Raw genomic sequence first — 71,846 nt, forward strand, 5'->3', positions numbered from 1 at the left:
TCCGCGGAGTACTTAAAACTAAAAGTACTCAAACCGAAGCGTACTTAAACAGAGGTATGACTGTATTGAATGGGAATCTAATGTAGACATCATTTAACATTAGTTTGCTTTTTTGGGATGCTAGTTGCTTGTTTGTTTAGAGCTTCAGAAAACGGAATTTAAAGGTCTTGAACCCAGAACCACAACATGAAAGCTGAAGAGGAGGACGATGTACTGGATGAAACCATTTATTACTGTAGTATAAAAGTTTAAGAGGTAATTAGACTGCAGTTGAAACTGACACAGCAGCATCTACAGCTGCAATATTTTCAAAAGGAATACTGTGTTCTGATCCTATCCACTCCAGTGTTCTTGCATCTGCTAACGGGAAGAACCAGAAGGTTTAGTAACTCCCTGTGTTACTAAATTATGTTCTTACCTTTAGGGGGGGGGGAAACAGCTGGTGATTCAGTAACAGAAATGTATTCATAGCTGAGCTAATTACTCTGGGCACTTGAACATGCAGGCTTCACCAAATAATCGTGGTTTGTGGAAGTGTCTCTCTGCTGAAAAATAAAACCTGTTCTCCACAGGTGCAGAATAATTCTTACATAAATACACAGGAAAAAACTGTAGTCACTCATAAAAGTGGGTGGTTGCAAAGTATATCTACCTTTTTTTTTAAAAAAAACCCAAACAATATTCTAGATGCCCAGTCTTTAGCGAGAGGAGGGTTATTATTCAAAATTCCCAGCATGGGATTTTCAAATAAAAATTGGGGGCAGTACAGTACAGATACTAATACAGAAAAACAATTTAAGACTTTGGCAAGCGCCAACATTGGTTGGTTGGTGGGTGGGTGTTACATTAGGTTGGCTTCTAGAGATGATATATAATGAAGTCATACTCGGGAGTAGACCCACTGAAATCAATGAAATAGGAGCGAAGGTCTGCTCATACGGTAAGTGCACCATTTAGAGGAGAAAAGAGCGATATTTTTTTTCCAGAATCTGCTGTCTCTCGCCCTAGCCCATCCTTGGTTGGCAATCCCCTGGAACTGCATGGCTCTCCATCCTTTCCGCAAACAGAAAGGTAATTCTGGATCAATTCCAATGTATTTGTTAATTATTAAGTCCACCCCCCTCACATGGACAATCTAGTGAGAAAACTTAGAAGACTAGCACATTTTTCATGGCGCAAACTTTTCACAGGCGCAGTCGTCAAATGGACTGTGAAAATCTCTGCCATGATAAGTGCATCAAGTCTTTAATTTGCTTTGGCACTTTCATTACTGAGCAGATCAAGGTTCAGAAGGCACTTGGAATACTGAAAATAGAAAAAAGAAGAAGAAGAAAGCCAGTAGTTACGTTTTACAACTCTGTTTAAAGGGCTGGGAGCAGGCTAGTATCCAAACAGATGAAGCCGGTTGCTAGAAACCGCAGGAGCATAATCTGATTGGCCGCTTTGAGAACAGGATGCTAAACTAGCCGGGCTCACTGACTTCATCCAGCGGTTTCTTTTCACGTTTATGCCTCCAACAGTGACTCAAGTGCCCCGCTTTAAAATCAAACAATATTTCCTGTGACACAAACTAAAAAGTAAATAAATAAACTGTACTTTCAATTCTGCGGAAAATCACGACGGTGCAACTCAGCATCTTATCTGCTTGGATGTGGGAGAAGCTTCACCTGCATTTTATAATCATGTTTACCCGGAAGCGAGTCCGACTGAAATCAGCTTAGGTAGAAGAGCTTGGGGGTGGGGGGCTCATTTACCAGGAGTAAAGTATTGAGCGTCAACTCTGGGAGTGTCGACTTGATTCTGTCCAAACTAAGCCTATTAGAGCAGAATATACATCAGGAGGTTTAGTTTGGTCAGAATCAAGTGCACACTTGCAGAGTTAAAGCTAAATACCGTACTTTTCCGTGTATAACACGCCCCGGTGCATAACACGTCCCCTATTTTGGGGGACTCAAAATTAAGAAAATGGGGAGGGGGAATTCCCCAAAATTGTTGAGATTTATTGGGGGGGGATTGCCAACAGTTGTTGAGCTTTTTTGGGGGGGGACACAGAGTTGTTGAGCTTTTTTTCGAAAAAAGCATCAAATCACCCGCCCAATTGCCACAGCAACAGCCAATCAACAACAGCCGTTGCAGCAGCCACCAATAAGAATCTCGAACTCATGGCAGCAACCAATCCCACAGCCCCATAATGTACTACCCATGTATAAGACGACCCCTAATTCTGAACATGATTTTTTAATTAAAAAAACCATAGTCTTAAACACGGAAAAGTACGGTACGTCACTTCTCATAAATAAGCCGCCATAGCTGCGAGAGGGCCATGAAAATTTGTGTCTTCAGCTTTTTAGACTCGTCTGCCCATGTACTATCCGAAACCAAAGGGCATTGGTTGCCAGGTGTGACATATGTTGGCATGATTTTCAGCTCTCCTAGCTCACTAAGGTGGCCATTGAAGAAAGTCTTGCTTGTGTCGGCTCTCAGCTGCTGCAGTCCATAGCAAGCAATCTTGTGTACGCACTGCCACCTTCTGGTTACAGTTGCCTGTACATCACGAAAGACAAACAGCAGCGCATCGCTCTTCTGAGCACTTGCAGGGATGTTTCCAGTGTCAAAACCTGAGCATGGCGGCTTAGCACTCGCAACTGGCGGACCGCAAGTGGGGAGGCAACACAGACAAGGTCCCTTCCACCCTTTGACTGCCAAGCACTGAAGCCATCGTGCTTGCTCACAACCATTTGAGCGCTCTTCAAAAGCGGCTTAGAAACCGGGATGTAATGCGGAACATTCTAGAATGTAGGTGGGCTAAGAAGACTGAACTTCTTCCAACTCCTATGTTAACACCCACTGAATTCTGGACAAAGCTCACTAACTACAATAACCAGAGGTAAGATAGTTGTTCAGACCACAATTTTCCTTCCCCCGGGGAAGGAAAAAGAGAGACAGCTGTTTTAGTCTTTCTGTGCTGCTGAGTAGTCTATATACCTGCAGTACCGCAAGTGGAAATTAATAGTGTTCCTTTTCAGCACAAGAAAAGACTGTTTTGTAGACAAAGGTTGGGAGGATTGAATGGGAGAAGGGGTAGGGGGGGGGAAGCTACAGTTCCTCCGCTACTGATCAAGTCTCAAGTCCAGGAAAAGAAAAGCTCTCAGTGAGCATATCACTCATGGAACAAGCGTCTCCTCCCCTGTTACAAATGAGCACTTGGGATGCTTCGTAACATTCTTGTAGCATTTGAGGAGATGAAAGCTGTGTCCACGAAGCCTGATGTTCTCCTTTTTCCTCTTCGAGGAAGCATGATCTAATACTTCCATTGCCGCTGCTTCAGTTTGAATTCATTCCACGGCTCAGAGTTCATCCTGATTGTTGGAAAGGGACAAAGAGAGGGAGGAAAAGAAATTAAAATGACGCAGTAAACTACGGAGAAATGTTCCTTTCATGTTTGCGTGAAGCAGGTTTCGCCAACCCAGGAGTTTTGGACTGCAATTCCTATCATTCCTGACCACCAGCTGTGCAGGCTGAGAGTCATAGCCTAACAGAATTGGGAGAGGCTGTCATAAAGGATTGCCTTGGGAATATTAGAATAATTTGCCGCCACTGCCATGCAGTGCCAGATAAGCAAGATATTTCATATATAGGGACCTATATTTTCTCGAAGAAGGTCTTAACGTTGTACAGCCATAAAGTACGGGTATCTCCAAATTTTCTCTCCTCCTTTGGATTCCACCTTTCCTCAAGATGTTGGGGAGTGATACAGTACCACCAAGCACGGAAGGGAGGAGGTCAGCTACCAAATACCCTGCGGTAGACCGACGTTGCAATTTAGCTATTTGCTTGCCACAGCATGTAGTCATTCAGCATCAAAACATCTCTTGTCAATTGCTGAGGATCCTTAGAAGTACAGTCGTACCTTGTTTGTTGAACGCCTTGGTACTCGGACGTTGTGGCTCCTGAAGCCCGCAAATGTGGAAGGGAGTGTTCTGGTTAGCGAATGTTTTTTGGAAGCTGAACGTCTGACGCAGCTTCCGATTGAGTGCAGGAAGCTCCTGCAGCCAATCAGAAGCCACACTTTGGTTTGCGAACTGTTCCGGGGTCAAACGGACACCCGGAACGGATTATGTTTGACAACCAAGGTACCACTGTATTTGAAATGCTTCTATCTCGTCAAACTCAAATGCAAGAGTAGAGATGGTATTGCTGTTGCACACCTAATTTCAGATGGCTGTCTCCTACAGTAGTTTTATGTTTCCACTCCGATAAGACAGCGGCACCTGACAGTCACTGATTCCCCCTCCCCACCTATGGCCCCATTCGTCCCATATCCCACATACTGTTCCAGAAGGTCTCTCCAATTCTCAGGATCATCTTTTGGGGAGGTGACACAGTGGGTAGGTGAAGCAATCGCAACAAATCCACCATTGCAGTGTTTCTCAACCAGTGTGCCTCCAGATGTTTTGGGACTACAACTCCCATCATCCCTAGCTAGCAAGACCAGTGGTCAGGAATGATGGGAGTTGTAGTCCCAAAACATCTGGAGGCACACTGGTTGGGAAACACTGCACCATTGGGTGCAAACCATGAACACAAATAGCCAGAGGAGAAATATGCTAAAATATCTGTGTCAAATTCAACCGTGGGGGAAAAAGGAAACTCACCTTGTTTCTGGAAGATTTCCCCCTCTTTTTCTTAATATCTTCTACTTTCTCCATCAGGAGTTCGGCTATGGCTTTTGCATCATGGCTGTCTATGTGCTCCCCAAATGCATTTTTCTTAAAAACAAACAAACAAACAAACACAGAGGTAAGGTAAGGTCTCAGCTGGCGTACCAGATCGAGCTGGTAGACAGTCGCCCTGGACACAAAATTGACCTGCACCTCAATGGACAGCTGTGAGTCCAAAATGACTCCCAAAATACACCCCTTCTTGCGAGCATAGCATGTGCTCCACGACAGAACTGCACCCCTTTCCGCATCATAGTTGACATGATGGAGATTTCTGTGCTTTTACCTTTGCTCCTTGGTAAGGATAGAACTTCACTGTTGGATAGGCTCTGATGCCAGCAGATTGACAGGTCTGGGCGTAAGCCTGGCAGTCAACTTTCCCAGCTTTCACTTTCCCTTTAACAGCCTTAAAAATTGAGGAGAAAGAGGAGACAGGAGTTAAAACTCATTGCTAAAAAAATAAATGGGGGGGGGGCACCCACATCTACTTCCATGATTGGCAACTAGTTTCATAGTGAGATACTCTGAGAAAGTGGATGTCAAATCCACAAGGCAGGGGCTGTCAAGGTTTTGGGGCCCATATGAACCCATGCGCAAACTGGAGACATTGTCCCGGGCACCAAAGAATCATAGAATCATAGAGTTGGAAACCAAGCACACACAACTTCTTTTATATGGGTTACAGCTTTACGTGGGGTTCGAAAGCAAATAAAAATGCAAGTAGATAAATAGGAACCGCTATAGCGGGAAGGTAAACGGCGTTTCCATGTGCTGCTCTGGTTTGCCAGAAGTGGCTTTGTCATGCTGGCCACATGACCTGGAAGCTATATGCCGGCTCCCTCGGCCAATAATGTGAGATGAGCGCGCAACCCCAGAGTCGGTCACGACTGGACCTAATGGTCAGGGGTCCCTTTACCTTTGAAGGTGACCCGGAAACTGCAATTAATCCAGAATGCGGCAGCTAGACTAGTGACTGGGAGTGGCTGCTGGGACCACATAACACCGGTCCTGAGAGATCTACACTGGCTCCCAGTACGTTTCCGAGCACAATTCAAAGTGTTGGTACTGACCTTTAAAGCCCTAAACGCCCTCGGTCCTGTATACCTGAAGGAGCGTCTCCACCCCCACCGTTCAGCCCGGACACTGAGATCCAGCACCGAGGGCCTTCTGGTGGTTCCCTCATTGCGAGAAGTGAGGTTACAGGGAACCAGACAGAGGGCCTTCTCGGTAGTGGCACCCGCCCTGTGGAACACCCTCCCAGCAGATGTCAAGGCAATAAGTAACTATTTTACTTTTAGAAGACAACTGAAGACGGCCCTGTTTAGGGAAGTTTTTAATGTTTGATGCTGTATTGTTTTTAATATTCGGTTGGAAGCCGCCCAGAGTGGCTGGGGAAACCCAGCCAGATGGGCGGGGTATAAATAATAAATTATTATTATTATTATAGTAGAATGGCCCTCTCAAGCCTTAATTTCAGTGGAGGGAGAAAACCCTTCAGGTGCCACAGAAGGCCTCACTGGGCATGTGTAGGGCTGCCATGCATCCGAGTTTTCCCAGATACGTCCAGGAATCAGGCAGCCATTTTTGCGTCTGGGCAGATTTTCGGCGAATCGTTCAGAAAATACTAATAATAACCCAAGAGGAAGAAAAAAGCTCAGCAACTTTGCCCAGATTTTCACTTGGGGGAATATGGCAACCCCAGGCATTGTGTGCAGGGGCCACCCTCGCTGCAATGCATCTAAAATAGCTCAGGAGGAAAAGGAGAGCACTGAACCGACAGCGACTTGCCATTCCAGGAAGATCAGGCCATTTACCTTAGCTAGGATCTCAAATTCCGGAGCAAAATTTTGGCAAGGGCCGCACCAGGGAGCATAAAAGTCGACGACCCAATGCTCTTTCCCGTTCAGAACTTTGTCGGTGAAGCTCTGAGGTGTCAGATCCAGAGACACCCGAGGTAAATACCTTTGGAAAGGGAAAAAGAAAAGACAGAAGTTGGGATTTCAGAGTCACACAAACAATTCTTCCCAGAACTAGTGGCCTGTCACCAGGAAAGGTCCTGTTTGTGCCTTCTATTCACTGTTATCATCAACACCTGAGTGGAGGAGGCCTATTGAATAGTTTCTCCCCTCACGTCCAAATATAGGATTGCAAAGGTCTGAAGAGCATTTCGGGGGGGGGGGGGGCTTCATGCATATAGCCGTCAACACAGTCCGAACGTGAGGCAGTCAGTGCAACAGCATAGATGGTGGGGGTGGGGAAGGTGGAGCTCACCTGCATGGCCCTACAGCCCCCGACATTGATTATTCTATGTGAGCCCCCCCCCCCGCAAAAATTATACTGTGAATAAAATTTTGAGGCAGACACTCACCCTAGCGCCCATCTTCTCAGCGAATGTGCATCTCTGTTCCAGCCGTTGTAGCTACTGTTAAAAACAGAAGTATAAAAGCAAAAGACAAAGCAAAATGGGCAGAAAGAGGCAACACTTCTGTAGTGCACTTTCTGTTCATTGGGTATTGATATTTAGCTGGGCACTGTATTCTCTATTTCAGCTGAAAGATTTTTCCCTGAAAATAGCCACACGGGGCAGGATTCATCTCATGGGCGCTGCCAGCGGAAGCCCTGAGCAAGGACTTCCACTTGCACGATGCCGTTTCCCACCACACATAACACGCCCCCCCCCAATAGACTCGGGGTCAGGGGAACCCCCAGGACAGCGCATAGGCAGATGAGGAGGAGGAGGAGGAGGAGGAGGAGGAGGAGGAGGAGGGGAGATTCTTCTATCTGGCAAGGTGAAATGCTTGCTCAGGCGGAACATATGCCATAGCACAACAATGAATTCCATTTCAAATCTGGCGTGAGATTTCACGCATGCTTTCCTCCACAGGAATAATTCCGTTGGCAGGAAATGACATGCTGTAACCAAAACGAAAAGCTTTAAAACACCCCAAACACACCAATATTAGAAGAGATAAAGATGATAGGATATCAATTATCAAATGAGCCCATTCACTATACAGTCGTACCTTGGATCCTGAAAGCCTTGGTACTCAGACGTTTTGGCTCCCGAACGCCGCAAACCCGGAAGTGATTGCTGCGGTTTGCGAACGTTCTTTGGAACCCGAATGTCCGACTGGCCTTCTGTGGCTTCCGATTGGCTGCAGGAGCTTCCTGCAGCCAATCAGAAGCTGCACTTGGTTTCTGAATGTTTTGGCAGTCGGATGGACTTCCAGAACGGATTCTGTTCGACTTCCAAGGTATGACTGTATAGAGAAGAACGGTTAATAAGGGGTGGGTAGAACTACTCCTAAAAACATATATTATTTGGGTAAACTGAAGACGCAATTGTCCCAGGAGATCAAGAAATGGTTACCCATCTTTTAACTGCAGCCTATATGATTATAGCGCAGAACTGGAAATACTCGGAAACATCTACGTTAAAAAATGGGTTATATAAATTTGGGATATTGCTTCAATGGTCAGATGAACAAGTATCCTTAGCATCAGGCAAGCTAGAAAGGGTGGCAATACTTCTGTTGCTTATTGGAACGCAAGACAATATTAATTCATCCACGCTTTTGGAAGGCATCTGATATTTGTATCAATAACGTTCTCAGGTAAAATGTAATGGTAAATTATTAAAAGTAATTGGAAATTTAACAATTCTAGCTATGAATAAAAAAGTGTAAAATCAGGTGAGTAAAAAGTCAATTTTAAATAAATAAGTAAAGAATACCTTATGATAATAAAAAACACACCCCCCAGGTTATAACTTGTACTTTCTGATAGTTTAAATGTTAAAAAAAGGGGGGGGTGATATTCAGTTGTCAGATTTTGGTACAGAGGGAACTCCTGATTTAGTCTAGTCTGATTATCAGATCCATAGCTCTAGTACGTCACATAACAGGCATGGTTTTCAATAAGAATTTAAGAAGAAATCCAAGCACTTGGCATTACTCACTAGTACTGATAAGATGAAGCTGATTTTTGCGGGAAAAGTCTTATTTCAGGATAACCTTGAATGCTTTCTTGATGACAAAGGGAGAAATATTTTTGGCAGTCCACGCTACCGACTGAAACCAGCCCATTCAGCAACTGAAATAGAGAAGCAATGATTCAATTAAAATGGAAAAAAACTTAGTGCAATAAAAGACCCCTCCAGAGTAAAAATAAAAATCCTGTACTGATCATTGGGTATGCATGCTAGGGGTACGTGTGTCTCAGTATCGCAAAATGAAAACGAACAAGGAACTAAGCGTTTAGTAATCAGGTGAGCATGATTGACACTGGGCACTGAAAAGAAGTGATTGCTTGGTTTTACCCTGGCCATCCTCTTCCATTCGGGCATTAAGGCTTGGCAAGGACCACACCACGGAGCATAGAAATCAACCATCCAGATTTCGTTAGCCTTCTTTTTCTTCACCAACTCACTGAAGGTCTCGGGTGTGAGAGAAACTACTGACGGGTTCATGAGATCCTATAGCACAGAGAAGAGGAAGGCTCACTTAGTGCTCTCAGAATTTATAGGAGGAACAGCTCAAGTCATATGCAATTTGTTTATAGCACTAACACACACACACACACACACACACACACACACACACACACACACACACGAGATTGCCGTACAGTGGTACCTCTATTTACGAATAACTCTACTTACGAATGTTTCTACTTACGAACGGAGCTCCATCCGCCATCTTGGATGCAGTTTAGATAGGATTTTTTCTGCTTACGAATTTTTAGATAGGGTTGCTTCGACTTACGAATTTCTTCTCCCAATGCATTCCTATGGGATTCGACTTACAATTTTTTTCGACTTACAGTGCGTTTTTGACTTTAGTGCGTTCGGAACGCATTAAATTCGTAAGTAGAGGTACCACTGTATTTCTGTAACTGCCATCTGTTTTAACTGAGTTGAGAATTTTATATTGTTGAAACCCAGCGTGTGACCTGCTGATGAAGAACTCCACTTTTGGCTTCAGCTCCAACTACTTTTTGACCCTGCCCATCACTGGAATGTAACCCCCCCCCCCAAAAAAAGCTTGTGGACAGGGGAAAAAGGTTACCCACCCCTGGCTGAAGGCAAGCAATGGGAAAACAAATCAGATACTGAGAATGGCTTACAAAATCATGGGATATGAACAAGTCAACTGCGGCTACATGACCCAGCTTCTGCAATGAACCTTTTTCAACTCTACACTATCCTTTCTGAAGTGAGGTGCCCAGAACTGTACACGGTATTCTAAATGTGGTCGCACCATGGATTTTTATAACGGCCCTTTTACATTGGTTGTTTTCTTTCCAATTCCTTTCCTGGTGTTCCCTAGCACGGAATTTGGCTTTTTCACAGCTGCCACACACAGGGTCGAAACCTTCATCGAGCTATCCGCTATGGTTAGTATGGTAGGTTTCCTTCAAACTTCCATTCAGGAACTCAAAGACCAAACAGCAACTTTTCGTGGCGCAACAGAACGTTCACAAAATTCAAAAATTACCTCAATAAACTCCAGAATCTGCTCAGAAGAGTGATGCCCCTCGTATTCGTGAGTGTGAGACTGGTTGAATACCACCGTTGTTGGGTAAGCTCTAATGTTGTGCTGTGAAAGATCAAGATGAAAACATCTTCAGAAATCACAGGGAGAGATCCCCCTTTAAGCCTCAACTGATTTCTGCCTTTTCATTTAGTATTTGGGCAGGTGAAGTTCTCAGGGCTGAAACCTGAGGGCAGATCCATAGCCACATCCGAGGGCTGCCCTTGAAGCTGACCCAGAAACTCCAGCGGGTGCAGAATGCCACAGCGAGGCTCCTCACGGGGTCCTTGCCGCGGGATCACATTCATCCAGTGCTTTACCAGCTGCATTGGCTCCCGGTGGAGTACAGGATCAGGTTTAAGGTGCTGGTTTTGAAAGCCCTATGCGGCTTAGGACCCTCATACCTACGGGACCGCCTCTCTTGGTATGCCCCGCGGAGGACCTTAAGGTCCACAAATAACAACATTCTGGAGATTCTGAGCCACAAGGTGGTTAGATTGGTCTCGCCTAGGGCCAGGGCCTTTTCAGTACTGGCCCCGACTTGGTGGAACGCTCTTTCACAGGAGACCAAGGCCCTGTGGAATTTGCCATCTTTCCGCAGGGCCTGCAAGACAGAGCTGTTCTGCCTGGCCTTTGGGTTGGATTCAGTCTGACCCCTGTGTTTTCCTCCCTCGTGGTTTTGATTTATGGACTACTTAAAAAGAGGCTGCATTTTAAATTTTAGTATTGTATTTTAATCTGTATTTTAATCAATTGTTTTCTTTTCTTTCATGTCTTATTGTAATTTTATTGGTGTTAGCCGCCCTGAGCCTGGTTTTGACTGGGGAGGGCGGGGTATAAATAAATTATTATTATTATTATCATTATTATTATTATTATTATTATTTCAGGCACATAACTTCCTGCCGGCTGGAAAGAATCTTGAGAACCATAGCTCCAGCACCCAGCACCCTTAACAAACTACAGTTCTCGGGATCCTTTGATGGAAGCCATGTGTGTTCAATGCGCTTTAAATGTATTGTGTGGATCTGCCCTTTAAAGGAAATCCCCGTTACCCCAATAATTGCAAAAAAAACCAACAACCACAAACCTGTGTGGTATAGAGAAGGTTTGTGCAGCATAACAATGAGAGGGATGCTGGCTAGTGTTTTTAAGTTAAAAGTTGTACAGATTTCTGTTTCCCGTAATACAGTGATAATGGGCTGTATCTAATGTTAGTCATACTCAGAGTAGGTCCGTGGAAATTTACGGGCAGGACTAATTTTAGGCCCATTAATTTCAATTATTCTAATCTGAACAGAACTTAGTTGGATAGCACCCTATGGTTTTTAATTCTTCTAAAGTGCCTTGCACTCATTTTTTTTTAATATAGATATAAAGAGGTGAAATATAATATGATGCAAGGAAGGAATCCCCTCAGCTTTTTAGATCTCAAAACTCAGGCCTTTACTTTAAAAACAAGTCAGGTTTGTGGTAGGCTTTCCATACAATGGTGCCTGAAAATCCAGCTCTTTTTTGTGTCTCTTTAAACATTCAGAAGCCAGTCTTCTAAGTCAGCTCAAATTCCATGTCTGCTTCCTATTCTATGAACTTTTATTTGCAAGACTCCCAAGTTCATGGAGTTTCATGTCTGTGAGAGCTGAAAAGTATGCAGGAGTTAAAGGGGCAGCAGCGAACGGCTTACAAAGAAAGTTAACGTGATTTATAGGTGCCATGAGCCAGCACACACAGCGGGGATTTGGTATGACTTGCGGTCCAATTAATTTCCATCACTTTGACTGCAAAACAATTGGGATATCACTTTTCACAACTGGAACGAAGCTACGTTTATGTGGGGAAAGTATTTATACTTGCAGTTTACCATGTTGCAAATCCCTTCATGAACTGTACAGTCTAGTGTCCCAACTTTCAGTTGACCGTAGAGTTGCTTTGATGCTTTCCTCAGTTCCGGCAGCAAAGCTCGGCAAGGGGGGCACCACTGAAGAGAGAGAGAGAGGAAAAACAACTACAACCACCAAGTATAAATTAGTTCTGTTTGTGGGGGACAGGAGGCGGGCAGGTGTGGAGGACTCCCTGGTCCTGAATGGGGTAACTGTGCCCCTGAAGGACCAGGTGCGCAGCCTGGGAGTCATTCTGGACTCACAGCTGTCCATGGAGGCGCAGGTCAATTCTGTGTCCAGGGCAGCTGTCTACCAGCTCCATCTGGTACGCAGGCTGAGACCCTACCTGCCCGCGGACTATGTCGCCAGAGTGGTGCATGCTCTAGTTATCTCTCACTTGGACTACTGCAATGCGCTCTATGTGGGGCTACCTTTGAAGGTGACCCGGAAACTACAATTAATCCAGAATGCGGCAGCTAGACTGGTGACTGGGAGCAGCCACCGAGACCACATAACACTGGTCTTGAAAGATCTACATTGGCTCCCAGTACGTTTCCGAGTACAGTTCAAAGTGTTAGTGCTGACCTTTAAAACCCTAAATGGCCTCGGTCCAGTATACCTGAAGGAGCGTCTCCACCCCCATCGTTCTGCTCGGACACTGAGGTCCAGGCGGATCCTTCTGGCGGTTCCCTCGTTGCGAGAAGCCAAGTTGCGGGGAACCAGGCATAGGGCTTTCTCGGTGGTGGCGCTCGCCCTCCTCTCAGATGTCAAAGAGAAAAACAGCTACCAGATTTTTAGAAGACATCTGAAGGCAGCCCTGTTTAGGGAGGCTTTTTAATGTTTAATAGATTGTTTTATTTCATTTTCTGTTGGAAGCCGCCCAGAGTGGCTGGGGAAACCCAGCCAGATGGGCGGGGTATAAATAAATAAATAAATAAATAAATAAATAATCCTATATAATAATTTGCAAGTTGTCCCTGCGTCCAAGCTGTCCCGTGTGTCCCTGGGTCACTGCGCATGTGCCCCAGCGACACAGGGATTGGACAGCAGAGACTGCACGCGCGCACTCTCTCCCCCCCCGCCTCCTCCAACCGCCGCTCCTGGCCAGAACGTCAGGGAAGCGAGGGTGGAGGCCGGCGGCGACCTCCTCCTCACAACCCTCCCTGGCCCGTGAGAGGAGCGGCAGGAGGCCACGAAGCAGCGGCGACGAAGTAGGGGTTTGTGTCCCGCGTCCTTCCTGTCGGCGGCTGCGGGAGAGGAAGGAAGGAGGAGAAAGCAGCGCTTTCTCCTCCTTCGTTCCTGTCCTGCCGGCGACAACAAGGACAGGTCCCAGGGTTCGGAGAAGCGCTGCGCAAGCGCTTCTCCGAACCCTGGGATGTCTCCTTGCTGTCGGCGGCTGCGGGAGAGGAACGGAGAAGAAAGCAGCGCTTTCTCCTTCTTCATTCCTGTCCTCCTGCCGCCGACAGTAAGGACAGGTCCCAGGGTTCGGAGAAGCGCTGCACAAGCGCTTCTCCGAACCCCAGGATGTCTCCTTGCTGTCGGCGGCTGGGAGAGAGGAACGGAGGAGGAGAAAGCAGCGCTTTCTCTTCCTCCGTTCCTGTCCCCCTGCCGCCGACAGTAAGGACAGGTCCCAGGGTTCGGAGAAGCGCTGCGCAAGCGCTTCTCCAAACCCCAGGATGTCTCCTTGCTGTCGGCGGCTGGGAGAGAGGAACGGAGGAGGAGAAAGCAGCGCTTTCTCCTCCTCCGTTCCTGTCCCCCTGCTGCCGACAGCAAGGACAGGTCCCAGGGTTCGGAGAAGCGCTGCACAAGCGCTTCTCCGAACCCCAGGATGTCTCCTTGCTGTCGGCGGCTGGGAGAGAGGAACGGAGGAGGAGAAAGCAGCGCTTTCTCCTCCTCCGTTCCTGTCCCCCTGCCGCCGACAGTAAGGACAGGTCCCAGGGTTCGGAGAAGCGCTGCGCAAGCGCTTCTCCAAACCCCAGGATGTCTCCTTGCTGTCGGCGGCTGGGAGAGAGGAACGGAGGAGGAGAAAGCAGCGCTTTCTCCTCCTCCGTTCCTGTCCCCCTGCCGCCGACAGCGAGGACAGGTCCCAGGGTTCGGAGAAGCGCTGCGCAAGCGCTTCTCCAAACCCCAGGATGTTCTAGCGCCCGTTATTGAACGGGCTGAAATACACTGGTAATAATAATAATTTCCTATGGCTCCCAGAAGGTGTCCTGGAATCTCCCTCTTCATCCCCAGAGAAGGAAGCAGAGAGGCACCAAAAGGGGTTTGCCCTTTTTAATTTCCCTCACTGCAAGGGCAGAAACCTCCAATCCCTCAGCTGCCACTCAGCTGGTGATCTGGCAGTGGTATTGTCAAAAGGGGTGTGTGCTAGGGGCTGAATCCAAAAAGAGGGGTGAAGGGAAGTATACCAACCCAGAGATGACATAGCAATTTCCCTTCCTACTGGGACAAATAGGAGGAAAAAATTTGGGTCGGAAACACATCAGCCCACAAAAGAAGATGAAAACCCCACAGAGAAACACCAACAGCCCACTTTCTGCCTTGCTGGTGTGAGCCCAGCAGATTGGTGGGCTGGGTGGTTCCTGCCCTTCCAAGATTCTCCCCACAACCCTGGTAGGAGAGCTATATATTATCTTCTCCCCATAACAAACCAACAAAAAACCATTTTCTGACTAAACTATGATGAAGCTTAGGCTACAGACAGATGTAGGGTAAATGCCAACGTAACCTTCCTAATTACATGAGCAGTTCAGAAATTCCCGGAGGTTGTGAGCTCTTTCCATTGAGTTTTTCTAAAGAGATGGAACAGGTAGCTCTCGGGGATGCCTTAGATTAGGCATCCCCAAACTGCGGCCCTCCAGATGTTTCGGCCTACAACTCCCACGATCCCTAGCTAACAGGACCAGTGGTCAGGGATGATGGGAATTGTAGTCCAAAACATCTGGAGGGCCGAAGTTTGGGGATGCCTGCCTTAGATACAGGACACATGGTCTTGCGGCAGGGTGCTGATGATAGCCATCTTCAAATATCTAAAGGGCTGTCATATGGAAGAGGGAGCAAGCTTGTTTTCTCTCGTCCGGACTGGAGGAGCCAAATCAATTGCTTCAAGTTACAAGAAAGGAGATTCCAACTAAAGATTAGGAAGAATTTTCTGATGCCAAGAGCTGTTCCAGCAGTGGAACAGACTCCACTGTCTGTTGTGGACTCTCCTTCCTTGGATATTTTTAAGCAGGCGTTGGATGGCCATTCATCAGTGATGCTTTAGTTGAGAGTCCTGCAATACAGGTGGGGGTTTTTTAGACTAGATGATCCTCAGGATCCCTTCCAACTCTAAAATTCTATGATTCTATGGTTGGTTATGTCTTCTATTGTATCCCTTCCTCCTCCAATTCTAAGTGCCCTCTGCTTACCAGGTAAGCAGGAAACACTGCTCTTGCAAAATACTGTGGAATGAAACATTTCTACATGCCAGCCTAGAATTGGACTGGTCATGTTGTCCGGATGCCTTGCCTGATTATCATCTACCAAAGCAACTATTCTATTCCCAATGTAGTATAAACACAGGCAACTGGGAAAGACTGGCTACAAGCACTCCAATTGGAGAACAGCCTTTACCAAAGAGAGAGCCAGTGTGGTGTAGTGGTTAAGAGCGGTAGACTCGTAATCTGGGGAACCGGGTTCGCGTCTCCGCTCCTCCACATGCAGCTGCTGGGTGACCTTGGGCTACTTCTCTGAAGTCTCTCAGCCCCACTCACCTCACAGAGTGTTTGTTGTGTGTGTGTGTGGGGGGGGGAAGGGATAGGATGTTAGCCGCTTTGAGACTCCTTAGGGTAGTGATAAAGCGGGATATCAAATCCAAACTCTTCTTCTTCTTCTACCAAAGGCGTCATGGACTTTAAAGATGCTCAAACTCAGGACGAAAAGGAGAAATGCACTAAGATGAAGGCATGTTTGGCAAACCCTCACTGTGATCAACTCCTGCCTGGAAAACTATGTCCCCTTTGTGGAAGGATGTGTGGATCCAGAATTGGCCTCCACAGTCACTTACGGACTCACTGTTAAGACCATGTTCATGGAAGACAATCTTACTCGGCTACGAATGATCACCAAAGAAGCAGCAGCTTTTAAAATACTTTCACGGTTATAATAGCACAGTGGGAGGAACCACTAAATTGTGAGGATGGACTTCCACTCATGCAACAGGACTTCACCTTCTCCACCTCTCTCGCCTCAGCCCATTCTCACCCCAAATCTGCTCCAGAACATCCCTCAACCCTTTGGAACAAATTCTGAAGGTGCACTGGAGATTGCAAGGCAAGGAAAGAAGGAAGGAAGGAAGGAAGGAAGGAAGGTGAAGTCCTTTTGTTCCATTCACAGCCAAATAGCTTTGGATGCAACACGGCCTACATCTCTATGGGAGAATGAGGTGCTGCAATAGTTACAGGTGCAAAGAAGTCGACAAGCCATGGTTCCTTCTCTTTGCCAGGAAAATTCTGAGGCCCAAGAGTGACGACATGGGAATTCACGCTTTCCTTGGCGAAAGCCACTATGTCGTACAGAATCTTCTTTCCTTCAAAAGAAAAAGAAAACAAAGCGTCCGTGAGGATTAGCTCCCTATTATTTGCTCAGTAAAGTAGGATGGAAAATAAGGGGAGGGAAGGACCAAAAAATGTACATATTTATTTTTCAGTCCAGTTTAACAGGCAATAGGGTTGTTGCATCCAACTAAGTCATACTTGGACTTAGACCCATTGAATTCACCATGGATTTCAGCAGGTCTAGTCCAAGGATGACTTTGCTGGGATTCAACCCAAAGGGCTGACCGAGTTTTACAAGATCTTTCCCCTCCCAAATGAGGCTTGGTATGTTTAAGTGGCAGTCAGCCATGTCTGATATTAATCACTCATACTTCAGAAATTCATAGGATGATCAGAAAAGAAATCGGTGCTCTCTGTGAAAGGCAAAGGGGGATTTATTTCTTTACAAATTCATAAGCCACTCTGCATTTAAAGAACACCCAAGCAGTGTATAAAAACAGACTGCTAGTCATAAAGCAATGTTAAAAGCGTGAAGCTAGCAAGTATCAAAATTCTAGCATCAAAGGAGGGAGGAAAATAGAGGAAACTTTGGGGGCGGGAAGTCAGCTTTAAAATTTATATAACATTTGTATTAATTTGTATCAATTTGGTCATAATTTGTTTTTGTTTTGTTTTGAACTATGGAAAACCAATAAAAATAACTGGCCAAAAACCCCAAGCAAAATTCTGGCTCTGGAAAAATGAAAGAGCAAAACTCCCAACAGCATAGCACAGGGCAAAGCAAGGTAATTTGTTAGAAACTGATAGAGTTGTACAGTGGTACCTCGGTTCGCGAACGAAATCCGTTCTGGAAGCCCGTTCACCTTCTGAAATGTTCGAAAACTGAGGCGCGGCTTCCCATTGGTTGCAAGAGCTTCTTGCACTCAGCAGAAGCTGCGTCACACGTTTGGGTTCCGAAAAACGTTAGAAAACGGAAGCATTTACTTCTGGGTTTTTGGCTTTCAGGAGCCGAACCATACAATAATGGAGGCATTCGGGAACGGAGGTTCCACTGTGTGAGCAAGAATCCTTCAGGCTAAAAGTGTATCTAAGGGGCAGACATTACATGGGGATTGTTACAACCTGTAACTTTTCTACGCAAGAGTCACTTACCGTGGTGAATTTCATAGTCGTTTATTCCCCTTCCTTTAAAGACTACGACACACGGCTGGTAAACGTACAAATCATTACAAACGTTTGGGGCAGAAAGGCAGTCAAACTTGCCAACCTGTGAAATGAAAAGCCGTTTGTTGGTTACGACCCTAGGATAATTTATCCATTAAATATCACAAATGCACACTTCTCACATTGCATTTAAGGGTTTCATGAACGCTATTAAACCCGTCTATTCCCCCCCCCATCGAAACAAAAATATAGCAACGTGGGTTAGGTCAGTGATGTGATACTTGGGGCCCTCTAGAGCAGGCAGCCCCAAACTTCGGCCCTCCAGATGTTTTGGACTACAATTCCCATCATCCCTGACCACTGGTCCTGTTAGCTAGGGAACATGGGAGTTATAGGCTAAAACATCTGGAGGGCCGCAGTTTGGGGATGCCTGCTCTAGAGGTTGCTGAACTCCAGACTCCCATCAGCACCAGCCAGCACTGTTGTATTCCAACATCTGTATTCCAACATCTGTAATGCCACAAGTGTCCCAACAATAGCCTAGCCAGAAGGATGAGGTCTCAAGTGAAAGGAGACTAAGTAGCTCTGCAGGTTGGGGGGAAGATATTGAGCCTGATCATATTCTTTTGAGACAAGTCCCCAGCTCCACCCCACCCATGTCCATCCATTTCACAGGTTCTCCTTATCTCACCTGAATATTTTCTGCTTTAAGGAGGTAGCTTAGTTTTTTAAGGTCATGGCCATCTGACTTGCCAGTCTCACCAAACTGAAAGAAGATCAGCCACCGGTGATGAGCAACGTGATCCTTAAAAAGGGAGGAGAAAAAGAAATTAAGAGGTAAAGACAAATCCATCCATCTGTTAGAAGAATAAGAAACTGGCTGGCTCACAGCTCTATAGAACTGCAGATTCTAATCAAAATCAAGCAAGAAAAGAGAGGGGGATCAAATAGATTCTTTGATTTTGCCCCAGTTCAAATTGCTGAACTTCAGAATACAGCCGTACCTCGGAAGTTGAATGGAATCTGTTCCAGAAGTCGAACAGACTTCCAAAACGTTCAGGAACCAAGGCGTGGCTTCCGATTGGCTGCTGGAAGCTCCTGCAGACAACTGGAAGCCGCGGAAACCACGACAGATGTTTGGGTTCCAAAGAACATTTGCAAACCTGGGACAATCGCTTCCAGGTTTGCAGCGTTTGGGAGCCAAAACGTTCATCTCGCAAGGCATTCAACTTCTGAGATACAATTGTACTTGGGATGGCGTAAAACAACATTGATGTTTTGCTGTAGAGCTCCCTGTTATATCCCAGAAAATAATCATGGCAAGATTGTGGTGAAATCAGAAACTAAAATATAATATAGGTAAAGGGACCCCTGACCATTAGGTCCAGTCGTGACCGACTCTGGAGTTGCGCGCTCATCTCGCATTATTGGCCGAGGGAGCCGGCGTATAGCTTCCAGGTCATGTGGCCAGCATGACAAAGCCGCTTCTGGCAAACCAGAGCAGCACATGGAAACGCCGTTTACCTTCCCGCTGTAGCGGTTCCTATTTATCTACTTGCATTGTGATGTGCTTTCGAACTGCTAGGTTGGCAGGAGCTGGGACCAAGCAACGGGAGCTCACCCCGTCACAGGGATTCGAACCGCTGACCTTCTGATCAGCAAGCCCTAGGCTCAGTGGTTTAACCCACAGCGCCACCTGGGTCCCTAAAATATAATATATATGTGTATACACACACACAAAAACAACAACAACAAACAAACAAACAAACAAACAAACACTGTGCCTTGTTGGACATCTTTGGCAGAAGAAAGGGCTGAGAAGTAAACACTACACAAATCTGGAGTGGAGTCCCTAATATGTTTGGATGGCACCTTGCACACTTCCTTCTGGTAGCTCCTGCTGGTGCCAAACGTATTGCCCTGCTTTCCTTTGGACCACACCAGTGAGGCCGGTGTGTGTGTCTTGTAATCTGGACAGCCCAGCACCTCCATACCCACTGCCCAGGCTTGTTCCCTGGAGAGGTCACCTTGGTGCTGCTAATGCAGCAAAAACAATGCGGGAGGCAGGAGTTGTGAGTTACCAGTCTCTGCTGTCATATTTGGAGGACTATGGTTTCCTTCCTACTGTTCTGAACTAAGGTTCAGCATGACACCCAAATGCAGTCAAGATGAGAACACTCTTTACCTGTAATGAAGATGCTGAGATCATTTGAAAATCTGGAAGGTGCTTCAGGACTTCCAAATATATCTCTCTTGTGTCCAAAGTGTTCAGGAACTAGAGGGAAAGGGAAATCGCCATGTGAGTTTTATCCTTTCTTGTGTTATATTTATAATACACTGCTTTATCCCCTACATACCCAACAGACCAGCGCATTCTGCAGGAGAGGGAATCCTGCAGAAACCATCCTATCAGGAGCTCTGTTTTGCATGATGTTAGAATCAGGCCTTTAGTGTAGTGGCACCTACCCTTTGGAACTCCCTCCCACCGCACGTCAAACAAGCGTCTTTGCTGTCATCTTTTTGGTGCCTGCGAAAGAGATTCCTCTTTCCACAAGCCTTCTGAAATCTTTCCCCCAATTGGATCTGGGAGATTTGAACTGATTTCATTCACGTAGGCACTGTTTGTTGCAAACTGTTTCTCTATTTCTGATTGTTTTTTCAAAGGAATGTTTTATCTATGCAGTTGTTTTAGCTGTATATAAACGGCTTCATATATGCCGTTATATTGTACATCACTTCGGGGTGCTTCACAGGGAAGTGATCAATAAATGAAATAAATAACAGAATTCCAGAAGCTTATCTCTGCGCTACCGTGAATGGCTTTGGAGGACGGCTTAAAAAGACGGAAGGAGTGCACAGAGAAGGAGCAGGAGGATTATATCCTCATCTAGCCCAGTCTATTTCCGTCACTCTCCTATCCCTCAAAGCATCTCGTGCACTGCCTGGAATGACCCCGGGTAGGAGGAAAGTCTAGAAACAGCAGAACGGCTGCCAGCTACATGTTCCTCCTCATCTGCACCTTCAAACGGTTTCCGTATGGATGGAAGGGGCAAGCAGCTGCTAGACAGGCAGAGCAACCAGCACCGCTCAAGTTCTCCCCTGGAAGATGCCTGTTGCTGGCTCCTAGAAGAGGAAGGTGTCTTTTTCGCCTTACGAGTTAACTTGGGTTATTCAGAGCCTTCTTGCTTATTCAGAGCTCATTTGGGTGACCCGGAGCAGTCTTGTGTCACAGCCTGCAGTTGGCCAACTTTGAACCCAAAGGCAGAACTCTACGGCTATGAGCCTCCAAGCATCTTCAACCCAAAAGCGCCCTACCGATAGTCCTGAAAATGTACCACTGCAGAAACTATGTCTAGTGTTTGTAACAGGTCTACCCTCGAAGCAGCAATTAATTTATGATGGAGTTCGCACCGACCTAACCCTTAAATATACCGCTTCCTCAGTTTTCTTTGGGATGTTTGGAATATTTAACAAAGCATGCCTATTAGCACATCATGTAATATTATTTCCCCGTTAGGAAGGAAACAACTTGCAGCGATACACAGCTCTGAAGTAGGCAAGGAACCAGGTGGTTGTTGGTTTGGGGCACGACCCAGTCAGCGCTTAATTCTGACTGGTTCCGATTTGATTTCAGAATTGGTTTGCGTTCCTTGTTGAAATCAGTGTGACCCTCTGCTTAGATCATGCTCTTCCTTTTTTTAGGTTCGTTTTAAATAAAACTATAAGCATGAGAAGAAGCCCGTTTTCTTGTACCGATCAAGATCACACACCCCCCCCCCCAGAGCAAGGAAAAGAGTCTTGCCTTATAACAAGAGACACCAATACATCTTCAGCTGAGGAGGCAACAGCAGTAACCTTAGCTGGTGCTCTATATGGCAGATAGCTATGGATCACGGGGACGGTCTGAAGACACACAAGGCCATCACTTTGCTGAAACCAAGCAGGTCTGGGTCTAGTCAATGCCTGGATGGGTGGCCTCCTGGGAACCAGCTTGGGTTCCACGAAGGAAGAAGGTGGCACATAAATTAAGGAAATAAATGAACAAACTGCCTCGTCCAGTATCAGCAGCTGTCTATATTAAGTGTAAACGTGCAAGCATGCAGGTACATACGGTGAATTCTGGTGCTTTCAGGACAGCATCAAAATGTTTCAGTGATAAGAGAACGCAGAGAAAGTACAATCAAGCATTTAGAGCAGGCACCCCCAAACTTCGGCCCTCCAGATGTTTTGGACTGCAATTCCCATCTTCCCCAACCACTGATCCTGTTAGCTAGGGATCATGGGAGTTGTAGGCCAGAACATCTGGAGGGCCGCAGTTTGGGGATGCCTGATTTAGAGATAACAGATAAAGCGTGGATGTTTTCTAAGACACATAATTCAATTTCTCTTCTGGGGGCCAGCAACATATGAGGAATTAAAATATAAATCAACTTCTTCTTTTTTTGGGGGGAGGGGGGAGAGGCACTTTTCCCTTCACCACCGCCGCCACCTCACCGCACGGATATGCAAACCAATCGTAAAGCGACTCATACCAAAACACCTCCTCTCTCTTTATTAGTTAAAGTGGCTCCGGGTGGAAAGAATGCGGTACTGCTAGTTGAGATATCCAAATTATCACAAAGCTCACCCTGGGTGGCACAGTCCATCCAGCCTACATTAACAAGGCCGTCCTGTAGCAAGACAAGCAAGACAACATGAGATCAGATAGAAGGAGGCAGGTTAGCTTTCTTTGCACAGGCACCCCATTCAGTTCACGCTTTGCATTTTTCTGTTTTGTGAATCCCACCCTAATTTAAAAATAAAAAATGGGCATGTCCCAGTGTTAAACACTTTCAACGTTTGATGGAAGAGGTGTGCCTCTCCACCGGAAGTCAATGAAACTCGTCAGCATTGAACTTCGCCCGATTCACGTGCGCCGTTTCAGGAGTCATGAAATCTAATGCCACTTACCAACATGCCAGCCAGTTTGAGGCGTGTTCGGGAAGTCAGACAATCTAGAAAATAACAATAGATGTCTGAGAAACGAGCTTTTCGTCAGGTTCATGTTTATCTATGTATATGCATCTATGCGCAAACAAATAGAGGCTTTTGGTTAAAAAAACAACAATTCTGGTGCTTCCAAAGACTTTTTTTACTAAAGGGCAAAGCTGGGATACCTCAGTCAGTAGAGACTCTTCATCTCAAGGTTGTGGGTTTGAGCCCCATGTTGGGGAACAGGTTCCTGCATTGCAAGGGGCTGGACTAGATGACCCTTGTGGTCCCTTCCAGCTCTACAATTCTGTGATTCTATAAAGAGGTTAAATTTGGCACATGCAGTCACAGACAAGCTGCCTTAGGTGCAGAATCCACCCCCCCCCCCAACCAGAGAGTTTTGCCGATCCTCCCCTCCCTGCTCTCCAAAAATCTGCACTGGGAAGTTTGGGGACTGAGGGCTGTGAGAGAATTGGAAAAAGCTGCCTCCTTTTCCAACAGGGAGAATCAAAAGCCACCTGTAGATGAAAAAAAAAAGATCTTCCGTTTGCAGAGGGCAATGTTTGGATCTAACCCAGAAAAATCTGGAGAGTATCTGTACAGTGGTACCTCGGGTTACAGACGCTTCAGGTTACAAATGCTTCAGGTTACAAACGCTTCAGGTTACAGACTCCGCTAGGCCAGAAATAGTACCTCAGGTTAAGAACTTTGCTTCAGGATGAGAACAGAAATCGTGCTCCAGCTGCGCGGCGGCAGCAGGAGGCCCCATTAGCTAAAGTGGTGCTTCAGGTTAAGAACAGTTTCAGGTTAAGAACGGACCTCCGGAACGAATTAAGTTCTTAACCCGAGGTACCACTGTATGTCGCTTCCTCTGTCTCTCTCTTGAAATGAGGAACATGGAACTTTACTTCTTAAGAGATCAACACACACACACCTCTGCCTGTTAGGGGAGAGTTTCATTTCCCCTTCACATCTGCAGAGAGGGGCAGAGTAGAATTTTGCATTGGAGGTCTGAAAAATGGCACATGCATTTGCTTAAAAAACAAACGTCAGAGCCTGTTGAATACATTTTGCTGCCTGAGGCAAATGACAAGATGGCGGCTCCCTAATTACACCAGCCAACCCGACTGACAGATGACTCTCACTTCGATCCTGACAAAGGGGCAGCATCCTGCATGGTGCCTGAGGGCAGCAAGATAGGTGAGCTGTAAGGCATAGACACCTCCCTCCCCAACCCTTTGTTGCTACCCCTGCCTTGCAACACCTGCTGCTTGCTCGAGTCTGCCTAATGGTAGGGCAGGTCCAGATGAGACTGAGGGAACCTTCAGAGGCAGCCAGGAACATATCTATGCTTCTGAAAGATAAGCTCTATCAACTAGCACAGAGAAAAGAGGATGTGTTTTAACAATCTCAATAGGAAATGGGGCACAGCAGGCTAGCAACCAAGCATAAATTTAGATATTAATAGCTGAAAAAGGTACACATGTATATATTCACCTCCTTGCTCAGCACAAAAAGTTATTAACCAGCCAACGCCAGAAGCAAATGCAGTTTCAACAGCACTGACAAAATTTCCTGAAAAACAGAAAACAAATAATTCCACATTTTAATTTAATTTTTTATACCCCGCCCATCTGGCTGGGTTGCCTCAGCCATTTAGGGGATATGCACCTGTTTTCATTCATTCAAAAACTTTACTTAGCATAAACTACTTGTTGCATGACATTGAGAGTACCGGTAATATGATCCTTTCTACACTTTTCTTAAGATTTGATTGAGAGAGCTTTAGGTTAGCTTATCTGTTGCCCACTATTGGCATTGCAGGGTTTGAAATATGCGCAAAATTAAAAATAATTTGACATTAAAGCAGCAGCTTACCTGCCCATAATTCTGTCACTGTGCTTGTGACAAACTGCATGGCAAAACTCATTAAGCTCTCCTTGGACCTGTCTCCAAAATATTTCACTGGGTTCTGCAAGAGAAACACATCTCATTTTAAACCAATAATGCAATGCATGTATTAGCCAATACTTAACACAATGAATTACATCATGCATCCATCCATCCATCCATCCATCCATCCATCCATCCATCCATCCATCCATCTATCCATCCGAGTCCCAACATCCTTCATATTATACCAGGCATCCCCAAACTGCGGCCCTCCAGATGTTTTGGCCTACAACTCATGATCGCTAGCTAACAGGACCAGTGGCCGGGGAAGATGGGAATTGTAGTCCAAAACATCTGGAAGGCGGAAGTTTGGGGGTGCCTGTAATATACTTTGAAAATCTGGGAATCTAACCTTAGCTCTTAGGGGTAAAAATGTATGTAATATCTACAGAGCATCCCTGCACCCCCCCTGCAACCCCCCCCCCAGCATAATTATTAAAAGGATTCTGTAAGGGTGCTGTTGCAGCTACTCTTGAGTAACAATGTCCGAGTCTGCTCTGTCTTTAAGAGTTTTATTGTGCACAGTATTTCCAGAGCAAAGATGGCAAAGAACATGACCTCTCAGTCACTCGCAGAATCCGGGAGTAGACGTTTCCGGCTACAGGACCAGCATAAGAGTTTGGGCACCCCGAAACGCCTCCTCCCGACCTTACGTTTGGCGGCGCGCCTTAATTTGGGTGCCAGAAGGGGCTGCCTGTTCCCCTCCACCTCTTGGTCCTGGCGGCGCAGGGGCTCTCCAACATCGCTGAGCCCTGACACCTCCGTGCCGCTCACTTCTTGATTCCCCTCACCTGACCCACTGCTGCTGCTCTCACTGGGCGAAGTGCTGGTCAGCAAGAGGGGAGGAGGCTCCCTGTAAGCAGGCCCCTGACAGATTCAGAAAGCATACTGCCCTAGAGCCATTGCTGTCCAGGTTTTTGGTGCTAACGTTTTCTCTGGGCAATGCTGCTTTCTAGGGTCGTCCTATTAGAACTTACTATGTTTTGCCTCATGGGTGGCTGTCCCTAAATCTGAAATAAGCTGGGGTTCTCAAAAAGAATAATAATAACAATCCTCAATGGACTGGGACTCCTTTACCTGCCCAGGAGGGGTGCTGGAGGAGTACAAATATTTGCTTACTTACCATTCCAGTTTTAAACACATACAGGCTTGGGTAGCTATTGATTCCTTTATTCCGGCAAAGCATTCTGTTATCGCCACAGTTGACGGCTCCAATACGTATTAATCCATCCATTTCTTTAGCAAATTCTCTCCACTTCAAGTTGATTTGGGGGACGGGGGAAGAAAGCGAGAGCCCAGGTTATTTTTTTCTACCAAAAAATGTGATTCGTTTTTGAAATGCTCCCAAGAGAAGTTTAAAATGCTTATTTACCAGGATGCATATAATTCTATCGCAATACAGTGGTACCTCTACTTACGAATTTAATGCATTCCAAACACACATTTGTAAGTAAAAAAAATTTTGTAAGTCGAATCCCATAGGAATGCATTGGGAGAAAAAATTCGTAAGTAGAAAAAATCCTATCTAAACCGCATCCAAGATGGCGGACGGAGCTCCATTCGTAAGTAGAAACATTCGTAAGTAGAGTTACCACTGTAGTTAAAAACTCACGCTCATGCCCAGACGCTGGTTGAAGGGCAATGCCATCTTGCCCACCATTCTGATTAGCCCTGCAGAATCTCATTCTTTCCGCCCTCATGTTTTCCATGTCAGTGGGGAATCTCTGGTTCTACTCCTTGAAAAGGGCTGTAGCTCAGTGGTAGAACATCTGCTTTGCATGCAGAAGGTCCCAGACTCAACCCCCAACATCTCCAGGTCAATGTAGACAATACTAAGATAGACAGACCCATGGTTCTGTTGAGTAAAAGGCAGGTTCTGATGACCCTAAGGATGGCCAATGTGGATGCCAATGTCCTGTAAAGGTAAAGGGACCCCTGACCGTTAGGTCCAGTCGTGACCACCTCTGGGGTTGCGGCGCTCATCTCGCTTTATTGGCCAAAGTAAGCCAGCGTACAGCTTCCAGGTCATGTGGCCAGCATGACTAAGCCACTTCTGGAGAACCAGAGCAGTGCAAGGAAACGCCGTTTACCTTCCTGCCGGAGCGGTCCCTATTTATCTACTTGCACTTTGACGTGCTTTCGAGCTGCTAGGTTGGCAGGAGCAGGGATCGAGCAACGGCAGCTCACCCCATCGCGGAGATTCAAACCGCCGACCTTCTGATCGGCAAGCCCTAGGCTCTGTGGTTTAGACCACAGCGCCACCCGCATCCTGTAGTCCTGTAGTCTTGCCAAAGTGTGAAGATGTGGCTATGCTTGCACAGAATGGGAGACCAGGATGCAACGATTAGTGATAGAGCCACAGATAGGTCAATGGCAAGAAAACAATGCAGCTCTCTCATACCCTTCAACTCTCATGCCGTGGTAAGCGTCTTCCCCTTTCCCCACCAAGGTCTCTGCCCAAGGAATCCAGGGAATGCATTCAAAAGCAGCTTGCATGGGCTGACCTATACCTACCGTCGGTGCTAAATCATGGCAATGGGAGCATCGGGGGGAATAGAAATTGATAAACCACAGTTCTCCTGAGGTAACAGCAGCATCTAGAACAACAACATTTAAAAGGGTCAAAATTCTGCTCAATAGTTTTTATTAGTTTTCCATTTTTTAAAAAACAACAAATTAATTCCAACTTCACACAAATTTTAAAACTGACTCTCCATCCCCCTTCAAGGTGCTTCTCCCCCCCCTTCCTCCTTTGCTGCTTACAGCAAAATATTTTGTCTTAATTTCTAATAGTTTCCCATTCATTCCCATTTCCATCGACAGTGCATGTTCAATTCCTGTCCAGGCGGTTACCTGATTATTTTCCCAATTAATCAAATGAAATTAATTTTCCTTTATCAATCCATATAAACCATTAAGCATAATCTTAAATCATATTTCCTCTATTACAATACATTTTGTGTGACAGTCACAAAATGGCTGCTGTGGGGCTGTGGCTTAATGTAAAATGGCTGCCACGGAGGCATGCAGCAAGGGTCAAGCCAGTGCAAACAGGAACCATACCTGCCAAGTTGCTGTCGGAGAAATAAGGGACCGGGCGGAAGTAGCAGACCGGAAGTAGCGCTGCCGCCATTTTGGAACTGGGCGGAGCATGCTCAGAAGTGACTTTTGATGCTTTGCCCATTTCCAAAATGGCCGCCACGCCAGAAGTCGCACTGCAGCCATTTTGGAACTGGGCAGAGCAGCATCAAAAGTCGCTTCTGAGCATGCTCCGCCCAGTTCCAAAATGGCCGCCGCGCCAGAATAAACCGGGAAAAAACAAAAAAATCTGTTTTTTCAGCCAGGAACAGCTGGAAAAACGGGGATTTCCCAGGGAATACAGGAGACTTGGCAGCTATGTCAGGAACTGAGAAGAAAGAGCAAATAGTCTCTCACTAATTTTTGAGGGGCGAGTCCCTGAGACCTTTCATAGGTGCAAGAGCAGGTTGTGGTGGACATAATGGGACACAAATGGGCACCGTTTGGGCAACCCTTGAGCTAGCTACTAGTAAACCCAGAATCTTGGGGTGTTTTTATGTAACATGAACGCCGGCGGAAGACTCTTCCTGAAGAGATCATCTATAAAAAAAAAAGGCAAGAGCACCCAACATTTCAAAGGGGTGGACATTGTGGAAAGGGCTCCTCTCCCTACCCCTCAAAGGGACAAAACAAAACTGCCTCTGCGTAAAACTGAGGGGGACTTGGGGGTGTGGGGAATCCTGGCCCTTAAAACTGCAGAGAGCTGAGTAAGTCATGCACAGGGAAATGACTGCCGTTCGCAGTTTCCAGTTGCCCGGCAACGAAGGAACAGTTCCGCCACATATAATCGTGCCAATTTAACCCATCTTTTGAGTGTGCATGTACTTGTGCCTTAAAATCCATTTCACCAAATGCATAGCATGGTCTGTTTGTGGCAGAGACGAACAGAGGTAAGGAAGGGGGAAAAGATATTGGCACATATAATCGTGCCAATTTAACCCATCTTTTGAGTGTGCATGTACTTGTGCCTTAAAAATCCATTTCACCAAATGCATAGCATGGTCTGTTTGTGGCAGAGACGAACAGAGGTAAGGAAGGGGGAAAAGAAGCTGCATGTTTATATTGTCAACGGACATGTACATTTCACCCCCTAAGCCCACCTCAAATGGCCCCATGCTGCTGAATTCCCTCACCCCTTCCCATTGCTGCCAAGTCTCCCGTTTTTCGCGGGAAACCCCCGGATTTTAATCCGTTTCCTGCTGTTATCCCGAATAGAAAAAAAATCCCAGAAATCCCCCGGATTTCCTACCTGCCAGGGATGCTCCATTTTGGGTGCCACTCTGCCCATGTCTGGGCACCGGAAGTTGCTTCTGCGCATGTCCAGACATGCATGGAAGCGACTTCCGGCGCCGCGCCGCTGCTGATCCCGCATTTTTCAGTGGGAGACTTGGCAGCTATGCCCCTTCCACTGCCGAGAGAAAAACTGCTGAGGCGGGCGGAGGGGGCGGGAAGTGTGTGAGAGGGGAGAGAGTATGAATGGAAGATGAATGGATGGGGAGAGGGGTTGGGGGTAAGTTCAGTCTGAAGGTCCCAGAGAGAGACAGGCTGGGAAGGACGTGGGTGTATCTGTGGGTGTGTGAGAGAATGGTTGGTTGGACGGATAGGAAAGGGGGAAAACCCACCCACTTTTGGCTTGGGCCACACTCCCTTTTTGGGTTGGGTCCTGACCACTGCTGGGATGTGCCCCCCAACTTCCTTCCCCTGAGAGAATGTGGCCCTTAAAAGGCTCCTCGTCCCTGTTTTAGTGCAACGAGTTACAGCGGTGTAGGCTGCTGTAAGGAAAGGGTAAAACTGGGCCGCCTGGATTCCTTGGAGAAAGGGCAGGGCAAAATGATAATAACTGAAGGAACGAATGAATGAAATACCAGCCAAAAGCTGCTTTTAGCAAAACAATTGCCACTACTACTATTATTTATTTTTAAAAAGGGCCTATTCGGTTTCAGCAATATCACTTAGGATCAGATCAGATGCGGCATGACCATGAAATACAGACAATGTAAAAAGCATAAAATCTGTCAACTGCTCCAATACCAGGGGTGGGGAAACTCTCACTATGTGCACAAGTGTGTTGTTATCATGCTAGGCAAACACATTCAGTTTCTGCAAATAACCCTGGTCAAACATGAACAGGAAATGCAAACACGTAACTGATGTTTAGATATCTGCGAGTTGTTTCCCGAGGAGGAGAACCGAGTTATCAAAGTCCGATTTTTCTCTTTAAAAACAACAACCAAATGTTAACCCCCAATACCAAATTAGGAAAGTGGTCTCCACTGAGAAAACATATTCAAAATATATCTTAAGTAAGAAAAGCAGAACAACTGGTAAGTGGAAATAACTCAAGTGCTTTGTTTGCACCGCTAATCTTTCTTAAAGGAAATTTATGTAAGACGGCAGAGCGGAACTTCAGAAAAAAAGCAGGAATAATTTCCCTTTTTTGTCAAGGTGTTGCTGGCTTTCCACAGAGACTGAGGCAATGAGTGCTGTAAAGTTTCTACAGACAAATGACTCACAGGGAAGAAATAAAATGCTGCCTTTGAACATCAAGCTCTCATAGTCACTCTGGTTGACATTTTGCAATCCACGTAACGTTTTCTCCCAGGAAAGGATGAGGTGGCACAATTATGCACTCTGAATAAATTAAAAAGTGCCTGGAAACCACGTGAACATCATGACTTACCAAATTCTCCTCTGTCCAGCGTTATAATTTCAGGATCATCATCATAAATACCTGGCAAAGAAACACCCCATGAGCATTCAAAAACAACAAGAAGGGCATTTGAATAATAAAATGGCATTTGCTACATCATTGTACATAAACTTGGATTGCACCAGATTCTTCGGAAGTCGAAGCCTTTGTAAGTCGAGGTAGGACTGTATGTGTTAGGGCAGAGGTTTTCAACCTTTTCGGGTCCACGGCTCCCTTGACCAACTACATTCTTTCTGTAGCACCCCTGTGAGGCTCAGGAGCCTAGTTATGTCACCCCTTGCCTGCAGAGCTGGCAGCCCCCCACCCCTACCTTGTGGAGGGTGCCCTCAGCCTCATCTCCCCTCTCCTTGGGAGTTCTCTGGGCAGTCACAGCTGCCCCCCTGGTCTCTGAGCTACTCCCCGTGGCCCAAAGAGAGGTGCCTCCTCACATTGCTGCACAGGAGCCAGGAAAGCACCCACTGGCCAGCGCCAGAGGCACCATTCCCCTGGGGAGCTTGTAGCCAGGGCTGCTGCAACAAACAGCTACGCAAGCCTTTGGGAGGCAGAGACGCGAGAGGGCATCAGAGGAAGAGAGGGAAGAAAAGAGGGACGGAGGCCGCTATTGCCTGTGGCACCCCTGAATATCATTCGAAGCACCCCAGGGTGCCATGGCACACTGATTGAAAACCACTGTATAATAACATCAGGATAATAACATCAAATTTATATAAGAATGTATAGGTTAGGGTATTTTTCATATATTCATAGGTTGTTTCTTTCTACACATTTTTGAGCCTTTTCTCTGCTCTTTCACCCCCTTTGCATCACTTCATTTCTTTATATTTGAAACCAATAAAAGAACCAACTCTAAAGGGCATTTAGCAAAAGAATGGAATACAGGCTGTCCTGTCCCTAAGAATCAGACTAATTAAGAAAGCCAAGGACACGCCGTGTACCTCCTTGCAGTGGCCACAGGCCAACACAGAGTTAAGTCCTCGTTGGGTCTTTTAACTGTGTGCCAGGCTGTCTACCATGTACTTTCAAAGCTACGCTAATTCCAGGCAGGAGAACAGCACGTAACAATGGCGCCCCACTCACAAGCGTGTTATCTTACCAAAATCGTAGCGATAGTAGTGCCAGCTCTCATATCTGCCTCCTTGCTGCTGGTCGTCCAGGCCTTTCTCGCCATACTTGTCGTATTTCTTTCGCAGATCTTCGTCTTTTAGCACTTCGTACGCCCTGTTTATTTTCAGGAAGTTTTCGTGGGCCTCCGGATCATTCTGCAAGAGAGAAAAACTTCCTAGCGTTCGCTTACCAAACAAACATTGCAACCCAACACATTTCAGTCTTGAAATGTTCTTGGCTTTGTTCTTGGCTAACTGGAAAAAAACACCTTTCCATGACCAGGCAACCTACCTGATTCTTATCAGGATGCAACTTCAACGCTAATTTTTTGAAAGCCTGCCTTATTTCTCTACTTGTTGCTTCTTTGGATATTCCGAGTAAACCATAGTAGTCTTGATCCGGAGAAACCAAAGCTATCAGATATATTAACGATAGTGACAGCAAAAAGAGTCTTTTCAAGTCTGTGAGGCACTTTCCTCTGGGTAACAATGGCTCCATGTTGAGTACTTGAGCGAGGCAAGCTTCGGAGACCAATAGAATTCACAGTGCCGTAGCCAAATAACTGAATATATTTCTGGAAAAGCTTCTCATAGGATTTTTGCTGTCATGGTCCAGAGACAGCCCACTTGGGTTCTTCAAAGAGACAGCGCCTAAAAGGAAGACAGAAGTTTTCAGGTGGTCTGTGCTATACGGTAAATGCAGAGTCCCAGTCACTCCACAGTGATACTTGCAGATGAAGGCAGCTTTGTTTTGTGAAACCTCATTTCCTAGGCAGTAAATAGCCTTCCATTTACAAAGAACTCGTTTCATATACTGCTATTAAAGGCATAGGAGCATGTGGTGATATTCCTACTCACTGGTAATCACCGAGAGACACTAAATGTTTCTTGGGTTTCCACAAATGTAGTCTTATGACCTTCACCTTTTAGCCCACATATTTATATCTTGAAATCAGGGCGACCTTAATCTTTAACTGCGTAACAAATATCTTACTGCCATTACAAGGCCGCTTCCAAAGTAATAAATTGTTTCTGGGAGGGAAGCAAATGGGGTAGAATACAGTCAACATTTTACATTAAGAGTTTTTTTAAAGCACATTAACTTCATTTTGTATTTAAGTACTAGCCTGGTAGTTTGGTCAAGCATTAATTTGATTCAGTGTTGGGCATTACTTCTATATTATACAGTTTTATAGTTTTATTGCATTTCGGTGATTTTACTGTGCACTGCCTTGGTACTTTGTTAAAGAGTTGGCAGTTTATAAATATTATTGGGATTAAAAATGCATAAACAGGTGACAAGGGTATTGCATGCAGGCGAGTGAACTAGTAACTTTGTGGCGCTATTTAAAAGGCTGCCTTAACAGGCTGTTCCCTACAATCTAGAAAATACACAACATTTGTATTTGGCAATTGTTACTTTCTTGCTACAGATGTAGGTATTTGACAACAATGAGCAACTTGGATGGCTTTAAAAGAGGATCGGAAATCCATGGAGGTTAAAGCTATCAGTGGCTACAAGCTATGATGCCCATGCTTTGTCTCCTTGGTCAGAGGCAGAAATACTTCTCAATACCAGTTGCTGGAAACTAAAGTGAGGGAGAGTTCTCTTGTGTTCGAATCCTGCTTGCAGGTTTCCCACAGTTCATTTCTGTGAGAACAGGATGCTCAACTTAGACAGGCCATTGGCCTGATCCAGCAGGCTCTTCTCATGTTCTTCCCCAATACAATCCCCTTGGGAGCATTCGTGCTGGCCAGATTTATGCTTCAGACAGGACAATATAAAAAGCGAAGCTTTTCCAAGGGTGGAATCTAAAAACAACAGCAACCACCGCCACCACCACTTGTTGATTTCTGCTATTAAAAAGCACAACCAATAGCAAAGACACTAATCCTACCATTTTAAGCCCAGAAGAGGAGGTGATTGCAAGGAAATGAGTATGACCATTTAGGCTTGGGTCATTTGCGGGTGAAAAGAAAATCCTGGCGAGGGAAGAAGGAAGAATGAGTGGAAAGAAGCAAAATTTAAAAAAATCCTTCCAGTAGCACCTTAGAGACCAACTAAGTTTGTCATCAGTATGAGCTTTCGTGTGCATGCACACTTCTTCAGATACACTTCTTATCTGAAGAAGTGTGCATGCACACGGAAGTTCATACCAATAACAAACTTAGTTGGTCTCTAAGGTGCTACTGGAATGATTTTTTAAAATTTTGTTTCGACTACGGCAGACCAACACGGCTACCTACCTGTAACTGGAAAGAAGCAGGTACTGAAGGAAGCTGAGAGAGCAAAATGAAATTTTAAAAAATGACAGGAAGAATACAGGAGCAATAACAGAACCATCACAAAACTATCCACTCCCAAGTTTATGGTGTGGGAGGCCACCTGGTCACTTTGTGAGCACCACCTTGAATTCTATTATGGGAAGGCAGGTGAGGTTATAAGTGAAGCAAAATAACTGAAAATAAGCTCAAAGGATGTGCCTTTGGGGACGGTGGAGATAACCCTACAGCCTCCAACTGCGTTTGATCTAAGGAGGGAAGGGGGATCGCTGGATGAGCTGAAAGAACGCATGAGAGGGTCACACTCAATGCCCAGCCTGCTGCTGGCTGCACATTCAACGGCTGCGCAAAGGGGTTCTATGCACAACAGCCAGTGTGGTGCAGTGGGCAGAGTGTTGCCCCCTAGGACCTGGGTTCAAATCCCCACTCGAGTCCCAAAGCTCACCGACTTGGTGACCCTGGACCAGTCCCCCACATCTCTCAGCCTCAGAGGGCTGTTATCCTCATAACAAATACCATGCACGTCACCTTACAGAATTATAGAATTGTAGAACCGAACGGGACCACAAGGGTCATCTAACCCGACTGCCTGCAATGCAGGAATCTTTTGCCTCAAACCCACAACCCTGAGATTTTAATAAGAGTCTCGTGCTCTACCAACTGAGCCAGTCTTAACCCAGGCCTTCTCCAGCTCCCTGGAGGAACGGCAGAGCAGGTTCTGCATGGTCTGAAATGAAAGCTGCAGCTATCGGGTGAACTTGGCTGGACGCAACACCCTCTGAAAAACTATGTCAGGAGCTGCTGTGAGGTTTCAAAGTGAAGAAGGCTGCAATCTTGATATACAACCTTTAGAAGACACCTGAAGTTTTTAAAATGTTTAAAGTTTCATTATATGTTGGAAGCCGCCCAGAGTGGCTGGAGCAACCCAGTCTGATGGATGGGGTACAAATAACAGAACAGCAACAACAAGCAAACAAACAAACAACATCAACTTCATGACAGTTTGCCAGTGCAACGATCTCTCCTTCCTTGGAGGTTTTCAAGCAGAGGTCGGATGGCCATCTGCCGTGGATGCTTTTGCATTGAAGGGGATTGGACTACTAGAGGACCCTCAATAACCTTCCAACTCTAGAATTCTATGGTTGGTGATGCTTTCCATTGTATCCCTTCCTCCTCCATTTCTAAGTGCCCTCTGCTTACCAGATAACTATTTTAAAGCAGGAAACACAGTGGGGTCCGGGGAGAAGAGGCAGAAGAAAGGGAGTTCACTGAGCGAGGGAAAGAAAGAAAGAAGAGAGAGAGAGAGAGAGAGAGAGAGAGAGAGAGAGAGAGAGAGAGAGAGAGAGAGAGAGAGAGAGAGAACGGGGTGGGGGTAGCCAAATATGTGAGGCCATGAGAGCCCAGAGGATGCCCCGAGTGACAAAGGAAATGGTGCCTACATAAGGAATGCAATCCCTGAAGTTTTGGGGCGGCGCAGCATGCTCTTGGAACACCAATGGGATGTTGCTTGGAAGAGAAGGACGGGAGGAAGGAGGCGCCGAGAAAAGCGCTTCCTTCCCAGTCCCTGGTCCTCCGTCCGCTTCCTCTGCGCTGGGGGCCCCTCCGGAGTCTTACCGGGTGGCGGAGCTGGGGATCCTTCCCTCCGCAGGCCGGCGCGGAGCAGGAACCGCCAAAGGAGCAGGAGCCGTGGAGCGAGCAGGCAGGCAAGCAAGGCAGGCAGCCAGGCCTGCGCCGGAGGAAGAGAGGCGCGGAGGATCCGGCTCACAACCGGAGGCGGCGGGAAGGCGGGCGGGGCGCAAGGCTGACGTGGCCGCAGCCCCGACGCCCCGGGGGAAGCGCTCAGCCGCCTGACCGGGGGTGGAGGCGCTTTGGCGGGACTAGAGGTGACGCCGTGTTCCGGACGCGCGCTCTTGGCGCACCTCTCGTAGGCCTGCCCTGAAACAGATCGGGCAGATGGGGAGGGGGGGAGGGGGGAGCATCGTCTTCCTCCCTCCCGGCGCTTCTTAACGTTGGCTTGCTCACGAGTAAGCCCGCGGGCTTCAGCCAGGCGCAGCTGCAGACGCGGTGCGCGGGGAATAAACCTTTGAGCTCTCGCTCCCCCCTCCCAATGTCATATAGGGACCACAAGGACCATCTAGTCCAACCCCCTGCAATGCAGGAATTTTCCCGCCCAGCATGGGGCTCGAACCCACGACCCTGAGATTCAGAGTCTCACTCAACCACAAGGGTCATCTAGTCCAACCCCCTGCGATGCAGGATTTTTTCCTGCCCAACATGGGGCTCGAACCCACGACCCTGAGATTAAGAGTCTCCTGCTCTGTCAACTGAGTTATCCCATTGAACTCTGGCTCCCCTTGGCAGAGCCACGCAGCCCAGGAGCATCCCATAAGCTCCCCATCCCTTATAAGATGCACGGATCACTGAACTGTGTGGGACTGACTTCTCATTTGAAGAGTTGTTCCGTGAAGCCTGTGGGACATTGCAGGGGGTTGGGCTAGATGTCCCTACAATTCTATGATTCTGTAGAGGGCAGGCCCAATCCAGCAATGCAACCAAGTATTGGGGCAGGGGGTGGGTCTTAGGCACCGTTTTAGACACAGGCATCTCAGTAGTGGGTTTGTTTTGGTGTGTGTGTGTTTCTTACCAATTTGGGGCAAAGTCTGGCTCACTCTTTACTAGCAAAAACTGTCAGATTAGATGGATCATAGATTATAGAATTAATAGAGTTGGAAGGGACCACGAGGGTCATCTAATGGGTGGAAGACATGGGGTGTTTCTGGTCATTTGACCTCGCCTCCTAGCGTCACACGTTGCTGCTCGTCATACCCAAAGATGAAGTTGGCAGGGCCACCAGATTATAAATTTGGAACCCTCTTCCCAGAGCCTTAACAGAGCTTTTATTACAATTCATGTAGGAGCCCAGCCCAGGGAGGAAAACCTTCCCCCAGGCTTCTCCAACCTGTTGCCCACCAGATGTTGCCCAACTCTCTCAGGTGCTCCCATTGTCTCTGACCATTGGCCATGCTGGCTGGGGCTGATGGGAATCCGACATCGTACTCCAGCCGTCCTCTCCTCCTGTCTCTCGCAGCAGCACCTGAGAAGTGACCCTCCCAGGCATTTCAGCTGCACATCTCACCTGATGGACTTTACATGGCTGTAGGGCAGAGCTTCCCAAACTGTGCGTCACGACGCATCAATGTGCCGGCTGCAGTGTGTAGGTCTGTCATGCAAGCAATCCCTGCGCTCCTCCTGGGGCTGGAAAGGGTTTAGTTTAACCTCTGCTTTGCTAGTCAAAATGAATTACTGTGTTGCAAAATGTATAAAAAGTGTGTCATCAACAGGAAAAGTTTGGAAAGCTCTGCTGTGGAGGTTTCTTGCTTTTCTCCTTGCAACAGCACCCAAGCAGTGCAGTGAGGCGAAGGATTCGTGAAGTAGCCTTTGATACCTGTAGAACAGTTGCTGGAAACTACAGGGTGTTGCTGCCTTTAAATCCACCTTGTGGGATTCCCTTAGGCATCTGGTTGGTCACTGTAAGAGCAGATTGCTGGACTAGGTGGGCCATAGAATCTAGTCCAGCACCCTGCAATGCAGGAATCTCAGTTAAAGCATCCATGGCAGATGGCCACCCATCTTCTGCTTAAAAAGCTCCAAGGAAGGAGAGTCTAAAACCTCCCGAAGGAGACCGTTCCACTGGCAGACAGCTCTTACTGTCAGAAAGTTCTTCCTGATGTTGAGTCGGAATCTCCTTTCCTGCAACTTGAAAGCCATTGGTTCGAGTCCTGCCCTCCAGAGCAGGAGAAAACAAGCTTGCTCCAACTTCCATGTGACAGCCCTTAAGATATTTGAAGATGGCTGTCTCCTATCCATCTCCTCTTCTCCAGGCTAAAAATTCCCTAAACCATTCCTCCTAAGGCTTGGTTTCCTTTATCAATCTTGGTTGCCCTCCTCTGCACACCTTGTCAACATCCTTCTTAAACTGTGTTGCAGGTGTGGTCTGACCAAGGCAGAATAGAGTAGTACTATTAGTTCCCTTGATCTGGACACTATACTTCTGTTGATGCAGCCTAGAATAGAATAGATTAATAGCATTGGTTGTAGCCTGATGAAGGAGAGCTGTTCTTCTGTTCTTGTACATTCAGGCTGCCCTGGAAATTTCACTGGAATTGCAGCACTGCAGTTGTCGTTCACGCTCCAGTGTTATTTCGTGAAGCCTAGAAAGTCGCAGCCAGCATGGCCAATGGTCAGGGATGATGGGAAGTTGGAGTCAGCCATCACCATTCCTGATCTAACTCATGATCTAAAACATGAGTTGGCAGAAGGCACATTACTGTGTATTTTCCCAGAGATGGCCAGGCATTTCTGATTCCGGGCTGCTTATCAACAGCAACAGCAAAATGACCCTCTCTCCATATGAAATTAAAAAAGCAAGGCAGGTGGGGTAGCCAAAAGCAGATTTTTTTTAAAAAAAATGTGGAAAGGACTGTGAGTTCAGTTTTGGGATTCAAAACAAATTATTCCGTTTATGTTTCTTTAATTCTAAGTGTATGCCAGGCAGAGGGCCTTCTCAGTAGTGGCGCCCGCGCTGTGGAATGCCCTCCCATCAGATGTCAAGAAAATAAACAAATATCTGACTTTTAGAAAACATCTGAAGGCAGCCCTGTTTAGGGAAGTTTTTTAATGTTTGAAGTTTTATTCTTTTTTTTAGTGTTCTGTTGAAAGCTGCCCAGCCAGATGGGTGGGGTAGAAAATAATAATAATAATAATAATAATAATAATAATTGCACAAGGCCCTGATGGGTGGGTTTTGAGGCTTTGATTTAAACACAAAGATTCCAGAAATCAGAAGTTTGCCCACCCCTGATTTGGAACACATTTCAAATTCCTTCTCTCCCACAAGTTGGATACAGTTGTACCTTGGAAGTTGATTAGAATCTGTTCTGGAAGTCCGTTTAATTTCCAAAATGTTTGGAAACCAAAGTGCGGCTTCTGAATGACTGCAGGAAGCTCCTGCAGCCAATCGGAAGCTGTGGAAGCCCCATTGGACGTTAGGCTTCCAAAATTGGTTCGCAAACTGGAACACTCACTTCCGGGGAGCCAAAATGTCCGAGTACCAAGGCATTCGAGAAACAAGGTATGGCTGTATTTATTATTCTGTGATGTATGGTCACTTTCAGAAGAGCTGTTTATCAAACATTCATCCTGATTTGTGCGCACAAAGTTTGAAGGGAGGTTATGGGATGTTGACTGTTCATTGTGTATTGTTTGCAGGGGCGGTTATACAATGTTGCATCAAGCAGTTGCTACCCCACACTTCCAGTGCATTTCCTTGCTGCAAAAAAGTTGGTTTTTTCCCCATAGGTGGGGGTTGTTGTTGCACATGAGCATCAAGCCCCCTTTAACTGTACAACCTTAATTTGCTGGCATGCAGTTGAGTCCCAGTGTGCAGAATAGCAAGTTTAGAAATGAGCTGGCGAAAAAATTAAGCAAAGAAGTACGATCTGTTTTCATTTGGCACATAGATACTTCCTATTGAAATGAGTTTTGCATACAAGAGACCTTTGAGAAAAATAAATTCCTTTTTAATGATCTGCTAATGTGTCTTGCATGCTTATAGGAGCATTCAAAGCTATAATTATAGCCAGTCCCAGAGAATTTGAAGACCCAGGAGCTACTTACTGTTGACCCATCTGTTTTTCCTCTTGCTATTGGGATTTATGTGTGTCTTCCGAAGTGATAATTGTAGGGTGTTCTTTGGCAAAGCATGAGAGATTTCTCTCTCTCTCTCGCTACAGGGGTATCCCAGACATTAAGCAAGCAAACAAAAAGGTTATTCTGCATTTCCCTCCGCCCCCGTCCTCCTCTCTCTCTTGAAATAAAGATGATAAATACATTTTGCAGATGTCAGCTAAGAGTTTATCTTAGCTGTTGCATCTTGCTGAAAGGTGCATCTTCTATATTATGTAGTACCAGTGACTGGACACCAGAGGGTGGTCTGCTCACATAATTTTCCACTGAAGAAAGAAAACCATCTTTGTATACAACAGAGCAAATGAATAATTTTATCAAATACATGGGATGCGTCCGAGCTACTGATGAATCGTATATTTTATTGTAAATATAGCCCCCCACACCATCTTGTTATATTGTATGACTTGGTCAGTGTTCCAAACTCCCAATGTTCTAGGCGCATTTTGTGACGGGGAATTTCATTAGCGCGAGCAGTTTCTGAACTCTGGGCAAAGTACTATTTTCTGAACACTGGGCAAAGTAAAATTTCAGATAAAAACTGCAGAGTGGAAGGAAAGGAAGACCTTTTTCTGCCTCCCCACTTCCAGCTACTCTGAAGACTGGAGAAGAGACCTTCTTAAGAATATTAGGGGGGTGGGCAGGGGAAGGACTAGGCCATGTGAAAAATGAGCATAATATTTTAGCTGCAGTTCATTCATTTTCAGCTTGTATTCTTGTTATTAAAAAAGCTCACCTAGGCATTGCACTGTTGTGCTCGTAATCTAGATTTAAGGTGCCATTCAGCTCCTAGCTTTCATATCTCAGTTTCTAACACTGGAATTCGTGGCATATAAATACATAACTAAAACAAACAAGTCTTGCTGCAACTGAAGAGTACAGCAGACTCGAATTTTAGAGAACGACGGGATTCTGAATGCACGCTAACATTAAAAGACAAACCACATGCAATTCTGTTAGACTTATCAGTTGTCATCACTCTTGGGATTACATTGTGTGTGGGTTAAAACGGTCTGGTGCCAGAGCCCTGAATATGCATCAAACTCAGATGCAATATTTAGGGTGGTTGTGGTGAGAGTTCTTCAATCAGAATTTGATAGGTTGATTCAACTCAAGATGTGAAATTCACTTCATTTTTGACCTCGGGTTACAGCTGCTTCAGGTTGCGTCTTTTTGGGTTGTGCTCCGTTGCAAACTCGGAAGTACCGGAACGGGTTACTTCCGGGTTTCGGCGCGTGTGCATGCGCAGAAACACTAAACCGTGCTTTGTGCATGCGCAAAAGCGCCAAATCGCAACCCGCACGTGCGGGTTGCGAATGCTGCAGGTTGCGAACGTGCCTCCTGCACGGATCACGTTCACAACCCAAGCGTCCATTGTATCTACTTTCCATTGGCCAGTGTATTCCCGATAACAGCTCTTTATCACAGACCGCTTACAATATACCATACTTTTCCGTGTAGAAGACTGGGGTTTTTAAAATTAAAAATTACATTCAAAATTGTGGGTCGTCTTATACATGGATACAATCTCCCCCCCCCCATTTTCTCAATTTGGAGTCCTCCAAAATAGGGAGCATCTTATACATGGGAGCGTGTTATTCATGGAAAAATATGGTGTACACACACACACACACACACACGTATATATTTACTATGCCACAGTTTTGCTTGGCCTGAGGCATGTCTAGCTCTTCACCCCAACTCCAGGTCTCTGCTTCTTCCTCTTATTCTGCCCTCAAGTCCACTGGCTATTTCCCCCTCACAATGTTGTGCATGTCTACCCAGAAGTAGGGATGTGTGGCTATGTTTGGCTTCTTTCATTTTTCCATATCTCTTCCCCCTTCACACACTCTCTCTGGTGAAGGAGAAGTGTTGGAGAGTAAAAGTCCCTGAGCGCCATCTTCTGGAAACAACTTGCCAGGCAGGTTTGGAACTGCTGTGGTAATGACGTTGTGGAGAATGTGGCAAGATTTTTGAGTGACGCCATGAAATCACCGTAGGTCCCAAGAGCCATTTTTTTTACCTCACAATGTCTGGACAGTTTTATCGTAAAAGTATCTCCTACTACCCCTGTTTCTCCTATTTTAAGACATAGTCATAAAATAAGCCATAGCAGGATTTTTAAGCATTCAAGGAATATAAGCCATACCCCGAAAATAAGACATTGTGATAGGTGCAACAGCAATGTCGGCCGCGGCAGGAGGAGGAGGAAAAAAATAAGACATCCCCTGAAAATAATCCATAGTGTGTTTTTTTGAGGAAAAATAAATATAAGACGGTGTCTTATTTTCGGAGAAACACGATATGTTTCGTTAACTGCGTTGTGATCCATGTATACAATGTGCTTTTTCTATGCCAATAAAGGAGATTCATTGATTGAACTGCCAGAGTGTCGTGTTCCAAATAATGTCAGCAACGAAGTTTAGTTTAGTTTTTGTTTTTTTCTTAAGGCAACCATTCTCACAATTAGTGTGTTGGTTGCAAAGAGTCGCCATCCCAAAGCACTACCTGTAACTAAAAAATTTAAATGGGAGAACATTTGGTGCAGCGGTACCTATAAAGATTCATATCACGCTTCAGGAAAGTATTCAGGGAGCAATAACATATAGTTCTTGGCTCAGATTGCCAAGGCATGTTCCTTCTCTGAGAGAGAAGACATGGCTTTAGTTTAGATAAATACAGATTATCTAAACAGCAGAAAAACCTGTTGTTTTGACACGCTTTTATTTGCAGTCTATTTATCTTCTCAGGGTGAACTGGTCATTTCTATGCTTTATGCAGTTATCCAAGAGGCATTTATCACAGAAGGAATTTATTTTGCTAGCCTGAATGTTTAGTCTCTGGATGTACAAAACTGTATTGCAAGATCTATCAAAAAAATCACTTATTGTGCCATTATTCAGTTAAAACAACAACACTGACAGATTCAATTATTGATGCACATTGTTCATTAGGTCTTTTTTTTTTAAGGTAGCTTCTGAAATAATGCTGGCAAGTATCTTATAATAGACTACTTGAATGGGCTGGAGGTGCCTAGTGTACTTCTGCCTTTGAAATCAAGCTGAGAAAATCTGTCAATTTCAGTTTCTTACCCTTCCAATAATCAGTTCTCCACATTTTCATATAAGTTCTTTTTGGGGGGGAAGCCCTGAAAATCCAGCATTTTGGTGTGAATTTCAACCGATACATGTTTCTCTCTATTTGCAATTTAATATAATACATCTTGATATTTTCACTAATATGCACATTTATATGCAGGTTCTATGCTAGTATATGCATTTTTCTGCACATTACTTGGCTAAAGAATTTCTTTGCAAAACTTGGAGAAGTGCCACGTCCAAAGGATGGCTGTGTTTCGGTTCTCATACACATTTTGGAAAGTGTAAATTTTGCAAGTTAACATTTAAATGTGAACGGGATCAAATTTCTTCCCCCATCCCTAGTTTGAACTTACGCTTGTTTGGGCCTGGCCAATTCGAAATGGGAATCTGCCAGAGAATCTCATGCATGCATTTTTTAGTTCCTTGTAGGGCGGGTGGGATATAATAATATTAATAATAATTTCCCCGGACAGTCTGGGCTGCTCGTGCTCTAAGTCTTTTTCTACTCTTAGATCTGCATCAGCTCTAGCTTGGGGGGCAGGTTCCGTTCTCATTTGATATTGCCAAATTATGAAAGCATTTGGACTTGCTAGAGAATAGACACTTGCCGGATGTGCTTATGAAAGCCGGAAAAAACTTGTAAAAAAGAAGGACAGCTGCAGCGTCTGAAACATTCTTAACCAAAGGCTGAGTTGTTATGGCAGGAAAGCCTGTTGGTCACAGAAACTTGACTCCGTAGCCATTGGCTGAGTTGCTCTGGTGTTATGGCATGTATATGACTGCTAAAGACTGTTGGTACAAATGATCTGGGGTCAGTACTGACTTTGAGATGTCGGGGTGGGGAGTGGGGGTGGGAACAGAGAAGCAAGAAAGTAACACAAACCATTTTCACTTACCCTGGGTTTGTGTGTGTGTGTTCAAAACAACAAAGTTTGGCTTGCTTTTAGGTGCATCTACTGAGGCTACATAAAAGACACAATGTACAGCTTTATACATGAAATGCACAGCACAGTTGTTTTCAGTTTCCTGAAGGTTTCTTGCAGAACGCTTCTGTTTCCGTTTTTTAAAAATAATTGTTTGTTACTTCTTAGATTGTTGTACTGTACGCTCTTTACCTGGGAGTAAGCCCCACTGAATTCAACGGACTTATTGTGGGGGTAACTGTAATGAATTTGCAGCACAATCCCAATCACTTCTGTTTGCAAGTGGGTTCTATTGAATTCAACAGGGCTTACTCCCAGGCAAATCGGGTTAGAATTGGAGCCTTATTCTGGATCCATTCCAATGTCTTTAATTCAGGCTCCCTTCTCAAAATCATAGCCGAGCTTGTTCCTAGGTAACAAATTAATAGATTAATGTCTTCTGACAAAGAGGAAAAATGTAATAATAGTGCCATATGTTGATAAAGATTCCTTTTTTCTCATATGCCAATCAAAAGCCAAGACGCAAAACTTTTAAAATGCTGCATATATAACATTTCAAATGTTGAATCTTCCTTAGCTGCAAAAATAATAATTCAGAACTGTTATGAGCTCATTGTGATTGCACCGCAAGTGAAAGTCTCAGCAATATATTGGTAAAAAATGTGATCCTTTTTATGATGAGAGGTGGGATGCAAATTTTTTGAGTTTGTGTGCCAGACACCTGAGATCATAGATCGGTCATCCCAAATCGTGACCCTGATCCAGAAGAAGATAGTATGCCTGTTGCTACATTTGCAAAAAACCTCCTTCCACTTCTGCCTAAGAACTGCGTCACCACACATAAATACAAATCATTAGACTAGGCAATGTTTGATAAGGCCCAGATGAACATGTGAATTTTTTTTTAGCGTAAAGTAATGCATTCTGGCAAATAGGAAAGTTCTACCAGTGGTGATTGATCTTCTGAGCACACATTCACTTGTGCAATTTACCACTCATACAGATGGGCAAATGTGTCAATTTTAGGTCCTCGTTTCCCCCCACTTTCAAGTCCAGTTCTCCACATTTGCAGCCCTACCTGGACATACCTGGGATTGGACCTGAGACTTGCCCTACCACTGAACGATGGCCCTGCCCAGGCCACCAAACAGAGATACACGCAGTGGCGGCTCCTCACTTCTCCCTATGCCTTTTCCAATGGCAAAGTAACGCTTCTTGGTGCATATGCTCATGCCCAGTGTCACGGCTTGAATGCTGAGACCTAGCACAGTTCAGCGAAGTTGAGAGAGAGAGACAAAGCCACATACCTGTAGTGAACTTGTAGTTAACCGTTTTATCATAAAATCAGAACAGGAATATATGGAAACTCATGATATATGCTTTCCTGTAAGCTGTTGCTCAGAGTGGCTAGCTCCTCCTTTTCTAGACTATTTTCTAGGGGCCGGATCGCTCCCTCTGAGGGACCTTTCCTGTCTCTTGTTCTCTGTTCTGTTACATGGAGTAAACACCTTGTTCTAGGAGTGAGAGGAAGAGTGTCACGGTCCGGTCGGCGGGCGGTTGAAGCCCTGGTTTAGGACGTCAGGACCAGAGGCAAGATGGTGGTGTAGAAGCAGGAACAGGTGCAGGGCTGAGGGTCCAGCAGCAGGCAGTCGCAGGGTCAAGGAGCAAGGTAGAGGCGAAGGTCTGGGAGTCAAGGAGCAAGGCGTCGGCAAGGCGAAGGTCCAAGGACCAAAGGCGTCGGCAAGGCTAGGGTCCAAGGAGCAAGGCATCGGCAAGGCAAGGGTCCAAGGTTTGAGGATCAAGGCGTCAGCAAGGCAAGGGTCCAAGGAGCAAGAGGCCAGGTGCAACCAGGCAGGGATAGTGTTGCTGTGGCAAAGAGCTGAAGGGAAATGCTGAGCTTTTATCCCTCCCAGCTCCTGCCACCAGGTGCAGTGAGGTATCAAGTGGCCTCACCTGAGTGGCCACTCCATGCTTCTCCAGCACAAGCTGAGGCCTCACCTGAGTGGCCACTCCTTGCTTCTCCAGCACAGTCCTGCAAAGCACTACAGGCCCCAGAGCCTGACTCCTGCCCATACTTCTGACAAAGAGTTAGCAGGCTTTCGGCAGACACATTGTCATCTGGTGCCAAGTCTGACTTCTGTTGCCCCTGTTCCTCACCCACCAGTATCTCCCAGCTCCTCTCCTCCTCTGGGGTGTATCTAGTTGTCCACCGGTCTGAACCTGTGTCCAGACTGTCATCTCCTTCTCTGCAGGCATCTTGGTCGGGCGGCTTCCAACACTCCTCATCTAGCCAAGCCCTGACATCCAGTCAACTGCTACCACTTAAATCAGCCCATTGTGCGCTTCTGGTTGGAGACTGTACATCGCCACAGAAATTTGAGTGAAACTGAACCAGAACAGCTCAAAACAAATGCCATCATGGAAACACCAGTGGCCATCAATACAGCTTCCAAGTTTTTGTTGTTGTTTTAGTCGTTTAGTTGTGTCCGACTCTCTGTGACCCCTGGACCAGAGCATGCAGGGCACTCCTGTCTTCCACTGCCTCCTGCAGTTTGGTCAGACTCATGTTGGTAGCTTCGAGAACACTGTCCAAGCATCTCGTCCTCTGTCGTCCCCTTCTCCTTGTGCCCTCCATCTTTCCCAACATCAGGGTCTTTTCCAGGGAGTCTTCTCTTCTCATGAGGTGGACAAAGTATTGGAGCCTCAGCTTCAGGAGAAGGTGCCAATTCACTTTTTGCACGAGTTTTGTTCAGCTGTGGCTCTGGGTTCCTCTGGGGCATTTATTGGGTGGGCTGAGGTTGGAGGAGGCAGCAATGTCACTCGCTAACAGGGCCAACATTGGATTCTAACGTTCCTGGGTCGTTGCTGTAAAACTGATGAGGAATATGCATACAGGCGCATTTAGTGGACAAAAGAGTGAAAGGGAAAAGCTTGCGGCATAGGAAACACTGTCTAAAAAGGAATTATGGCCCAATTATCTTCAGCTGGGCCACAGATTTACGGGGGTGGGGGTGGGGATGGCCTCATAATGGCTGTTGTTTAATTTTAATAAAACACCAGTTTATTATCAACAGTTTTATGAGATGCTTTCCTTCTGGGTAGCGAGGAGTCCATTCAGGGCAAAGAAATGTGATTATGCCAATAGGCTCTTCAGATTCCAAAAGTACTTTGCAATGATGAAAATTTCTGTAATGAGAATTTTGGAGAAGTCAGCTGAAAGTAGCTGACTTTGCTCCGTCTGTTCCAGAATTTGTTGCTCGCTCAATGCACTTTGCTTTCCCTAAGCAAGCTCCACCTCCCAACATGAAATAAGCAATGCAGGTATTTCATGCAGCTGCCTGGTGGTTTATGCGTCAAACCAATGCCTTCTTCTCCCCACCCTCCCAATTTCTCAGCCGCCACCGCCATCTTGAAACCAAAATCATGTGCCACCATCTTATAGGGAGATTCATGTTTGTTTGCTAATGATTCCCAGCATGAAACTTACCTTTTTCCACAACTGCTGTGAAGATCGTATGCTATCATTTAAAGAGCAGTGAAATGAAAGTTTGAAATCAATTTGTTCCCATGGTTTGTGTAACATTTCCTTCCGGAATTACAGGCTTTGTCTTATAAAAGAATTGTTTTTAAAAGGACCTGTCTTTTAAAAAGGTAAAGGTAAAGAGACCCCTGACCATTAAGTCCAGTTGTGACCGACTCTGGGGTTGTGGCAGGAGCAGGGACCAAGCAATGGGAGCTCACCCCGTCGCGGGGATTTGAACCGCCGACCTTCTGATTGGCAAGCCCTAGGCTCTGTGGTTTAACCCACAGCGCCACCCGCGTCTTTTAGGTGATCACAAAATTCTCTTCAAAAAAGAGGGGGAAAGAAAGCAAAGGTATCTTAGGAATGATACTTGGAAATAAACACACACACACACACACACACACACACACACACACACACACAGGTTAAAGGTTTAAGCTGTAATAAACTAGTGCTCTGCTAATGGCGATGGAAAGATAATAGTACAGTTGAACTATTTCTGAAGGATATAACAGCACATTAATTCCCAGTACTTGTGAGTATTCGGAATACGTAATGGTTGAAAAATCTCAGGTATTCTGGAATTTAGCTTCGGTTATAATATAGCCATATGTGCATAAGTTTGTAATTAAAAAAGCATTAGATGAGAAGCTTTTAAAGCAGCAAGAATCCACCAAGCAGAAATAAAACCAGGCTGGTTCTTATTTGGCAGTATAGTGCCAAAACCACAATGTAATTAAATGATAACAATCTGAAGACCTTTTCATTTTGGTACTTCATATATTGTGAAAGGTTCCTCACTAATTGATTCCACGGCTTCCCGTGATTCATCCTGTAGCAAATCCACCAAGTGCTTTAGCAATCTGAAACATTTAAAGGACTGACGGCAAAGAATCTCATTTCTCCACCCTTAGGAGAACATGCAGCACGCTAAATAAAAGTATATTTCACTATCATTAGAAGATAATGTGATTCAATTTTCCCCATCCAAGGGAAAAAAAAGAGATGATGGTATGTATAAACAGAAAAGCGATGCCCCAAAGGCCCTTTCGAGCCAGTCACACATATTTATAAGTATGTGTAGAAATCAGCCAGTGCTGAACGATATCTGAAATTCAATTTATTAACTGCACTTGCAAGGTCCAAGGTTTGTGTTGTCAAACAAGTTCGCCATTCTGCGCAAGCCATTGGGATAATTTGGCCATGTGCACATAAGTTTGCAAACAAACAAACAAACATCCTTTTAAAGCAATCTCTCAAGCAGAAACAAAATCAAACTGGGGTCCCATCGACATTATACAGTGGCACCTTGGTTTGCAACCGCTTTGGATTACAACCATTTTGGATTACAACAACCATGCCAAACCCAGAACTGTGTGTCCCTTTTTTTGGACTGCAACCCTTTTTTTGGGGGGGGGGATTGCAACCAATTTGGGGTGGAGGTCCCATTGGCGAAGGCGTGCCTTGGGTTACAACCTGTTTTGGTTTACAACCGGACCTCCGGAACGGATTATGGTTGTAAACCAAGGTACCACTGTACGTGGAAAGTACTTGGCTGCCTCCGAAAGACTCCTGGGAGTTGTAGTTTGTTAAGGATGCTGGGAACTGTAACTAAGACTTCCCCCCTTCCTTCCTGGACTGAGCACATATAACTACTGATCATTTTATATAACTCAATTACGGTACTTTCACTAGTTTGAATCCAGTTTTTATAAAAGTTTTTTTTTATTGTAAGTCATTCTGGAACCTTATGGTGAAGAGTGTGAAAGAAATCTAATGAATACTACTACTAATAATAATATTAGCAAGATAGGATATGGGAGCTGTTTTGCTGGCACAGTGGTGGTACTGGGTACATCTCCCATACTCCCCAAGTAGGGGATTGCTTCATAAAATTTGCCTACGCTCCATCTTTATAGATGGCAGTCTCTGGGTATTCTCTGCAATTGGCAGCTTTTTCTCTCTTCCCACCTCCCAACAACATCTAGAGAGCATCGTATTGGCTGCTCCCGGGCTAAGGACAGTAATGGGTGAGGGTTGTGTCCAAGTCTGCATCACGTGTGGAGTTCCCCCCGTCCTTTCCTTCCTCCATGTGCCTTGCCAGATCTGCTCTGAAGGGTCCTGGAACCACCTGGAGCAGATTTTGAGGGTATACAGGGGGCTGCAGGGGAAAGAAAAGGACAACGAAGTCCCATTGCGCAGGTGAAAAACGTGCTTCAAATGCAGCGATAGTGTGCATTTTCACTTATTTAGTGATCTCACCGTATTCTCGTGTGCGGTTCTGTCTGTATTTTCAACTTCATTTCAGAATGAAATGTCATGTACAATAATAATAAGAACGGAAAATGATGTGAGTGGTTGTTAGTGTGGAGCCAAGTGGATTTGGGAGGGTTTAAGCTGACCCTTGCAAGCCTATTGGGGGGGGGGAGCTGTTTTCCGACAACAATCTTTCCTTTTTCATCTCGTATGTTGTAAAAGACACAGAGCGCTTAGAACACCTAAGGTGTCCTGCTGTTGATAATGACTCACATCCTGTATTTTAAAAAAATAATAATATAAAAATGTACAAGACATTGAGTTCCTGCTATTTCTGGCAGAGACCATTTTAAAAAATCCTTTTCATGAGGAAAAATGCAGTCCCTTGCTCTTCAGAAGCTGATGTGGGAAGGCAGCTAGCGTGCTGCAGAAATTATTGAGCGAAGAACACAATAATCGCACAACAAGGGAGAGGGGAAGAAATCCTTCCCTGATGAGACAAACATCTTATTTAGAAATGCCAAACAAGCAGCAACTTACTCCTCGGCGAGGTTTCTCTTATACAAAATGGGCTCCCTACACAGAGAACGAAAGTCCACTCTCAAAAACTATGCAGCAGATGACCTGCATGAGATTAGCAAAAAAACAAAAGGGAGAAAAAGCTCTGCGGTCAGAGTATTTCTGGGGCTTGCAATGCCCCAGGTGTTTTTTTCTGAAAAGAAAAATAAGCGGAACATGATGGGACTAATCAGTGGAAAGGAACACAATTTGCCAAGTGTTCCTCAGTATTATCTTTAAGATTGCTTTCAAAAGGAAAACGCCAGTCTTCTTGGGATCACAAAAGCTATATTTTACTGTGAATGCTCACACATGTTCCATAATGTCCTGTCCTACAGATAAAGCCCATTAGGGAGATTACATTACGGGCAGGCCGGATTTAGGTTTCATGAGGCCCTAAGCTACTGAAGGTAATGGGGCCCTGTGTATGTCCAGCTGTCCTTTGTCAACAACAAATTGTCGCTGTTTTGTGTGTGTTGAATATATGCTATATGGTAATTTATGGACCTAATAGGTATCTAAAGCCATTTGCACATTGCCAAATATGTACTTTATCAAAGTAATTGTGGAACGGAAATACAACTAAGAAGTATATTAATACTGAAATACAATTAAGAAGTATATTAATAGTGAAATAATTATTAAGCTCTAACTTAAAATGATTTTTTATTCATAACAAACTTAATAATGCAAAATAAAAAAAAATCCTTCCAGCAGCACCTTAGAGACCAAGTAAGTTTGTCATAGGTATGAGCTTTCGTGTGCATGCACACTTCTTCAGATACACTGAAACAGAAGTCACCAGACCTTTATATATAGTCAGATGGTGGGGGGGGGGGAGGTATTACTCAGAAGGGTGGAGGGAGTGGGTGATTGACAGACTGATAGCTGTTGATGACCGTTAATGACTGCAAATATATTAATAATGCAAACACACTGGCATTTGGCAATAACAAAAGTTCCTTTAGAAATGAGCAAACCAGTGATATTTGAGGGAGCAGGCTAGCAGGCGGGGCCCTTTACTTACCGGTACACCCTAGAAGCCTACACAACACAAAACACTGTTGCTGTATGTAGGTTTTATTTTATTTGTTTTTTATCTTATATTTTGGAAATGTACATCCAGTTGTTTTTTTCCTTTACATTTTTTGTGGGCCGCCAAGAGAGTGGGGTCCTAAGCTATAGCTTGTTTAGCTTATTTGTAATTCTGGCACTGATTACGGGGCAGCACATGTGGGATAATGTGTTTGTGCTCCGTTAGTTTACACCAGGAGGGGTGTTTTCAGCTTTAAGAAACATTCCAGAAAACAAATAAAGGGAGGGAATGATCAGGATTTGTGGGGCAATTGTGCTGCAAGTGAACATATTATGCTGCAGATCACTAGGAAAGGGGTTGAAATGAAGACCGTTTATCTTCAAGTCTTATCTCAAATCTATGGTGCACGTGGGTGGCGCTGTGGTCTAAACCACTGAGCCTAGGGCTTGCCGATTGGAAGGTCGGCAGTTCGAATCCCTGTGACGGGGTGAGCTCCTGTTGCTTGGTCCCTGCTCCTGCCAACCTAGCAGTTCGAAAGCACGTCAAAGTGCAAGTAGATAAATAGGTACCGCTCTGGCGGGAAGGTAAATGGCATTTCCGTGTGCTGCTCTGGTTCGCCAGAAGTGGCTTAGTCATGCTGGCCACATGACCCGGAAGCTGTACACCGGCTCCCTCAGCCAGTAAAGCGAGATGAGCACCACAACCCCAGAGTCCCCAGCGACTGGACCTAATGGTCAGCGGCTCCTTTACCTTACTTTACGGTGCAGCTGCATTTAGAATACTGGACACAGATTTGGCTGCATGGTATCGAAAAGGATATTGCAGAGCAGGGAAAAGGTGCAGAAAGGTGCTACAGTACTAAGAAGCAGGGGTTGATTCAAAGAAAACAAAGAAATCCCACTTAGCCTCTTAAGGCAACAGAGGGAGGGTGTGTGTGATAAAAATTAATAAAAATTATAATGTGGAGACAGTGAATAGAGAGAGTTTTTTTGATGCCTCATTTGTAATACTAGTGCTCCGGACCATTCAATTAAAATGATTGGCATGAGATTCATTCAAGTTGTTTTATATACAGCATGTTGTACCGTATATACAACATATATAAAAACACAACAAAGCATCAAACATTAAAAAACAAAACCTCCCACCCACCCACCCCAATTAAAATTTTTTTTTTAATGGAACCTCTCATATGGGATTTTGTATATAATTTTTCCCTCGGCTCTTTTTGCTGGCCCATGTAGGACCAGCATAGATAGTTGGCCCCAGTGAATACTTGACTTTTTCTCCCCTTATGGCTTTGATCTATAGGCTACCACTAAAATGAGGCTGCATTTTAAGTTGCATTTTAAACAGTATTCTAACTTATATTTTAATCAACTGTTTGTTTTTTGTTTTTTAAAAAGGTTTTTACTGTATTTATATTCGGTGTTAGCTGCCCTGAGCCCGGTCTTGGACGGGGAGGGCGGGGTATAAATAAAAAATTATTATTATTATTATTATTTATTATACCTGACAGATGGCCATCCGACCTCTGCTTAAAACACCCTGACACTCCAAGGAAGGAGTGTCAAAGGAAGGATGATATTTCCTAGAGTCTAGACCAGGCATCCCCAAACTTCGGCCCTCCAGATATTTTGGACTACAATCCCCATCTTCCCCGACCACTGGTCCTGTTAGCTAAGGATCATGGGAGCTGTAGGCCAAAACATCTGGAGGGCCGCAGTTTGGAGGTGCCTGGTCTAGACCAAAGGTAGCACTGGAACTCATCTAGAAATAGGACCTGTTGTTTTTTATTCCTAATCTCTTAGTTTCTGAACTACTAGTCTACGTTTTGGCTTAGCTCATGAATGGCAACTTTCCATAATAATATTAAGAAAGAAACCAACTGTCTGCATTTCAAACATCTTTCGGAGGCAAATTTCTGCCAGCCTGGAGGCATGGCATTTGCCACACACAGACCCAAAGTGTTTTGCCCTATGGCACAATTAACATAGGGCGCTCACGGAATTATATCTGGCAGCTCAGTGAATGCACCAGTCCGACAAAATACGTTGATATACACCAAATGTCAGTGCGGAAGGATTAAGAATATCAGCTCTGAAGGATGTTTATCCTGTCATCGTTTCTGAAAAAAAGGAGGACGTGCCAATCAAATTTGTGCCATAAAGTGGCAAGGCTTCCACTTGCTTTTCAACTTCCATTCCCTTATTTTTGTCACCATAATTGTAGGGCTGTCAATCATTCACATGAAAAAAGCCTGTATCTTATGCAATGAATACACAGCTGCCGACAGCCGAAATTTCAAATCAACCTTTTCTTAAGAGCACCAAAGAGAGCTTCTTTTCCAACAAACCTTAACACAAAAGTTTTGGGAAAGCTTTTACAAAAATTAATGCTTGATTGTGATTTCTTTATTGAGCTTGGCAGAAGGTTTCTAATGAGGTTTTACACAGCTCCAGGCTGAAAAGGAGAGTTGTTGACGGCTTTTCTTCATTTTCAAGATGTCACATTTTCCGGTAAATTTGTCAGAATTTGCAGTGCCTATGCTAGGGTGGCAGAGGGCCAAGTCTGCTTTGGATTCCTGCTTTTTTCTTCATTGTTGATCCTCGCCAGGAAACAAGTATGAGACTGGAGCTTCATTTGACTTGCTGCAGATGGAGTGGTGTGTGTGTGTGTGTGTGTGTGTGAGAGAGAGAGAGAGAGAGAGAGAGAATTTTCAAGAAGTGTACGTAAGGATGATGTCTAATAAGAACTCTACACAAACTCCTCCTCTCCAATATCCACTTATTTTTGAAGCCACTCCCCTCTTCCATCGCGAAGCCCCTCTTTGCACCCATTTTCACCTTCACCCCATGATGCCTCTCCCAACTTTTGTGCACCCCCTTGCACACAGACTAGCCCCACGGTGACCTCCTGCAAATATGTTATGATAAAACATCAAGGAATCACAACCGGTGCTTCTAAATCTCCTTTTCTCCATCATTGATGCATTTTCTGAAAGCCAGGGAATGAGCGCCTGGAAAATGGCCAACTTGGCTCTGCTTAGGGAATAGCAGAGGGGGCTGCATATAATAGAAACATTGTTCTTTAATTCATGCTTGTGCTGAAACAATGTAGTGAAGAGTGTGTTGGATATGAGACCTAGGAGCAAATCTGCTTTCAGAGGTAAAATTTACTGGATGACCTTTGATCTGGGCCTCAGCCAAATCAGGTGCACAGTCCCAATTAAAGTGGTGCCTCGCTAGACGAATGCCCTGTAAGACGAATTTTTCGCTTAACGAAGAGATTTTTCAAGCGGAGGTTGCCTTGCAAGACGAATTCGTTTTGTGAAAAATTCGTCTAGCGAATTGTGATTTCCCATAGGAATGCATTGAAATTTTATTAATGCGTTCCTATGGGAATAATAATAATAATAATAATAATAATAATAATAATTCAATGCATTCCTATGGGATTCGCTAGATGAATTTTTCGCAAAACGAATTGACTCACAGAACGAATTAAATTCATCTAGCGAGGCACCACTGTAGACTATATGATGACAGTAGTCAACAGAGAACTATTTAAACCAGAGCTTTTCAAACTTTTTGACTCCATGGCTCCCTTGATCAACTACATTCTTTCTGTGGCACCCCTGTGGGGCTCAGGAGCCCAGTTATGTCACCCTTTGCTTGCAGAGCACCTTCCAGAGAAGCCACAGCTTGAGTTCAGCACAGAGCAGATATGCCTCTGTGTCTCCAGCTTCCAGCACCTGTCAAAACTCATTTCTATCCCCCCCAAACCCTCCCCTCCCCCCCCCAATTTAGGATGATTGTGGCATGCAGTCCGAAGAGGTGGGAAAAGTCTCGCCTATATGTCTCTGCACGAACAGAGCTCACTCTTTTAAAATGTGCACAGCACGTACTTAGATGAGCAGCTAAGACCATTATTTTATTTATTACATTTATTTATTAAAATTACACACCACCCTTCATCAAAAGATCTCATGGTGCTTCACAGAATAAAGTACACAATAAAGCACAGTAAAAAATTAAATGAAAAAATGAAAAATAACTTCCCTCCCCACAGATATATTTTAAAGGCTGTAGCCCAAGGCCTGGTTGAAGAGGAACGTTTTTGCCTGGTGCCAAAAATATATATAATGAAGGTGCCAGGCGAACCTCCCTGGGGAGAGCTTTCCACAAATGGGGAGCCACCACAGAGAAGACCCGTTCTTGTGTTGCCACCCTCCAGACCTCATGGAGGAGGCACACAAAGAGGGGCCTCAGATGATTCATGCTCAACCATTACCATGACAAAGGAACTGTCCAGACTGGTTCAGCAATATTTCTGCTTTTGATTAGGACCTCAAATGATGCATGACCACAGGAGGTACATTAATACTAGGGATGTGGGTGGCACTGTGGTCTAAACCACTGAGCCTCTTGGGCTTGCTGATCTGAAGGTCAGTGGTTCGAATCCCCGTGATGGGGTGAGTTCCTGTCGCTCTGTCCCAGCTCCTGCCACACCTAGTAGTTTGAAAGCACCCCAGTGCAAGTAGATAAATAGGTACCATTGCGGCAGGAAGGTAAATGGCATTTCTGTGTGCTCTGGTTTCCGTCACAGTGTTTCGTTGCACCAGAAGTGGTTTAGTCATGTGGCCACATGACCCAGAAAGCTGTCAGTGGACAAATGCCAGCTCCCTTGGCCTGAAAGCGAGATGAGCGCCGCAACCCCATAGTCGCCTTTGACTGGACTTAACCGTCCAGGCGTCCTTTACCTTAACTTTACCTTTTACATTACTATACTGAAATAGATTTCATGGCTCAATAGAAAACAATTCATAGAGTCCTTTTTGTACATTCTGATTAAGATGGGAGATAGCTGTGGTCGATTCCCTCATATGGAGATCGAGTGCCAACAGACAGGGCTTTAATGAGAGTACCAAAGAAGCCCTGTGTCCTTATAAAATCTGATGGTACTGATTGTACTCAAAGCAAACTCGCCAATTAAACAAAAGCTGGCCAGGGACTTGACCACCTGCATTCCTTCTGACGAGAAATGTTTTGAAGTCTCCTTCCAAATGCTGCGTAAATCTGGGTTTTCAAAGCAGGAATGGGTGACTCTCAGAAAAGAGTGGGCATAGAATATGGGTTAGGGCAGCCATCAACACTTTGAAGGAGAATGGGGATGGGTGGGAGAGGAAACACACATCCAGAAAAGAGATCACAGATCTGTATGAAATTTGCACAGGCTAATTTATATTTAGGGGACCCAGGTGGCGCTGTGGGTTAAACCACAGAGTCTAGGGCTTGCTGATCAGAAGGTCGGCGGTTCGAATCCCTGCAACGGGGTGAGCTCCTGTTGCTTGGTCCCAGCTCCTGCCCACCTAGCAGTTCGAAAGCACATCAAAGTGCAAGTAGATAAATAGGGACCGCTCCGGCGGGAAGGTAAACGGCGTTTCCGTGCACTGCTCTGGTTCGCCAGAAGCAGCTTTGTCATGCTGGCCACATGACCCGGAAGCTGTCTGCGGACAAACGCCGGCTCCCTCGGCCTATAGAGCGAGATGAGCACCGCAACCCCAGAGTCGGACACGACTGGACCTGATGGTCAGGGGCCCCTTTACCTTTACCCCTTTAATTTATATTTATAGAAGCAAACTTAGATATAATTAAGTCTTTCCCCATCTCTGGCTTTGGGGATTGAGCATAGGACTTTCTTTATTCAAAGTTATGATTGCCCTTTCCAGGGGTGCCAACTTGAATAAAATACCGGGGGGGGGGGGGGCTCAGGTAAGCCCCACCCTGCATAACTGATTACATGACACTATTTGAATGAAAATGCCCGTCAACTTTGAGGGCCCCCGGCCCCCTCAAATATCTTGGGGGTTGATTCTTGTTGAGTTGAGTTGATTCAGAACGCACCGCCCATTTTGCCAGGGGGGGGGGTGAAGACCCCCTCAGCCCCTAGGAGTTGGCTCTTATGACCCTTTCCTCTGATCTTGCATAGTTACTTCATGGGGTATTGTAATAATATTTGCCTTTCCAAATTTATATAAAAATTTAAGACAAGAGAGAAAGAAATGTTAGCCCAGCGGATTTGATGATATAGAATTAAGCTTGATTTCCTTCCGCTTGGATTCGGTGGAGCAAGTGCATTTGTGCAGGTGAAGCCTGACACCGTGCTGTGAAGCAGAACCACACATCCACTATCCAACCTTTTATTCAAAGGGCAATCTCAATGTATCTCTGTATCTCTCTCTCTCTCTCTCTCATCTATCTATCTGCAAAAAGAATGTGTTGTAGTGAAATATCATTTTGTAATTCAGTCTGACTGTCATCCTGCTGCCTGGCGTTCTCAAAGCCTTACATGAGAATTGACAGAGGTGAATCGACCTCTCGAAGATGAAAGCAGTACGCCAGATTCTGAAATAAGTGTGGAGAGGATGGCTTTTATAACCGCTGAAGAGATAGTAACATATTCCCACATATCTGGCCCTCTGCCGTTATGTGTCCCCAACACAGAAAGATAAAAACACCTGTGTATTACAGATCATGCAAAAATAGAGCAGTAATAACAATAATTACTACGCATTCAAAGGGTGTTCAACTAAGTTATACTCAGAGTAGACCCATTGAAATTAACAGATGGAAGTCACATAAATTCATTGATTTCAATAGGTCTACTCTGACAAGTGTTCTCCATCACCCAGGGAGGGAAGGGAAGAAATGGGCACATAGCACCTGGCTTGTGTAAACCAGAGACAATTTTGCAAGATCCAGGACTAACAAGACTATGACTATCCTTCTTTTGGATGGTCATCTCTTTATATTTATTTATTTATTAGATTTATACCCTACCCTTCCTCCCAAAGGAATCCACTTAGGTGAGAATGTTATGAGTCCTTGAGTCCTGCCAGGAAAAAGGTGGCGTATGTATAAGTAAGTAAGTAAGTAAGTAAGTAAGTAAGTAAGTAAGACGATTTATTGGTAGAAAATAATGCTGCTTTATGCCTGAACTTGCTTCTAAGCACTTTATGAAAGACTAGTGTCGTTCAGCTCGTTAAATAAACAGGCACTAGAACATATGTTAGCGCTGCGTGGAGCACCGGATCGAGGAGCCGGTCTGCAGAGTCAGCGCCCAGCAACGCCGTGCTGGATTGAGGATGTGCCCCAGGGACACAGGGATTGGAGGCAGAGACAACCGCCAACCGCCGCTCTGCCAACCGCCACACGGCGCTTCCTCGGCGAACGCAAGCAGGCAGACAGCCCGCCTGCTTGCCTTCCCCAAGGAAGCCGAAGCGGCAGCGGGCGCCGAGGGAAGCCGGCTTTGGCTTGGCAGCGGCGGGAAGAAGGGGAGGAATTCCTCCCCTTTTTCCCACCGCCGCCAAGCCAGTCCCCGAGCTGAAGTGCGGCGCGGTGGGGGCTTTTCACCGTTTGCCTTCCCTGAGCTGCGCGGAGCACCGGATCGAGGAGCCGGTCTGCACAGTCAGCGCCCAGCAACGCCGTGCTGGATTGAGGAGGCGATGCTCTGTGTGTCGTTGCTGGGCACTGACTCTGCAGACCGGCTCCTCGATCCGGTGCTCCGCGCAGCGCTGATCAGATCGAGGAGCCGGTCTGCACTCAGCGCCCAGCATCGCCGCACGGAGCATCGCCTCCTCAATCCAGCACGGCGTTGCTGGGCACTGACTCTGCAGCATAGCTGCCAAGTTATCCCTTTTTAAAAGGGATTTTCCCTTATGCTGAATAGGCTAAGGGAAAACTTGGCAGCTATGCTCTGCAGACCGGCTCCTCGATCCAGTGGGACCTCTCCTTCCTGTCGGCGGCAGGGGGACAGGAACGAAGGAGGAGAAGCAGCCCTTTCTCCTCCTTCCTTCTTCTCCCCCAGCCGTGCGGAACAATGGGAAAGCTCAGTGGAGGAGAGATGTAGGCAAGGGCTCCAGGATGCTGGAGAGCCATTACATTGCATTGACCAGGAAGAGGCTGAGAGGGCATTGCTCCTTCTGGCGCAAGAGTAAAGGAGAGCACTGCGAAGCAGGTCAAGGGGGAGGCGTTTTGGGGTGCCCCGACTACTTTGCTGGTGTAGGAACAGATGTACGCCATTGCCGGATTCTGGTTCAGACTGAAAGGTCATGTTTTAAGCTATCTCTGCACTGTAAATACTATACTTTAAAGACAAACTGGACTCAAGTGGAGTTACTCTAGAGTAGCCACAACGACCCTCTGACAGCTGTCAAATATGTTTAGTCAATGGCCAGTTCCTGCGCAATGTGTCGGTGGCTCCTGTATCCCCACTTTCCAAACCTCGAGCGAATGAAGGAGCTCCTGGTGTAGAAGGAAGAACTGAAATGCTGAGCGCCAGAGACGTCAACGCAGCGCAGCACTTTTGCGAGCCTCTATTCAGATTATTAAAAGACTGTGACTGTATCTATGGAAACATAAAGAGGGAAGCTTTGGCTTTTCAAAAATGTTCAAGGATTTTTTAAAAATACATTTTTTTTGTCGTATTCTTTTTAATTAATAATAATAATAAAAAACCCAGCACTGATGTCATGGTAGGTGACCTTGTAGTATGAGCAGGTAAGGTGGGAAGGAGAAGGGATGGCAGATGGAACCAGATCCATATAAAACGTGACTCTCATACCAATTGAACATATTGCATAAGGCAGTTGGTGTGTCTGCCATATGATAGCCTCTAGTGGGAGTGGTATGTGCAGTGTAAGGCTGTCCCCCAAACCAAAAATTGTTCTAGACACCCGAGGACTTTAAGTGGGGTGTGTCACTCTCTTCGTTGCTGCTGTCACCAACCGTTTTCTCTCCTGCCTGCTAACCCTTGATCCGTTCCCGCTCACTCCCATCTGTGTTATGTGGCTTGGCGACCTGCTCCAGCTGCTCAGCCAGGCAGATTATTTCGCAGCAATGACAGAGATCAAGAATGGAGGACACCAAAAGTTTCATTTATCATCCAGGGATCAGAAGAACTCAGTCTAACTCTCTTTGTGCTCTTATCATTGCAGCCACAGTTTGGTGCCATGGGAGTTGTTCTGTTGGGTTCCGAAACTGCTGGGAGCCGTTATCGGCAGATTCGGGGAGAATTGTCACCGGGGTGCCAACTTGAATAAAATATTGTGGGGGTCAAGGTAAGCCCTGCCCCACATAATTCACCACAAGAAGTGATGCACAAACACCAGTTGAATGGCAGTGCCCATTATTATTATTATTTGGGGGGTCTGGCCCCTTCAAATATTTTATTGGGGGGCTGAAAGGACCTTGGCCCCCAGGAGTTGGCTCCTATGATTGAAACCAATATATGGATGATTTGAAAGAGTCATCTGTTGAAAGTTTACATGGTTTAAAGCGCTGCTTAAAGATTTTCTGTTTTACAATTTAAAGTACTCATTTTGACATCCTTAAAATATCAATGACTTCCCTTCTTCTCTTTCCATGGTTCATTTTACATATCATAAATCCCTGCATATTTTACATAAACTAAACCATTCAGTATTCCATTATTACATCCATCAAAACTTATTTACACTGTTGAATTTATCTTAATGCTGCCAAGTGTTTTCAGCTGTCCACAGTTATTTCCCATATATTCAATAAAAAATTTCCAATCTTCTCTAAACGTATGTTCTTCTTGTTCTCTTATTCCATATGTTAAGTCTGCAAGCTGCACATATTCTGTCAACTTGAGTTGCCATTCTTCTTTGGTTGGGACCTCGCTCACGTTCCATTTTTGAGCCAACAAAACACGGACCGCAGTAGTAGCATACATAATTAACTTTTTTTGACACCTGGGAATTGCAGTCTGAATTATTCCCAACAGAAAGGACTCTGGGTGTTTTTGAGGAAAGAACTTTTAAACGTGTCCCCCCCCCAATTAATTATGGATCATTTCCCAATACTCTTTTACCCTTTTACAAGTCCACCACATAGGAGCAGATCACTTGGTCACAGTCTTTTCTATTATGGAGAAGGAGATATATCTTTAAATTATAGCAATTGCTTTCAGATATCTAGCTAGTTAGCTACCATCTCTTAGCTTCCTCTCATGCTCTTAAGAGCTGTTTATTGGCCCAAGATTTAGGAATTGATACACTACAGTATTATCTTCATTCAGTGTAACTTGGTTTTGGTTAAACATCATAAAAAGCAATCCCATGATACCTTTCAAAGCTCTATGTTTGCCGCTCTTCCATTTAATAGTTGACGAGCTCTCTTGCTAAACAGCTTGGAGCATATTTAGCTGTAAAGTGGGCAGTTAATCTGTCAACAATTCATCGGCCTGCTTTCCTCTATTGGGTGCTGGCACATTAGAAAACACACATAGTGATTTAGCAAGGAATGTAAGTAAATGTCTAAGCTCTATTGATTTCCTGTTAATCCCACTCTACTAGCCTAAATGGGGGGATGTGCTTACATTTAAAAATAAAATAAAAACCACTCTATTACAAACACTCTCCGCTTAATAATGGAGGTATTTTAAAGTGACGACTTACTAGAAATAGGAATAGCTGCGCTTGTAGAACTTCCAGCTATACATGGGAAGCAACTGCACAGATTGGAGTGGTGCTAACATGCTCACCCACACATGATAATTTGACCAGATTTTGAATTTTTGATGAGAGCTTAAAGCACGTGAAAAGTAACAGGAAGCCAGATTGCCTTGTTTAGTTGTTCCAAACCCCTTCCTCAATAAATAAATAAAGCACTGCAACTCTGGACATTTATTTACACAGGGGGTAAGTCTTGCAGAATCAGGATGTAAAAACATGTATTAATGTAAAAACATCTGACATTATCATGTGAGTTTGGCAACAGTTTCTCCAGAATGGGAACTTTAATATATTAAACCACAATCCCTCTGTTCTGCAGGAGAGGGCATCCTGCAGATAACTATCCGGTCAGGAGATGTTAGATGTTAGAATTGGGTCTTTCGTGTGCAGGGGTGTAGCAAAGGGGGATGCGGTAGGTGCTGTCTGCCCTGGGTGCCCCACTGAGGGGGGTGACAAAATGGCGGGCGGCACTCACCGCATACCTGCCAAGTTGCTGTCAGAGAAATAAGGGACCAGGCCAGAAGCAGTAGACCAGAAGTAGCGCTGCCGCCATTTTGGAACTGGGCGGAGCATGCTCAGAAGTGACTTTTGATGCTGCTTTGCCCAGTTCCAAAATGGCCGCCGCGCCAGAAGTCGCACTGCAGCCATTTTGGAACTGGGCAGAGCAGCATCAAAAGTCGCTTCTGAGCATGCTCCGCCCAGTTCCAAAATGGCCGCCGCACCAGAATAAACTGGGAAATAACAAAAAAAATCCATTTTTTCAGCTAGGAATACGGGAGACTTGGCAGCTATGAGTCACCGCAGGGCCTGCAGTGCACCTGAGCCACATGTCTTGAGTGCCTGCAGGCTCCACACTGTCCGCCTGCTGCCTCCCCCCCAGCTGAAGGGCGGCTGAGGCCCTGTGGCACGCCCTGTCCCTATGTGTGCCATGTGTCCCGTCCCTATAGGTGCCATGGGTCCAGTCCCTATGAGTGGTTTGCCCTGCCTCTGGACACGCTGCCCCAGCTGCCCAAGAGGCTTCCTCCGCTGCTGGTCGTGTGTTGGCACTGTCATTGGAACTCTCCCCTATAATATATCCAAGAGGCAACTCTATTGTTTTTGGCACCAGTTAAGGATGCTCCTCTTTCAACAAGGCTTCCCAGTTGGAATCTGTACTGAGTTTGGTTTATTTGTGCTCTCTCTCTCTCTTTCTCTCCAATACTTTCTAACATTTCTCTGATGAAAATATGGGTGTCATATTCCATCATCATCATCATCATCATCATCATCATCATCATCATCATCATCATCATCCTTTTATTATTTATACCCTGCCCATTTGACTGGGTTGCCCCAGCCACTCTGGGTGTGTTCCAACATATATAAAAAACATTATAAAACATTAAACATTAAAAAAAAACCTCCATATACAGGGCTGCCTTCAGACGTCTTCTAAACGTTGCATAGTTACTTTTCCCCTTGGCTGGGGTGGGGTCGCATGACTCCATGCCCTTCAACATTTCTCCGATTAAAATAGGGACGTCCAAAGGAAAAGCAGGACATTCCAGTATCAAATCAGAAACTAGGACGGCTTCTATAAATCTGGGACTGTCCCTGGAAGATAGAAACACTTGGAGGGTATGCTGTCTTATCTAGATTTGCTTTGTTATTTGTTTTAACTGTTTCTGTACACAATTGCATTTATTTATTTATTTTTTTGCACAGTGATGATGATTTGTGCTCTTAATGCTTTCAGGGTGGTCACACGCAGCCCCGGCTTCAATACTGCAAATGTTTAGCTTCCACTCAGTGCATATCCCATAGCTTCCAGCTAAAACTCCACAACTTTTTATACTGCCAATGTCCTAGTTTGTTCTTGTCCTGCTTTTGTTGCATTAGAGCCCCTCCGGGCAGCGATAATCTGGTAGCACTGGGAAAACATCGCAGAGCAAACTGAAGCAGAATCAATCTACCATTAGCACGCTTATAATGGTGCTAAGAGCATGTCACAGAATGCACCTGCAATAAAACACCAGCCTGGAGAGGTCTATGTGGAGAAGTTCCCCTTTTCAAAAAGGGGGAAAGAGAGGACCCAAACAATTACCGCCCAGTCAGCCTGACATCAATACCAGGAAAGATTCTAGAGCAGATCATTAGTGAGCACCTAGAAAGGAACGCTGTGATCACTAAAAGTCAGCATGGGTTTCTGAAAAATAGGTCATGTCAGACTAATCTGATCTCATTTTTTGATAGAATTACAAGCCTGGTAGATGAAGGGAATGCTGTGGATATAGCCTATCTTGACTTCAGCAAGGCCTTTGACAAGTTGCCCCATGATATTCTTGTAAAGAAGCTGGTAAAATGCGGGCTAGACAATGCTACCATTCAGTAGATTTGTAACTGGCTGACTGACCGAACCCAAAGGGTGCTCATCAATGGCTCCTCCTCATCCTGGAGAGAAATGACTAGTGGGGTGCCACAGGGTTCTGTCTTGGGCCCAGTCTTATTCAACATCTTTATCAATGACTGGGATGATGGGCTTGAGGGTATCCTGAGCAAGTTTGCAGATGACACTAAATTGGGAGGGGTGGCTAATACCCCAGAGGACAGGATCACACTTCAAAATGACCTTAACAGATTAGATAACTGGGCCAAAGCAAACAAGATGAATTTTAACAGGGAGAAATGTAAAGTACTACACTTGGGCAAAAAAAAATGAAAGGCACAAATACAGGATGGGTGACACCTGGCTTGAGAGCAGTACATGTGAAAAGGATCTAGGAGTCTTGGTAGACCACAAACTTGACATGAGTCAACAGTGTGATGCAGCAGCTAAAAAAGCCAATGCAATTCTGGGCTGCATCAATAGGAGTATAGCATCTAGATCAAGGGAAGTAATAGTACCACTGTATTCTGCTCTGGTCAGACCTTACCTGGAATACTGTGTCCAGTTCTGGGCACCACAGTTCAAGAAGAATACTGACAAGCTGGAACGTGTCCAGAGGAGGGCAACCAAAATGGTCAAAGGCCTGGAAACAATGCCTTATGAGGAATGGCTTAGGGAGCTGGATATGTTTAACCTGGAGAAGAGAAGGTTAAGGAGTGATATGATAGCCATGTTCAAATATATAAAAGGATGTCATATAGAAGAGGGTGAAAGGTTGTTTTCTGCTGCTCCAGGGAAGCGGACACGGAGCAATGGATTCAAGCTACAAGAAAGAAGATTCCACCTAAACATTAGGAAGAACTTCTTGACAGTAAGAGTTGTTCGACAGTGGAACTTGCTGCCAAGGAGTGTGGTGGAGGTCTTTAAGCGGAGGCTTGACAGCCATCTGTCGGGAATGCTTTGATGGTGTTTCCTGCTTGGCAGGGGGTTGGACTGGATGGCCCTTGTGGTCTCTTCCAACTCTATGATTCTATGTGCAATTGCATTTATAAATTGCTTTAACTGCTTTTATACCTGTAACTGTTTTATGTCTTTTTATCTCATTTGGGATGCCCCACGGGACACGATTCATAGATTTAATAATAATAATATTTCAAGGAAAATACAAATCAGGCACTAGAAAGAAAACGCATTTCTAAGCTCATTATCAGTAGCAGACATACGAGTTGGGTGTTCCCCATTTGCTGCCATTGTAGTGCTTTCCTTTTTTCCAAACACGCTTTTAAATTGCTTCAAATCATGGCCCATTTCTGATCCCAGCAATCTCATGTGCAGTGAGGATGAATGACACATAATTGGGTCCTAGCGACACCTAAATACCATTGCCTTTGGTTGTGAAATGATACTTGGCAAATTGAGAAGACTGACAAGAGGAATCAGGCGTGACGCAGGCCCAGTCCCAAGCATTTCCCCCATGGTATCAAAAGACTCAATTAAACCTTTAGTCATAGCCAATCCACAGCACTCATTTGAATTTCTGCATTCCACAGGGAATTGCAATTAATATACAAATATCTCAGGAAGAGGAAAGAGATCTGATTAGAACACTTAGTTCCTGTCTGCATGGTATATGAATCCAGCTGGAGGAAACGCGGGGAAAACAACTTCATCAACAGGAAAAAGTTTGTTAACAGTGGCTATGTGCTTTTAATTACTGAGCTGTTTCACCAGTGTTTTTGTAATATCTTGGTTCGACACAAGGTTTTAACTAAGGTGAAGATTTAAGGTAAGTAATACAGTCGTACCTTGGATCCTGAAAGCCTTGCGACTTGAACGTTTTGGCTCCTGAACGGAAGTGAATGTTCTGGTTTGCTAATGTTCAATTTGGAACATTCTTTGAAAGCCGAACATCTGAAGTGGCTTCCGCAGCTTCCAATTGAGTGCAGGAAGCTCCTGCAGCCAATTGGAAGCTGCGCCTTAGTTGTCGAATGTTTTCGGAAGTCAAACAGACTTCCGGAACAGATTCCGTTCAACAACCAAGGAATTGGTAATATATATTATGCATATGATGATTATGTCAAAGTTGGTCAGAAATGATATGAAAACTTCTTTTTGCATGACAGACTTTCACAAGATACTGGGAAGCGTTAAAAGCTAGACAAATGCTGTCACTGATTGGCATGGAGTTTAGATGGGATGCTCTGCAGGGCTGGCCCTACCATTAGGCAGAGTGAAGGAACCACCTCAGGTGGTAAATGCTGGAGGGAGGGGATAGTCCTTCTGCTGGAAGGCAGAGCCGAATGAGCTATGTAGTCAGTCCTACACCCCCATACCTAGCTTGCTGCCCTCAGATGCAGTGGAAGACCCTATCTGGTGGCTGCCACCTCTGCCATTTGACAACCAATCTAATCAGCTTCTGTATGTGAAAAGGGGAGAACACCGCTTCGTCCTTCGCCTCAGGCAGCAAAATGGCTTGGGCTGGCCCTAAACAAGACCTTTCCCATATAATCTTATTTTTTTAAAAAACGAGTCAGGCTGAAATTCTGTACCCATACATATTGCCATTATTATTTTGTCATACTGTGCTCTTGTGCACTGCTAGCTGTAGCACAGTGAAGTGATGTGAAATCGTTATGGCAGAGGGTCCTGTTCTGGGAACAATTTCTCCTAGATGGTACCCAGTGGTGCCCATTGGGACTGAAGAAGCATAAAGCACAAGGCCAGCAGTAGATGGATCTAGAGCAAAAGGCAGGCACAACCACAGCCAATGCTAGGCAGAGTCAATTAAATTCCAAGTTTGTCCCCATTCTTCTCCCTGTGGGGTTCCAGAAGGACAATGCTAAGAGTAACCAGGTGGGAGGTGACAGGCCATGCCCCCACCCCAGACAGTTTATAAGAAAGCAGACTCGTGGGGGGGCTAGGTGAGGGCAAACAGGGGTTGGTGGAACAGTGTCCCATTTGGACTAGCATCCACTGTTTCGACTGGGCTAGCTCTACTGGCACAGGACCTCCCATCGTAAACAACCTTGTTGAATCCATGGGACTGCTGTTTCCAACAGGGTGTGAATCGCACCCACAATAACACTGGCAATAATTTTGATAATGGGGAATCGCAAATGACAGGAGGCATGGCAGATGGACTTGACAAGTATAGAATGCTGCTTTTGCTAAGCTGGCATGAGCAAGTCAGCCACAGCTATGCCTGTGTATAGAATTGGGGTGTTAAAGAGGTACAGATTGCGAGCAAGAGATACGGGCATGCAGATCGAAAAGCTCCACGAGCTATTCTAAGTTCTCTCATCGGCTTTGTTTGTGGATATTTTTAATGAGTTTTCTGGCAACAGAAATTCACACAGGAGTCAAATAAACACAGGGCTTTTTTCTACCTTGAAGGGCTATGCTTTTTCTTTTAGTGCTCTCTCTCTCTCTCTCTCTGGCATGGATGATCAAAATTCTAACACTTCATCTTTATAAACAGGCTGGCAGAAATTGTGGAGCTGATAAGAGTTACAGCTTGCTTCCATTTTCAGCAGGGTAGAATATATGAGGCACAAGTCTCACTATATATTTTACATGTTTTTTCAGTAACTCCAGTTGAGAGTGGTAAATGGAACTACAGGACAATTTTTTAATTTATTTTGACTGCGTCAGACCAACACGGCTACCTACCTGAATCTAGAATCATGGAAGGTATCACATTGCACTGCATGAAATGGAAGTCCATCAACCTCACTGTTATGTATTGAAGTCACTGTATATAGCTTTCCCTCAGGTCCAAGGCAGTTGTTTTAGGAGGGAACTTTAGGAGGGAATTTTGAAGGATGTTTTGTTACATTGTTTGAGCCAGCCTCTATAAAAGCAGGCTGGCTCAGCACTTCAGTTTGATCCGGTGGGAAGGTAAATGGCATTTTTTGTGTGCTCTGGTTTCCATCACGGAGTCACTTTGCTCCAGAAGCGGTTTAGTCATGCTGGCCACATGACCTGGAAAGCTGTCTGTGGACAAATGGCGACTCCCTCAGCCTGAAAAGCGAGATGAGTGCCGCACCCCATAGTTGCCTTTGACTGGACTTAACCATCAAGGGGTCCTTTACCTTTATCTTTTACATTCCCAAATACTGCATACCATTGGGGAGGGGGAGGGGAACCAGCATTGAGTGTCCAGGGCTGTAGGTAAGTCTAGCTAAGTCAGTGTACATCCCTGAGTGGATGTTCAACACATTTAGTTCTTTTAATGGCGTCAGTCACCTGTTTAGAGGTTGGGTGTTGATGAAGCTAGAATTCATTCCTTTGTAACCTGCTGAAATAACCAGTGGTCTCAGAACATGTGCCTGGCAGGTGGCGGCTCAGGCTTCCTTCCAAATAGCAGTATGACGTCAACGTGTGGATATTTTTAGCTGAGGAATCTAGATGCCCTGGTTACATGGTCCCTTACCTATTAATCACACTCACACATCTCTTCCAACAGGATTAATCAGAAGCATTGCAAATGGTGCTGCGTTCCCCAAACCCTCAATTTAGACATGGCTCACAGAATGTAACATCTCTTACGAGTTCCTGTACAGTCACCCGTTTTGATCTTTGAAACTTCGTTATTGTTTTTCGGATGCCTCTCGTTGCAGCCGTGTCTTCGAAACTCTTTCTTCAACCATGAATTTAATCAATGAATGGGGGACGGATCAATGAATTAGCCTTCTTGTCAATATGATTCTATACTGCTAATATTTAAGGGCAATTTCATAGCATCCAGTTGCACTTACTCTGATATGGAAGGAATCCGTTTTGCAGCCCCTCTCCAGGCCAGTTTTTCCTTAGTTTCAGGAAGGGATCAAGCCGGCATCACATGAAACTATGGTCTGTGGCCTAGTCATGTGCACGAGGGTTTCTAATGTAGCCACCGTGAGTTGTGGAGGAGCTGTGCTGCAGAGACTGGCAAAAGACAGTGGTGGCTAGTAGCTATTAGGCTGGTGGGAGATAGGGTGGAAAGCAAGGAGGTCAACATTAGGTGGCGCCAGAGGCAATGATAGAGCCAACTAAGTTGAGCTTGGTCCCCATCCTCTTTCCTGACGGGTTCCACAGGCAGACCACAGCCTGGACTGGATGTGATTAAGAAGGCAAATGGGCTTATAGGATCGAAGATGGAGGTTGGTGTGGCCCCACTGTGGAAGGACGTGTGGATCCAGAATTGGCCTCCACAGTCACTCACAGACTCACTGTTAAGATCTTGTTCATGGAAGACAATCTTACTCAGCTACAAGGGATCGCCAAAAGAAGCAGCAGCAGCAACAGCAGCCCCATTTGCCCGGACGGACCAGCCTCTACTGATAAAAGAATGCTGTAGAATGGGATGTAAAATATGGAATCTGCTTTAAGGTAATGGTAAAGGACACCTGGATGGTTAAGTCCAGTCAAATTCACCTATGGAGTGCAGCACTCATCTCTGCTTTCAGGCCGAGGGAGCCAGCGTTTTTCCACAGACAGCTTTTCCTGGTCATGTGGTCTGCATAACTAAACCGCTTCTGGTTTAAACAGAATGAGGAGACAATCTCAGGTGGTGGAATTTTGGGCTGCACCATTTCAGATTGCCATTGGGAAGTTTTGTGTAATTTTGAGTGGAGGGGTGATGCCAGGCGTATCAGGAAGTACGTTTAGTGTGATGCTTCTCTCTGACATGCTAATCTAGTAAAAGCATAGGAACGCACCCCCCCTTTCTCTCACTTATTAACATTTTCTCCTCCATTATTATTACTCCAAACTCTAGGGCATTGTTGGGTGGTTCTATTTATCCTTCTATGAAGTAATTTCCTTGCAGTCCGAACCACTTGGAGTGACCTAGGAGAAGGCTCTTTTGAGCACTGCATGAAGATGCCAAAGCAAGTATGCCAGACTCTTCTTATGACTCATGTGAACGTGAGACTGCCGCAGAACTAGTCATATACACCCTCCTCTTCGCACCCAACAAGTGATCTGAGGCATGGAAGAGAAGGACGGAAGGAAGGAGGCGCCGAGAAAAGCGCTCCCTTCCCCGTCTCTGGTCCTCCGTCCGCTTCCTCTGCGCTGGGGGCCCCTCCGGAGTCTTACCGAGCGGCGGAGCTGGGGGTCCTTCCCTCCGCAGGCCGGCGCGGAGCAGGAGCCGCCAAAGGAGCAGGAGCCATGGAGCGAGCAGGCAGGCAAGCAAGGCAGGTAGCCAGGCCTGCGCCGGAGGAAGAGGGAAGCAAGAGAGGCACGGAGGATCCGGCCAGGGCCGGTGCTAGGATTTTTTGCGCCCTAGGCGAGATCACCTTCTGGTGCCCCCCGGGCGTCTGCCTCCTCCCTGCGGGTCTGGCCCAGCCTTCACCCCCTTCCCTTCCCAGGGCCCCTCCCGCTTACCTGCGACATTGCTCTGGCCACCCTTGGGCTTCAGCCATGGACCCCTGGGCGCAACAGCAGCTGCTCTCACCTGCCCGAGAAGTAGAGCGTAACGGCGGCGCCTGGAGCTGAAGGCCCGGCTCTCGCCCCACATGTCTTCCACACGCTGCTGCCTCAGCGCTCCGGGCACGCCTGGGCTGCACCGGCATCGCTGCTGCCACCCACCCTGGACGTGGGTAGGTGGCGTTGGGGTGCAGCGGCTGCGCGCCAGAGCGAGTCCTGCGAAGCCAGCAGCGCTCCCCGTCATGCCAGCGCCCCTCCATTTTGGCGCCCTAGGCAACTGCCTACTTCGCCTTAATGGACGCGCCGGATGCTGCTGCCGTTCACCTCCATGATTCCTTAGCTTTGAAATCTTATGCCTGCTTTTAAAAATTGCCTTTCTGTCCACCCTCAACAGTTCTCCAGTTTCTATCTTCTCCACCAATTATTTTAACATCTCCTAACATTCTGTGCACGGATCAGTTGACCTTGGTGTGTGTGTGACACACCACTGACACATATAAAGGCTCTCTTTTCCCAATTTTGGGCATTCCAAATTTTGAGCAGTAGGGTTGGTTGGGTAGGGAATGGCTGTTTCTTTGTTGGTGTTGCCAACTTTTTCTTGTCTGTGCTTTATTTGCTTTTGTAGTGTAGATGTTTTTGCCTCTCTGTTTTTTTGAGTGTGTGCAGGATTGGAGCATTGCTTACTTTTCTTCTGTGAGATGGGCATTTTGTGGTGGCCACACCTGATTTCCAAACATTTCCCTGGGCCCAAAAAGCCCTGCTACAGGGCATGGTCAAAGAAGGAACACAATGCAGCAATGTTCACATGAAGCTAAGGAACCCTGGGTCTGATTATTGTCAAGATGGAGCACTGGAACCCTTGTCTAAGCCCCACTGTGCTTCGTGATAGACAAAGGATGGAATATAAATGTTATGGAATGAATGAATGAGCAGTTGAATTAAAGAACACTTTTGTGCACCAGTGTAGCAGTGTTAGTAAGAGATAGTGATGGAAAGTCATGCTATGAATGGGAATTATGAAATGCACTTCCCTAATTTGGTGTTCTGATGGTGGCCTAACATGCACATATGATTTTGGATTAATGGAAGGAACACCTCTGTTGCTTGACTTGCCCATATATGGCTTGCTGTTCCATCCCTTTGGCTTAACCCCGAGATTTCCTTATTTGTTATGAAAATGTAGTAAAACTCTTATTTGCAGGCTGGGGGAGAGTAAAGTCTGGCAGACGTTTTAAAGGGGATATGAGAATCTAAAAAATCGATGGATAAACACTGCTAAAACCCCTCTCACTTTATGCTGAACATGGCATGTTAGGTATAAAAAGAGATTAGAGGGAATCTTTGTCTTTCATCCATGAATTCAATTAAAAATAACAAACAGGAAGATCAGGTTTCTATCAGAGGTTGAGTCCAAGATTAACACCAGTATCTTTTATATTTTCAAGCCTTTTTTTATCGG

The 71,846-nt window shown here is 45.5% G+C and overlaps 1 protein-coding gene across 2 annotated transcripts; it reads right to left on the reverse strand.

Annotated features, from left to right (window-relative positions):
* Window positions 1-259: 259 nt before the first annotated feature.
* DNAJC10 (DnaJ heat shock protein family (Hsp40) member C10) lies at window positions 260-35,796 on the reverse strand. 2 transcript variants are annotated; one of them, XM_035133601.2, is made up of 23 exons: window positions 35,547-35,796; window positions 31,942-32,300; window positions 31,640-31,805; window positions 30,517-30,567; window positions 27,273-27,355; window positions 25,882-26,013; window positions 24,684-24,777; window positions 24,303-24,380; window positions 22,785-22,828; window positions 22,367-22,504; window positions 20,020-20,109; window positions 18,526-18,639; window positions 17,823-17,937; window positions 16,575-16,702; window positions 12,114-12,230; window positions 10,217-10,318; window positions 9,040-9,195; window positions 8,680-8,813; window positions 7,090-7,143; window positions 6,536-6,683; window positions 5,008-5,127; window positions 4,656-4,769; window positions 260-3,359 (listed from the first exon to the last, which is right to left on the reverse strand). In XM_035133601.2, the coding sequence occupies exons 2-23, from the start codon at window positions 32,146-32,148 to the stop codon at window positions 3,348-3,350; spliced, it is 2,397 nt and encodes a 798-aa protein (XP_034989492.2). In that variant the 5' UTR covers window positions 32,149-32,300; window positions 35,547-35,796; the 3' UTR covers window positions 260-3,347. The 2 variants fall into 2 exon arrangements, with proteins under 2 accessions (XP_034989492.2, XP_060136432.1); XM_060280449.1 differs by lacking the exon at window positions 35,547-35,796 and adding an exon at window positions 35,372-35,483.
* Between the last annotated feature and the right edge of the window lie 36,050 nt (window positions 35,797-71,846).

Source organism: Zootoca vivipara, chromosome 1 (assembly GCF_963506605.1).
Source record: "Zootoca vivipara chromosome 1, rZooViv1.1, whole genome shotgun sequence".
Taxonomy (NCBI): Eukaryota; Metazoa; Chordata; class Lepidosauria; order Squamata; family Lacertidae; genus Zootoca; species Zootoca vivipara.

Excerpts from the sequence above, each read along its gene's own strand:
- DNAJC10 (XM_035133601.2), bottom strand. The coding sequence starts at position 32,148 with ATGGAGCCATTGTTACCCAGAGGAAAGTGCCTCACAGACTTGAAAAGA. Across the intron at positions 24,778-25,881 it reads ATGTGTTTAAAACTGGAATG|AACCCAGTGAAATATTTTGG; the intron begins GTAAGTAAGCAA and ends TTTCTCTTGCAG. Across the intron at positions 7,144-8,679 it reads GCTTCATCTTATCAGTACTA|TAGCTACAACGGCTGGAACA; the intron begins GTGAGTAATGCC and ends TGTTTTTAACAG.